Genomic DNA, 72089 nt, shown 5'->3' on the forward strand with positions numbered 1-72089 from the left:
AAAAAAAATATACATACAGACAGTTCACCACGAAGGATATACAGACAGCAAACAAATACATGGCAAAATATTCAACATCACCAGCCATTAAGAAAATGCAAATTAAAACCACAATGAGATATCACTACACACCTATCAGAATGGCTAAAATTTAAAAAGTTACAACATAAAATGCTGGCCGAGAAACTATCTCTTGTTCATTGCGGATGGGAATGTAAAATGATAGAGCCACTCTGGAAAGTAATTTGGTAGCTTCTTACAAAAGAAAACAGATACATGCCATGAAATCCAGCAATGGCATTCCTGTGCACTTATCCCAGAGCAATGAAAATTTGTGCCCACCTCCCCAAAACAAACCTGAATAAGATTGTTGATATCAGCTTTATTTGTAATGGCCTAAAACTGGAAATTACAAAAGTATCCTTCAATAAAGGAATGAGTAAACAGACTGTGATACATCCATCCTATGGAATACTATTCAGCAATGAAAAAGATTGAACAATTGATACATACAACAACTTGCTTTGCTCTCAGGGCATTATGCTGAGTGAAAAAATCCAATCAAGAAATGTCACATACTTTATGTTTCCATTAGTGGTTGCCAGGAGCTGAGAATATTAGGAGGGAGAGGGTGGGTGTGACTAGTATGAGAGAGATCTTGGTAGAGGTAAAATAATTCTGTACCTCAATTGAAGTAGTGGTTACACAAACCCGTACATGTGATAAAATGACATGGAACTATACAAATTTTTCCCATGCCAAATTCCTAGATTTTATAGTGTACTATAAGCATGTAAGATGTAACCATTGGGGAAAACTGGGTTCAGGATACATGGGGCCTCTCTGTACTATCTTTCCAATTTCCTATGAATATGTAATTATTCCAAAATAAAGAATTGCATAAAAAGCTCATAAAAAAAGCTCATCAGAAGGTCACTCTTTGCACAGGCTATTGTGTATATTAATTTCTATTTTTAGATTGAAAGTAATTCCATCAAAGTTATTACATAGACTTTTATGCTTTACTTGGCACACTTTATCCTAAAGATGAAATCTTTAAATGATATTATTTAAAACTGAATGTAATACTGGACCTTTCTTACATCTGCCTGAATCCATTCCCACTTCTTCTAACAATAGCAAGCTATATTAGGGGAAGGAAGTTAACACTCTGTGCCCTCCTCCCATTTAACATGGTCCAGATAGGGCCTTGCTCCCCATCTGCCAGGATCAGCACCTGACCTAAGCTGATCAATAAAAAAAAAATTTCATCTTCTTGACAAGAGTGATTGATTTAGGCATGAGAAATGTGACACATACAGGTCAATGTAAGTCGTTCTGAGATTAATTCATGGACAATACAAAAAGAGTGCTCTTATTTGTATTTATTTTTATAATCATTGACCATAGGTTTATATATTTGTAGCTTCTGGTCACATGGAGAAGATTGCCCTGAGAATTAAATCAACAGGTTAGCATCCCCCTTGAGTCAAAGAATCCCTTTGTTTCTTTGTTTGGCTTAAATTAGTCTGGGTAAGGTCTCTGTCACCTATATTTGAGGGTCCTGATAAATATAACAGAGTGTAAATATAGATATTGAAAATATTATACTTTCACACTTATAATATTTTCATTTGAAGAAATTAAAAAGTCATATGCCTATTATTTATAAGTGAATTGAGAAACTGGATAATATTAAATTATATATATGAAATTATTGATCTTTGACTTATAAAATTGTAATATTATATGGTTAAATCAAACTGGTTACTATGTATTTAGTTAACTAATTAGTTATTCAATTACTTATAGATTTATTTACTTATACTGTACTTGCTTCCTTCCACAAAGATTTGAGATCACCATTTTCTTAAATATTCTAATGACAAGTATATTTCTCCAGTAAAGTTTCTGAAATTCCTTCTACTGATTACCTGGTTTAAAACAGAGTATATTTCAGAAATCTTGCCATACTTCCTACATAAATGGAAGTGTAATAAAATCCAGAACTTGATTTAGAGTATCACTTGTCACATGATATCATGGTGATAAGAGTTATTTCTTTAAAAGAATTACAAAAGCAAAGCCATAAGTCCTCTATTATATGGGCATGTTTTGACTTCATTTACCCCCACTCCAATAATACAGTATTTTAACTCAAGAATATTTTTAGCATCTGTCAGCCTATGAAGAATCTAGGTATAGTATAATTTTAAGAGAATCTTTTGCATTTTGCACATGAAATGTTAGCTTCAAATGAAGATAAATGATAAAATTTTGATACTATATTCACTGGACTCTTTTTTCACTTGTATTGACAAAATAAACCCAAATGTAGCCATTTACTTCCAAAATGGAGCTTCTCCCTGTTTCCTCCAGTATTCTAGCCCCCTGTCCCTTTCTGTCTCATGACAAGTTGCATCTCATGATCAAGTTGCATTTTCACAACCTCCTCAAATTTCTTAAAGCCACCTCCCCCTGGGAAAAAAAGGAAGAAAGAATTCAAAGGAAAAGGCAAGTGTGCTCCGAGGAGCAGACTGTCTCTGTGGTTCAGAGCTGTGTCTCCATGACAGCTTAAAGACCCCAGAAAAACAGCAAGAACTATTATCACCATATCATAACATGCATAAAAGGGTCTTTTCATTTTTATCAAAGTTTGCGTGTGTATGTGTTTAACACAATTTATTATCCAGATTGAAATCCAAAACTAGAATTAGTATATACAGAAAGGAAATTGCCTAGGAAATGATGCATTTTATACTTTTCATTTTACCAGAGTAAAAAGGAAATCATAAGTAGAATGATTTTCTTTTTATTGAAGTGAAATCCACATAACATAAAATTAACCATTTTAAAGCTTAAAATTGAGTGGCATTCAGTAAATTCACAGTGTTGTTCAACTGTTATATTAAGTTCCAAGGCATTTCCATCTCCCCAAAAGGAAACCTCTTACCCATTAAGCAGTTATTTCCCATTCTCCTCTACCCCAGTCCCTGGCAAACATTAATCTGCTATCTGTCTCTATGGATTTAACTCTTTTGGATATCTCACATAAATATCTCACATAAATTGTACAATATGAGACCTCTTGTGTCTGGCTTCTTTTACTTAGCATGTTTTCAAGGTTCACCCGTGTTGTAGCATATATCAATACTTCACTCTTTTGTATAGCCAAATAATATTCCATTGTACGTACGTACCACATTTTGTTTATCTATTTATCTGTTGACAGACAATTGTGTTTTTTCTATCTTTTAGCTATTGTGACTAGTTCTGCTATGAACATGCATGTACAAGTAGTTGTTTGAACACTGGTTTTCAATTCTTTGGGGTCTATGCCTAAGAGTGAAATTGTTGGGTAGTAATTCTATCTTTTACTTTTGAGGAGCTGCGGAACTCCGTTCCACAATGGCTATACAATTTTACATGAAACTGCGTCCCCTGCATCTGCAGGTGGACTCTCAACCACTGTGCCACCAAGGAAGCCCTTTTCCACTTTCTTGATTGTCCCCTTTGATGCCCCAAATGTTTTAATTTTGGTGAAATCCAATTAACCTATTTTTTCTTTTGTGGCTTATACTTTTGCCATCATATCTAAGAAGCCACTGCCAGATCCAAGGTAATGAAAATGTACCCCTATTTTTTTTAAAGAGTTTTAGAGTTGTAGCTCTTTGATCATTTGGAGTTGAGTTTTGTATATGGTGTGAGGTGGGGGCTTTGTAGCCTTTTAAGGCACACCTCATGAATATTTGAGCCACTGGAGAAATAATTATGACAAACTAGAAGAATTGTTTCACTGAGATTTGTAGTCCTTAAATGAAAAAAAAATTACTAATGAGAATTTTGATGCATGAATGGCTCTTATGAAACCTGAGAATTAGTTGATACTACTCCAGAAATATACCATATTTATTCAGTAGCGTTATTGGAGCTACTGTGCCTTCCTTATCTGCTTCTGCCAACCACTTTATCACTAGTCCACCAAGTCTGGCAGTGACTGAAAAGTATCTAAGTCTATAATATCTCGACTATGTCTGTTGATCTTCCTACAGTATTCAAATCTGAAAGTAAGAGAGTGGGGTTCTAAAGCTCCTCTCTGATTACAGCCCCTCATATTTAATAAGGCTTTCCATTTTACAAAGCACTTTTATCACAATGCTGTATTTGATCCTACTACTTTTTGAGGTAGACAGGACATACACTTTTCATCATTTTACACATAAGAAAACTGAATCTTTGCAAAGCTAAATGATCTTTCAAGGTCACATGATAAGAAGTAGTAGATCAGTACTCAAAACCCAGTCCTTGGACTCTGAGACAATCACCCTCACCTCCATTATGATGAGACAATGTGATTCTGGAGCAAATTTATAAGAGGTTCTTTTTTAAATAATTATTTTAACTCATTACTGAGTTTCTCAAAAAATTGAGAAAAAGCCATAAAGTGCTATTTTCCCTCTAAATGAATGTGCAGTACATATTTATGAGCTTTTAGTACAATAATTTTATAACCAAACAGCTGCTGAAACAGTGAATTTTTATGACCAGCATCTCAGTTGGTGTTTTCCTCTTAAACATGATAAATAAAGCTTTTGTGCTACAATCCATCTATTTCAGATGCATTTAACAAAAGCGTCAGTGAAAGGATCACACTGGCAGTAGAGTAAAATAAAAACACATGTTGGTTATCTAATATTTTTCGTCATATGTGTGCCTAATGATAGTGAATGATAGTATTTGATATTCTTTAAAAGAGATCACAACTATGACTCTTTTTTAGAGCTACATAATACAGATATCTATCCTTATCATCAAATCATATATATTAATTAAGCACCTTTCATACGGATAGCCCTGTGCTAGATATAATAGGATAACAATATGAATAAGACTTAGAGTCTATCTTTAGTTTATAGTCAAAGAAAGGTGACATACATGTATGTAGCTAACTAGATTATAAAAGAATATACCACGGGCAAGGTAATGAGCCACCCGTGAAGATATGAATTTCCTTTCCCAGAAGGTGTTCAAGCACTAGCTGGCCTTCCGTTCAACAGCATTGTTATAACAGGGACTGATGCATGGGTAGAGGTGGCAGTGAATCATTTCTAAGAGCACTTCTAATTTTCATATAAGCTCTAAAATAATACAGTTTACATTTAAAGCTGTAAAATAAACCCTTTCTCAAAGCATCTGCTTGCTGTGTATTAATGTTTTTTCCCTGCTCATGATTTTCTTTATTCATTAGTCATATGTGCTTGTGAAACATTTTTATTACTTCTTGCATGAAACATTTTCTACAAGAGAAATAGCCTGGCATGTCTTTTGTAATAGTTCCATCCAAAATAAGTCCTATAGTTATTCCTAGCAACTTTCTTTTGGTTTTTCTTTAAACAGCCCTCTAACATCTGATAATGCTGATTCCACTACTAGAACACCCTGTAGTTAATGCTATCACATTACTATTATATACTGGATCAAAGGATTGTATACAAACTGAAATGTGGTGTAATTAGTAGCTGAAAGCCTAACTAACAAAAGTAAAATAAATTTTAGAAAAATGTAAAATGTTATTTGGCACTGATCAGTACCACATAAGAGCATGTCAAATTAAATAGCATCTCAATATGCTCACAATGTGTTTTCTAAAAGGTGAAGAGGTTAATTGTGTTGTAAAAGGAATTTCCAAAAGAATGCATCATCTATTTTACATTGAAACCTCAATTTACTGTGGCAGGAGGCCATATTACTGAACTTTGTAGATTAGCAAGTAATTGACCAAACATTCAGAAATAGTTTTCCCTAATTGTTGGTTGTTGGAGCAGTATATGTTATTATATTTAGCAATCCTAATTAAGTTTAATAAATTAAGGTGATCTTTGTTGTGAACTAAGATTTTTATTATATATTTTTAAGTTGATAAACATATAAATTTGCTAAAAGATTCTTGTGGTTAAATTTGTTATGGTTGATATAAAACGGTTCAGACATTTGGAGGAAATGAATTTTTTTTTTTAATGTTAGCAAAGGAGAATTACTGATTATTATTTGTCCTGACAATATTCACTTCTCAAATTATGAACTGAATACATCTTGATTGTGGATTATGGTAGTATGTAGAAAGTTTAATTAGCGTGTACAAGTGAGTTGGGCTTTTTTCCAATAAATCCTATAGGTTTTATTTCCATTGAAAGGTTTTATTTTTCAGCTTGTTCAGCTTTCAAAAGGACTAGAGAACCCAGTAAGGACTGATGGATTCCACAAAACTGACATTAATAAACACTCTCTCTCGTGTATCTCCCTCTCTTCAAAGAGCGCATCATCCCTTAGCTAAATACCAAAGTGACTCTTAAAACTTAAAAGCATTAGTAACAGTGATAACATTACCAAATGTTTGTTCAGAAAGGCAGGCCTGTAAAATTTCTATTTAGCCAACACAATTCGTATTGACTCAAACTAATTTTCCTAGTACACGTCCTCTATCTTGTACTGTTTCTATATATATCCCAGAAAAACTGGTGATAACAATATAAATCTGTTCAGGCACAGTCTGTCCTAGATACTGTGTAATAGAAATAATTGGTATTTATAAATGTCTGCAGATACGTGAAAGACATATAAGATTTGTGCAGAACTCGTAATGGTTCTTATATTTATAACCTGATACATATTACTATTTTAAAAGGCAAAGTATGATTAATTGGCTCACAAGCATTTTTTAAAAGTCGTATTAAATAAACAGTAGACCAAACGTGTCTTAGAGGAAAACACTAAAAGTTGTGATTTTGGTTCTACTTTTTTCTATCAGCATATAATCTTTTGGTGACTTTAAAAGAAAACTCAAGTCAAAATAGCTCAAACTAAAAAGAAAATGTATTGGCTCAAGTGATCAAAATGTTCTGAACTTCCTTTTCTACTTTCAGAAAACACTTGCTTTGGCAGTTCTAATGTTGGGACCAGAACCTTTTCCTTTCTCTTGTTCTCAGCTCTGCCTCCTTGGTGCCAACTCCATTCTTAGCCACTTTCTGTCCCTGTGGCTTCCACTGTCTCACCCCCACCCCCCAGGCCTCTCTTCTTTCTCTTTCATGTCACATAGGAAAGACTAAGAAAGCATCTTTTCCAGAAATCTTAGGAAAGATCACTCCTCCATTCCTTGGACACATTTGAAACATAAGTTCCTAAATCAATCACTTTGGCTAGAGGAATTATCTTAAGCCAACGAGGCTTTACTTCTATGGCTGAGGAAGGGTTCAACTTTCTCTGAAATAGATGGGCTGCATGAGGAAGAACAAAACTGCAACCAAAACTGGGATATACTTTTAGCAAGAGAAAAGGAGAATGGATACTGGCTGACCAAGAGAACATGGATGTGAAACTTATGTTGTACATCTTGACTTTTCCACTAATCCTCTCCTTACCTTTAAGTAATTAATAGAAAAAGCATTTTTGTAAAGATCAGAGATCACAAAGCTAGTGAGCTAGTTATTCTCATTCCTCCCATCTAGAGCCCCAGGACCAAATGCATGTGTTGCAAAAAGCTGCCTCCCAACCCACTGAGTGTTCCAATGTCCATTGGAAAATGACCAAAGAAGTTGCTGAATCATGATCCCTTGGATAATATCCTCACCTGACTAATTCTTACATAATAATCATGAATGTAAGCAGTCTTCTCTTCAAATATAGAATAAGGTAAAGATTCATAGAGCCCCTCTGCTAAATAAATCCTATTTCACAATTCCCTGACCTTTCCAAATAAACCTGCAAGCTTCAGTTCCTAGTTGTAGGTTCTTTGGTTTTTAAACAGGGCCTCTGAGCCAATTAGTATGAATCCGAATATGCATCAGTGGGCAAATAAAATATGTGAATAGATGAAAGATACAAGTTATTAACCTGGCTTCAGGATGTTTGTGAATTCAGGTTCTCTGTGCCAAATCATATGTGATGGGACTCTACTAAGTGGGAGAGAGGTCATTGAACAAGCTGTAACTGTGCTATTTATCTTCTACAGTAAGTCCCCTACATACGAATGAGTTCGGTTCCAAGAGCGTGTTTGTAAGTCCAATTTGTTCATAAGTCCAAAAATGTTAGCCTAGGTGCCCAACTAACACAATCGGCTATATATACTGTACTGTAAAAGGTTTATAATACTTTTCACACAAATAATACATAAAAAACAAACAAACACAAAAAATAAAGACAACATTTTTAATCTTCCAGTACAGTACCTTGAAAAGTACAGTAGTGCAGTACAACAGCTGGCATACAGGGATTGACATGGAGTGAACAGGCAAGAAGAGTTACTGACTGGAGGAGGGAGAGGGGGTGGGAGATGGTAGAGCTGAAGGATCGTCAGCAATAGGAGATGGAGGGCAAGCTGCAGTTTCACTCATGCCTGACAGTGATGGCACAGGTTCTGTTTCCTTGCTAGATTCAATTCTGTCTTGAAAGAAACGATTCAGTGATGTCTGGGTAGTAGCTCTTTTTTTCTCGTCATACCAGTACCAGCTACATCACCACTGCTTTTACTCTTGCTTCCAGACATCCTGGGATTGGAATAAAGATATTGTACTACTGTACTCTATACATTACTGTACAGTAAAGTACACAAAATCAGAACCACCTGTACAGGATTCACGCATGTGACAATGTACGCCAGACACGTGAACTAACTTACATGATTGGATATGCAAACGCATGTTTGCATCTTTGAAAGTTCACAACTTGAAGGTACATATGTAGGGGACTTACTGTATTTGTTCCTTCAGATCCATGCCCCTCTTTCTTCACCTTAGCCTGTGCTCTGATAGCTAAACTGTATAGGCTGCATCTATTCCCTTGTACCTCTCATTTATGGTTAGGCTTGGACATTAAAAGCCACCAGCAGGAAATACGTAGGAGGATGGGGAAGGATGTCACGGATATTTTTCCCCAGCTCTCTTCTCTAGTAATTCACCATGAGTTGGTCATGTCCCTCTCTGAAACCCCACAGCTCTCACTAAGTGGCCTTTGCCCAAAGAGCTATCCTTTCTTGTTCCCGTAACTGCTCCTTCCACTTACCCTTAAGACCTAGGAATGTTGAAAGTTCCCCACTGGGACTAGCCCGAGGGTTGATTGTTGGATTCTTTAGGCCATGCACACACTTTTGTGTATAGTCTACTAACTAAGCTCACTCCAGCCTACCTCGTAGAATGCCATCCATCTCCTGCCAGAACTACGACTGATACCAGGGTCAATTGGGTTATGGGAATAATATGGGAAAGAACAAGTTGTGCTCAGCAAAAAGTAGGAATGACCTGACTAGAGAGAAACGGTAAAGAAAGTGAGAATTAAAGTTGAATCACCAGGAGAGGGTCAGGTGACAGAGCCCCTAAATCCAGAGGACTTAAGAGTTTGTCTGACAAGAATTTAAAAACTAGCAAATGTTTTTGACGATGATCAGGGCATGCTGAAAACAATATTATTGATATTTCTTTTGTTGTTCAGGGTGGCCTGGTAATGGAAAACAGACTTCAAGATGCAAAGGGAGTTTAAAGGCTCCTAAAGACACATAGGCAAAGACTACAAAAACTGATACAAGCCTGAGCAGTGGGTTGATGAAGAGGAAAGGTGAAGAAGAATGTATACATAAGATCTTTCAATTATGGAAAACTGAATAAGGAAAAGGAAAGGAGGGGTACAGAGTATAATCATATAATTTATCATCCAAAGCAGGACACTTTTGGATGTTCCATTGATACTTAAGAGAAGAAAATAGACGTATACCGATCGCCTCCATCAAACAGGTATGTGTAGTGAACCTAGCAATAAACAAAGCATCTCAAGATAGCGACCATGCGTTCTTAAGGAATTGATTGCTTTCGATGGGGACAAGGAAGTTATGCAATAAAGTCAATTATGTGAAACTGGGGGAGACAGATAAAGTTATTTTTGGACAGGAAGTTGGAAATGGCCAGATAGCATAAAGGACCAAACTGATGGTCAGTTGAGAACACAGGGTGAGAAATAGATTTAAATCTTGTCAACGTAAAGAATGAATCTGTTCTACCAAAGAGATAATGCCCCTGACAGAAATCCCTTCTCTCTTAATTATTTTTGTCTGTGACCTATTTCCTCCACTGCAGTCTAAGATCCTTAAGGGCATGGCCAGATCCTGATTCACTTTTGTAAATCACCAGGTTTAGCACAGTGTAGTATATCTAAAGGTACTAATAAATGTTTGTTGAGTTAAAGGCGTGTTTTACTGAGGCCATTGTAACAGCATATCTATTACCATGTCTCTTATGCCACTATATTGCCATTCCTCATTCTTTACCCAAACACATCTTACTGCTACTTAATCCCACTTGCCATCTAGAAATGAGAAGAGTCTAAGAAACAGGGTCTACCAAGGACTCAGCTCTGGCAAGATTCCTGTGTTGCTTGAAAGTGAGCCAGAACATAAATTAACTGTGTTGTACATGAAAGTCTTATTTCTTGTTTGGGCAATTGAATGGGCAACAGTTTCATTGTGGTGCTGGCTAAATAGTGTTATATATTTAAATGTTATCATTTTCTTACTCTCTTCTTTATATTTATTTTTGAGAAGACATTTTTGAGGGGTTGGGAGATGTTGTTCTTTTGTTCCTTTTAATAATGTGAATGGAAAAAATTTCCTATGTGCTTATGATATTTTGATGTCCCAGGTCAATATTTGACTTCTAACAAGGAAAGTATACTCTAACTGTCTACTTATTCTCACTTTTTTAGCAATTAGTGTTATAGATATACGTAATGTCTTCCCTATTCATTTCACTCTTTTAGTGGCACCTGCCATTTATTTGTCATAAAACCTACTTCCCTACTCTGCATCCAATAATTATGTAGTCCATGCTGATAGAGCACTTCATTCATCAACTGGCAAAAATTTAACAAGTGTATGAAACAGTGCTAGGTGCAAAGCATGAGATATTAATTTTGAGGGCCAGGAAACACAAAAATAAATTAATAAAACATTGGCCCTGACCTTAAAGTGTTATAAATTTTCATGGTGACTTACTTATGTGATTTCTTGCCACAGTATTATTTGACAAACATAAAAATTTCTTAAGTGCTATAGAATCTGTCTCCCTCCCATCTTCCTTTCTTCCTCATATTTAAGACAACTATTTTCAGAGCATGTCAATATTGAATATTCATTAATTTTCAAAGTCCTGGGTTTTTGCCAGTTTAGATTTAGTTGATGTTCCATTACACTGTTGAGCAGATTTCATGGTTCTCTAATCAAATTAGCTCACTTCTAAACACAAACATTTTTATAAGACACTTGCCCAAAGCAATTGTGACTTAGCTCCCATGTTACTTTTTAAATAAAAACTTGACCAGCAGGTTATTAAGTTCAGTACATCACTTGCTGTGAAAGAGACCAACGCACCAGAGTTGCAGCCCATCTTCCTAACAGTGCACACTGTAGATCACACAGTATAACACACACTGTAGATCAGAGAGTTGTTACACCACTAATATTCAAAGCCCCCTGGATTTCAATTAAAATTTATTTATTATCTTAGCTGCTCCACCATTTGCAATGCATAGTAATCTTCTACACATTCACTGCTTCTACCTTAATGGTTGTGAAGTATCTTCTATGAAGCATTTTGTCATTTAATATTAGGTTTACTTTGCGAAACACAGTGAAATCTTGACAGGCGCCATAAAAACCCATCCTAAATGAACCATAATGTTATATGCTGTCAACGTAGACTAAGAAAATACAGTGCCATACCACAAAGCTTGCAGAATCAGCAGAAAATAGTGATTAATGTAATTTCCAAAAAAGAGCCTGCAACTACATATTTTGCACTTGACAAGATACATTCTCAATCAGGATATGGGGTGAGGATAACTGGGGAAATGACAGCAATTAATTAAAATTCAATTCAGTTCACAAAGTGGTTTTTGAGTTCTTAAGGGGGATGAACTTTTTAACAAGACCTGGATCCTGCTGTCTACAAGTCAGCCAACACAGAGGGAAAACAAGGAGTACACACATGACCGTAAACAAGACCAACTATAAAGCATGATGTCACAGAAGCATAACCAGCAGACTATGGCAGACTGAGTAGAGGTAGTTAATTGCAGCCTCAGGGGCTCTTAGCGAGTGATAAGTCCATGATTCCCAGGTCCTGTCAGTCTTCTCAAGGGTTCCAAAACACAGTGCTGTGAACCTACTGTGTTGGAATCATGGGGAGAAGCAAGCTCTGGGACATTTGGTCCCTGACAAGGTCCCACAGGCACAGAGGTGATTTCCTATCTACTATGAATGTCTAAATCACCATGAGAGTTAATAAAGAAAGATTCTTCTGCCCTGTCCAAGAGCTGCTCTACTGTCCCAAAGCAGAGTCTGTATATTTAACAAGCGTGCTGGGTGAATCAGATGTGTAACCAGGCATTGAAGACACAACTGTGCTGCTGTGACTTGCCATATGCTAGGGTTGCTGCCACCTGTGAGCAACATTATTTTATATTCTCTGTTCCTTTCAATCCCTGGTCCAATAAAAATCATCTGCTTCTCTTTCAGCCCTCAGCAACACCTTTTTGTGGTCAAGCTAACAAGTAGGTCTTTAAAGTACAAGAGATACATACTTTAGCTCTCTCCCAACAGGGCCCTATCATCTCCAGCATCTTCAACCAAAGAGAGGAAACACATTGCTGCTTTGGAAGTAATTGATTATTTGCATTAATAATAGTTAAAGCAAAGGTTTATGGATTTGAATAATTTTATTTTCCATCAAAACATACTGGTTCAAAGTCATCAGTACACAAATATATGCAAAAATATATGACATATATATGACACATAACATACCACATAGTGGACTTGAAGATAGTGAGCCTGTGCAATATATTTTCCCTGGAAAACAAAATTGAACTCCTAAAAGGTAACCTATAAAAATCTAACAACAGCTTCTTGTAGATAATGACAGAATTGTTATTATTACACCTAAGAAATGAATCTTATGGTAAGATTAAGTGGAAAGCTCTATTCAGGAATATGGTCCGATGGGGTAGTGACTCTTTAAAATCTATCTGGACTCCAGTGACTTTAGAATTACAACTTTTGTCATAGATTTAACCTGTATTCAGACTACAGGGTATATCCTGTGACCATCCTGCACTTGTGTACTAACACATGACTCCACTTTCAATGGGCAGACTTAAACTGAAATGACTTCTTTAATATCATCTTTTCTTCTGTTTATTGTTTTATTCGAAATTAGATATTAAAAACTTTCTTGCTACAGAATATCTGGAAATACTTGTTAAAATAAAAATAAACATACTTTTTAAATAAATAGAAGAAAGTAAATAATCTCAAATTTTTCATTGGTAAATTAAAAGGTTTTAGGATGTCAAACTGGGAAGCTGCACTAAAGCTGCCATAGATTACTGTTCAAAATAACCTAGAATCTTGATTGTTAAAAGCAAAGCCAGAAAGTAAAGACAAGACTTCAGGGTCCAAACAAGGAAAGATGAAACCAATCCCGTGAATAAAGTTGGGACATTCAAAGGGTTTCAACTTCAGTGCAAAGATGAACTAGGGAAACTTCACCTTCCAGAAAGGAGATATCACAAGAAATTTTTCTGACTTAGAGAAGACTCTCATGGGGAAAAATGAAGTGAAATAGAAAAAGGTCTCCTTTAAAAATTTATAACTTGAGCCAACCTTCCCACTGATGGAATTTGAATTTATATTTCTTGCAAGTTTAAGTTAAGAAATTAAGCTACAAAATTAACTCAAGTTTATCCTGTGTTGGTAGGTCCCAAGGCACTCTCTGTAAGGATTCATAACCACTCAGATTTCCTATGACACAAAGAGATAAAGCCCCGCTGGACATGAACTCACTATACAGAAAGATACATGTCAACATGAGGAAGAGTAAGCAGAAAGAACACTTGGGTGAATTAGACAACCATGGAGTTTAGACATTCCCACTACTGGACAGAGATACTGGAGTAAATAAATTTACATATTTTTCTTTTTTAAATGAGTGAATCTAGACCATGAGTGAGAAATAAGATATTAAGCCAAAGCAGAAAGATTCAAAAAGGAATGAAACTGAATCTGTGTGTAAGGGTATATAAAACACGTATGTTCATATCTATGTAACCATGAACCAGTCTTTAAGAAGGAGAACATTTCTAGAACCTTAGAAGATCTTTGTGTGATCTTTGCCCATCAAGAGCCTTGCCTCTACACCATAGTAATCACTACCTTGACTTATAAAATAATTATTTTCTTAATTTTACTTACCTTTCTTAAACAAGACAATAATTTTGCTTCTTTATGAACTGTACATACAGAAAATTGCACTGTATTCATTTGATTATGTTCTTATTTTGCTCAAAACTATTGTTTTGAAATCCATTTATGTTCACAGTTGTAACTATAATACACTCACTTGTATTACTGTGTACTAACTCATTGTATGTATCTGCCACAATCAACCTGTTAATAATTCTAGTGTTGATGAACCCAAACAGAATTTTAGTAGTGAAAATATAAACATCAAAAGTAATTAAAAATTAATGTTAAATAATTACAAATAATGTTATATAGTAAAAAGTAATATTAAACAGAACATTTCATTAATAAAAACAGAGACTTTACAAACTGGAAGATAAGTCAACAGAAATTATACAGAATGCATCAGAGAAAAACACAGCAAAGTTTAAAAGCCACAGAGGATAGAATGAAAAGGTATATTAACATATATCTAATCAGGTATCCAGGAAGAGAGAATAAAGACAATGGGAGAGAGGTAAAATGTTTTAAAGAGAGAGTTTCTCAGGAATTAAAAAAAGAAATGAATATTTACATATAGGATGCACAGCAAACAAGAATCTTACCAGTGATAAACCTTACTCAGAGAAATTCTAAAAGATATAATTTGGAAAAAAAAATTTATCCCAGAAGGAAAATCTGAGTAATGAGACGAATGATGAGAAAAGATACTGGTATATATTTGAGTAATCTAAATAAACATTTAGTATATGAAATAGTAACAATGCTTAATTTATAGGATAAAGAAAAAGATTGAAATCCTGCACAAGATTAACATTTATGTTGTGTGGAAGTGTGATTAGAATTCAAGTGTTCTTTAACTGTTGTATTATTCAGGAAGAGAATGAGCTTAACTTTAAATTAATTTTGTTTAAGTTATAATAGTACAACTATCAAACCAAAGTTGTTTTAAGAAAGAGTAATAACAATAACAACAACAAAAACAGCAGAACTGGCAATAATAAATAAAAATAATCCCAGGAAGGCAGGAAGTGAAACAAAATGATCAAAAAAGTATTTAAACAGAATATTGTAAAAATAATTCAAATTATATCAGAAATCACAATAAAAGTTAGTTGACTTGAATATTAATAACAAAAATAAGTTGGAATTAAAATTAGAAATCCTGCTCCCTGCTACTTATACCAGTTACTTCTAAAAATATTACAAGGTTTAAAGTAAAAGAATAAAAAATGTTATACCAGGAAACACTAAACAAATGACAGCTGCTATAGTTGTCAAATGTAGCATCAGTAGGGACGCACAGAATCGCAATGCATAATGTAAAGGATGCTGAAACTGAAAGCTAAAACAATTCTAAACTCATCTGAAGTGATAACATAAGCTCAAATAAGGCAAAACTGATGAAATGTAACAAAAACTTAATTTAAAGTTTTACTGAGAGAACTTAACACTCTTCTTCCAGTAATCGATGTTTGAAGCAAACAAAAAACTAGTAATAATATATGACTTGAAAAAATAATGAAGTACATTGGTATAATGGATATATATAGAACCTTATAAAATCAGCCTCCCTCTTCAGCACATGCAGAGCATTTATGAAAATTGACAACCTCCCAGGACATATGGTGAGTCCTGTATCATACAGGCCATGATCTTTGACAAGAGAAGAAATGACGGGAAAATCATCATCATTGATATAGTAAATAGCAACAACGATAACAACAACAAAACTTAAAGAGAGGGTACATTTTTGGATATTTTACAACATTTTCCAAATAGTGGTAGTCAACAACTTAATTATAATGAAAACTTGAAAAGATTTAGATGTCAAAAAAATGGAAATATTATAAACAGAAACCTGTGGGACAGGGCTAAAGTAGTTTTTGAAAATAAATATAAAGCTTAAATGCCTCTCTTTAAAAAGAAGAAAGGCCAAAAATGAATTAAGTAACTGTCTTAAGTACTCTTTTACGTGACACCCCCAAATTCATCCTTGTGTAAAAATGCAAATTTCCATTTTGTGATCCCAATCACCTCATTCTGGTTAGACTTAACTTATACTCAAACTATTTCCTCTGACCTGAGATAGTCATCAATGGACGTAGTCACACCTCTTTACTGGACTTCACAGCCCAACCTTCATCCAGTTGTACAATCTTAGCTTTTTACTTTAAAAAAAAAAACAAAACACCTTCTTGTGTACATGAAGAGATGAAGAAATGCACCACCTGAATTTATATATGTTCATTTATCTGAAGAGAACTGACTCCTAAGGGTTTGCGTTCAGATATTGTCTTTGTGGTGATGAAAGAGAACATCTTTCTTAGTCTTTAAGAAAAATTAGAAGACCCTGCCTGAGGAAATCACTGCACATATACCTTAGACTAAATTCAGTATTGGAAGGGTAACCTCCTCACATTCTCATCAACCATGTCATTTTTGTGCTAGAAGGGCACAAACACTTTTTCTCTATGCAGTAAGGATGGAGGATAAGCTAGTGAGAGGTTTTTTTCCCCTCTTTTTATTAAAAATTCCCAGAGGAAATAAAGATACCAATCAGTCAGTGCAAAAGCTCCAATAGGCACTCCACTTGGTCTTTTAATATGGGAACTCATCCTGCCTTCTTTAACTGAACTGGAATAAAACTGATACACTATGCAGTTCCAGAAAACTCTAAGTAACCCTCTCTAAGATGAGTTTGTCTAAGTAAATATAATCACATGCCCTGCTCAAGTTAAATGTTACATTCTTTCACCTAAAGAAATCTAGATAAATTTCTGCTGCAGACATTTTGTTGTGTTTTGCAGCCATGTATATTAATCATTTGTTCCCTTGAGAGAATATGTTAGAGATAAACAATAGAAGAGTTCCCTTCTGCCAGTTTCAAAAATATATATTCTTCTACACTTTATAGTGGTTTACATGTATAGACCATTTCAGGTTCAGGCATCACCCTCAGTATTCTGCATATATTAATTTTACATACTTCCCAAAGCAATCCTATGGCTTATGTTATATTATCCTCATTTTACAGATGAGAAAACTGAGGCATAGAATGGTTAGGTAATTTGACAAAGGTAAGTGGAAAATGGAAGAGTTAAGATTTGAATCCAGATAGCTGGGCTTCAGAACCCGTGTTTTGAACCTTATTACTTCTATCTCCATTTTGAGTTTCTGTGGGCATCCTAATAGTCAATAATAAAATATAGACACTAATGTGCTAAGATATACAAAGGTTTCTGAGATTCATCCAATATTACTATTATCCAATATTACTATTATCTTGCCCAACTACTTCCTCCATCACTGAATTTTCATCCTAAGCCACACAGTACTGTCTTTACTCGGTACCTCTTGGTATTCAAAATGCAATTGTTTGGAGTTAAGAGGCACCATTATGTAAACCGTAATATGTTTTGTTGATTCCTCTAACTATATTATGAGTAGCATATGAATAACGGCCCCGAGCTTTGGAATAAGACTGTAAATTCAAACCCAGCTCTTCATGTTCTTGCATATTTGGAGGTATAATAGCCTTACTAAGCATCAATTTCCTCTTTCACAAAATATTGATATTAATAGTACTGACTCCACAGAGTTGTGATGAATAAATTTGATAACATATAGAAAGAAGCTAAATAAATTTTATGTGACTCATTAAGTGCTCAATACTTTAACAAATTAATGGTTCAGGGATGCAACTGCTGAGAGATTTGTAAAAAATACATGATGATGAAGATTTCAGGAAATAATTCACATTAAAGTGATTTACTGTTTAAATTTCTTTTAGGCTATCCAACCTAAACTCTTATACTCATCTAGAGTGCATCTTTTGTAGGAAGCTAGTGTATCTTTCTCATTTGTTAGGTTTCAGACATCATAGTTTAGTGTTTTATAGTTCCTAATATATTCAAGGAAGCCCAAGAGAAATTGGTGAAAGTTCAGAGAAATCAAATGCAATAAAAGAAAGTAACTCTTAAAGTACTAAGGAAAGTGGGGTCATTGAATCAGCATCACCCTGACTGTGCCCTACGATTCTGACGAAGCTTCAATGAAAACATAAAACAACACACTCTAAGGATGTTACAAATGCTCTGAGAGACTACAACCAGGAAGTACCATCAGTCCTTGGAGGACACCTGCATTTACACAATAGGTAAACAAATAGATTATCTAATGAATTTCAGCCGAACTGATTCAATGTAATTTTCATTGTTCTGATAAATACATATTGGGTCAAGGCAAGTCTGTAATATGAGAAAATTATAAGCATCTGTCTGTGTTTTGAAAGAGATTTCTTTTCAAGCAAAGGTATGGCTTAGAGGTGTCCTGACTAATACATATTTTAGTTAAATATCAAATGGCCAAATGAAGAGTGAAGACAAAATCACCATTATAGAATGAATTTTAAATAGATCTGAATTTTTATTTAAAAATGCAATTTGTAAATAGAAATTAATTTTGAATTTTATAGTTCTGTTACCAAGTCCAAGCTCATACTGCTCACCGCAGAATAGGCCAATGAATCAAAAGAAGAGGGGTTGGGGCAAGGAATAGTGACTTTATTTGGCAAGCCAACAGACCAAGAAGATGGTGGACTAGTGTCCCAAAGAATCATCTTACCCAAGTTAGAAATCAGGCTTCTTTTATACTAAAAGGGGAGAGGATGTGGCTGGTTGCTGCAAACTTCTTGCTGCAGGAATCCTCTGTTCTTGCAGCTGTCCAGGTAGGTCTGGCCATAATGTTCCTATAAACCTCCAACAAGACAATTGTTATTTTCTGTTCTGCAACTTTTTAACTCCATAGGAATGGAAAAGTGTTATACCTTTAAAGGTCAGAGCCTTGATGGGCTATCATGTATATTTCAGGCTATATGTAACATTCTTTTACTAAAGGGGCAGAGCCAGCATGACTAAGCACAGACAACAGAGTATAAGGGTTAGAGCTAAAGAAATAGATCCAATATGGAGTCAGGTTTGTTCTTCTCTGTCACAGTTCAGGGACAAAAGTGTCTCAGCACTTTCAACTGTTAGATTGTTCCTGCAGTGTGTAATGAGGATTTGTGGTACTGATAAGTGCTTACTTTCACCTGAAGACCTTAGAAGAGTCAGATATTGGGAGATGCCTTGTTTTTCTCTAATATTTTTAACTTTTAAAACTCTAAACTATATTTATGTTTTATTGTCTTAATCAATATTGATTTATCCTGAGTATTATCATACTTGACTTTGCAGTTTTTCTTCCTTATAACATATTTTTGAGGGGTCAAGTTTACATTCTTCTTTTTAGTGCTATGCATCATGATATTAATATTAATTGTCAAAATATGTCATTTTTCTTTATTTGAGAATTACTGATCATATTTATAAATTGTCAACTTTCACAATCATCATTATTTGTGGAAATAATAAGTACACAATTATATGCAATCAAGTAATAAGAGTTTTAACATATAAAGTACATAAGGAAACTTTTATTTCAAGTTATAGCTAGAATTCTACCTACACTTGAATGTACTATAAAACATTAGCCTGTAAGATATTTACCAAAAAATCCAGGTGGCATATTCCTATGACTACTATTTTTATGCTGATTAAACATAAATAATGGTCCCTAATATAATTAAGTGATCATTATTCACAAAGAAGTTCAGAGATATCACAAATTAAATGAAGTATATGTTTGGTCTTCAGCTTTCCAAATGCTGAATCTGAGGCTGAAACTCCTGAACAAATATTTGAAGGACCAGGAGTCCAAAGCCAAACTTTTGTACATTTATAGCTCGCTGATAAGTTATTGGTATCAATTATCTGAACTAGTATTTCAAAAATTGTATGGCAGCATCCTTTTCCTCTTCCTCTTTTCCTTCTCCTTTACATTCATATCCTTCTGTATTCCCTTCCTTTCCTAAGCAATTCCATCCTAAAGCAAGAAATGTAGGTGTCTAGAGTGGGGCAGGTGGCGGAGGGGAAGGGTAGCTGCAATGGGCAGAGTAGGCTGCGTTCAAGCAGAGTAGGGAGGACATTCCCTTAGTTAAGATAAGGAGGGCATCCATGCAGGGGAAGGGTGTGACATAAGGAGTTACTCCCTTAGTGAGCGAGGAGGGTGTCCTGAGAAGGAGTGGCCTAGGGTGGGGTATCAAATGTAAGGTCAAATAGTTTCCCTCCAGTGGTCCCACTCCTGTTTCCTTTGGTCAATGCTTGCATAATAGACCTCTTCCCACATCCTTTTACAAATTGTGTCTTTTTTTCCTTATTCATACTATAAACTTCCACAGAGGTTTACTTACAAAAGACCAATTAAGGAATGGATAAGTGATTCAACATAGAACCATAAAGCCGAAGTCTTCCCTTCTAATTCTTTTCATTGTGTGATTCTGAAGAACTACCTTAGTCTCCCTTTGTTTATATTTTCTCATTTGTACAATTGAATGATATATTTTTTCTTTCCTAATCTGTGGAAATGCTTATGAGTCAATATTTCCTTGGAAAGATCTTGGCACTCAGTATATGCTACACAATAATATACAATCTTGGGAAGCATTTTAGCTATTGTGGAGATTAGTACCATTATTGATTCTGAATTGATGAGACGTTTAGGCTAAAATCCAGGAACCAGCCAATTCTCAGTGTCACTCATGCACACTGATAGCTTCCATAACTTTGTAGAATAAGCAAAAGCAGAAAACTGGAAGTGATAAATTATGATTTGCACTTTTTTCTCTGAATTATTTTTCTTAAATCACCTTTCTGATGTCAAATCCAATTTGTATGGATTATACAAACCTCATGGGATTTTTATCTAAAGCAATTATTTAACCATTGATTTGGGGAGGTTTTGCATTAATGACTTTTCTATATTAATGACACAGTCTCTTCCAATTTAACTTTAAAGTTAAGAATCTATAAATAACAGTTTAAAATCTTTAGGTCACCAGAATAGAAATGTCCTGGAGTTGTAGTTACAGCATACCAAGTGCTCACCACTGGAGATGCCAGATGACAATCTGTAGGCAAGCTCCAGTCCAAATAGACATGGGCTTGATTAGGTTGACAAAATTTTTAGATGAAAATTGAATTGGATACCAGAGGCATGATCTCCTGAGCTCAACTCCGACCGCAACTTTGCCTGTGTCCTTGTCCCAGATCTAATTCATACATTTATTTACTGGCCTGACTCTTGCACATATTAGAGTTTGCTTATGATTTAACACAACTGCCAAAGTGACAAAATTAATAAAGTGTAGGAGATTAGGCATGCTGCTAAAATGACTTGAGTAATTTGAAACTATATATTTTCAAGCATATCCATTAAGTAGGTGACAATTTTGTTCACCAGTTACTGAATCACAAAAGAATGTATGCATGAGAAAATAACATGATCCTGTGTTATTCTTGCCAAACATCTATACTCACTATAGTATATGAAAGTATCAATAATTTTTAGCCAATAATATGACTGTAAATGAGAAAGGTGAACCTAACTGCCCCCAAGTCACAGCCAGTGGCAGATGCAAGGCGCCTGATTTCCAGTGATATTTGGTAAAAGAAATAGGGCTGACACTATGTAATTTGATTCAGAGTTTTAATTACAGGATATAAAATCTGTAAATGAGCCATTATGCATTTTCCATTTTGTTATTTCAGTGAAAAGAAAGTTCAAAACTAGGCAAATTTTTAGCTAAGGCACAAGTTACATTTGCTGAGAAACAGTATTATCTAAAGATCATGCACTGGTTTGGGAGCCCCAAATCCTAAATCCTTTTAGTTCTATGGAATTCCTGTGTGATCTCAGGCAAGCCTTCTCTCAGCACATGAGTCTTTGCAGCTTATAATGAAGACTAATACCTGCTGTAGATTAATCCCACTGATTATGTAGATTTAGAACACTGATGTGTAAAGGCCTTTGGTTTTTTTGGAAGCAAATGAAAGGCAAAAACAAACACGTTTTTTATTGTTATTGCTATAAATTCTGTGATTACTTTGGTTGCTACTTTTCTCAAAGACAGATTTACTCAAAAGATTGCTATCTGGAAAAATCTTATCCATGCTAATATTTGATTTGTTTGTTAAATTAGCCATCCACATGACACTTCATTTTTTCTGTAATTTGTACATTCTTTCAGTTCCATTGAATTACTGAAGAGGAAAAATGGAAAAACTCCCTTTTTTTTCATGCTTGGGAATGTCTTATAAATCCTATTTGAGATACCTCCCTTCCAAAGGAAGGAAGGAAGGGAGGGATGGAGGGAGGGAGAGAGAGAAAAAGAAAAGGAAAGGAAAGAAAAGAAAAGAAAAGAAAAGAAAAGAAAAAAGCCTCCCAAAATGAAGGCATATTCTAAATGAGGTGACTTAGTCTATAAACACTCATCAAAATATTTTTTTTTCATTTTCATTTCCTACAAGAAATTGCACAGGATATGACCTAATACAATTTGCTTTTAAATGAATGGAAGTGAAAGACAGTGTTTTTCACAGAAGAAGTAAACAAAAGCCTTAAAACCTAAGTTACCCAGAAAATAACCTGGGTACAGAGGAAGGTGGCTAATTTCAGATTTTGGAATGTGGTATCCATAAAGCTCTCCTCTATACCAGACACCTTACATCAGCTCACCCTCAACACCAATCATAAATAGTTGCAACAGCTAAGACGTTGAAGCTTATTATATTTTTGAAGTAAATGACCTTGCTTTTTGCCTTTTTTCCCTTTTTATTGGTTTATCACAGTGAAAGATAATTAACACTGCAAGTCATAAAAACCCTGCACAAGCACAGTTACAGAATTAGCATTAAGAACTTCAAGGCATATATTACATTATAAAATAACTAAAATAGTGGTCTACCATAATCCACACCCATAAATGTCTATCATTAACAGGAAAAGAGTAAATTGATTTCCTTGTTGGAGACTCCTGGGTATTTTATTCCATCATTTTATGTGTTCATATGAATAAACTCAAGAGGAACTGAGGAAGGGCAAATAATTTAGTAGTGAGAGAAAATGATAATCAGTTCAGCAAGTGGATCAAGCTGAGTATAAATTTGTCACTCAACTCTTCCTTTTGTCTCCTCACTTTTTTCTTTTATTTCATATTCATGGATTAAGAAGAGCCCTCAAAAAATCATCTCATCAAAGCCACAATAAGATAATATAATCAAGACAATTCCAAGAGTTAGTATCCAGTAATGAAATCTGCCAGGAAATGTATTCATTGTTTCATCATCTTGACTCATGAAATAGCTTTCCACTCGTCACGTCTGAGAACTCTCATTGTGACATTGGAACTGAGGACACCACCTCACCTTTTCTAATTTCATGGTCATACTTTCTCTCATCTGTCTTAGGGGCTGAATTTTCTCGTCTCCCCAAAATTCATGTGAGATATCTTTTAAAGCAGAATCAAGGAGATTAAACATTTTCTTTGAAAGGAGCCCTTAGAAATTATATCATGTGATGTCTACAATTAAAGGACACAGGCCAACTTAGAACAGGCCACCTAAGAAAGATGCTTCTCAGGAAGATTGTAAGGAAAAATCCATTATTCTATGGGGAAATGCTACTTTTTTAAAACACTTTAGCAAAAGATACCTCTCCCCTTGGTATGTATTGTTAATCACTAGTGAGTAGGTGAACAGGTGTCTAGATCTTCTTGGTAGGAAGAGATCAAAATCCTAATTCTCACTCTCAGATACTTAAAATATCGATGGTAGCTCAATGTTCTTAAACTAGGAGAGCTCTAACCTTGGAACTTCAGGATAGGACACCACTGCTGCCAGTGTAGAGGTAGATGCCAATGAGGACATAGCTTTGGAAGAGGCAAGTCTCTGTGATATGGTGAGAAGAATTCAACAGGAACATATGGCAGCAAGAAGCAGTGAGAATGGAATAAAACAATTCCAGCTTCTCTTGGAAGCAGGACTATCCCAGAGTTCTTGTATAATTTACAACAGTGAGAGAAAAGCCCACAAATAGAAGACAAAGTATTTCCTATAAATAGGAAATATGGATTCTCAAGGGATTAACCAACAAAATAAAAGAAGAAACCCTATTTGAACCCCATCCTTCTAGGCTTTAACTGCTCCAGAGACTAGTGCCATCCACATCGCAGTCACCCAAACTAAAAATCTTAGAATCATTTGCCAAATGTTCTCCTCCATGACTCTTCTCTCACTGTATGTGTGCACATACCCATACACATAAGCACCAAATTTCCAATTCTTACTACACAGTTTCAAATCTGTTTCTTCTTTCCTACTCCTGTAGGCTAACAGAATTCAAACCCTATTACCTAGCTGGACTACCATAAATATTATCAAATTAGCAGTTTCTATCTTTTCAATAGGTCCTTCATATAACTTATTTTTCATTCCAATGTCTCATCTATGAAAAATTATTTTTTTGCACATTGTTAAGATTAATGTTAATATCTAATCCCAGAATACACAGAGTCTAAGTGGCAGCTCTGAATAAAATTCTAATTCTACCACTTATTAACTGAGTGATTTTGAATAAATTTTTAAACTTTTATGAGCCTTTGTTTTCTCAATAATTGTTTTAATATTTATTAAATCCCTACTAAGAGTCAGGCAATGCTCTAAATGTTGAAGATAAAGTAGTGAATGATATATACAAGCTTCTTTTCAGGGAGTCTATATTTTAGTATGAAAAAACTTCATCTGAAAATTCACATCTAAAAGTCACAATAACTGGATGGACCTCAGAAAGTAGTTGTAAATACTTAAGGATAAAACATGGACAAAGCATCTAGCATAGTGTCTAACACCAAGGAGCTGATTAATAAAAGCCAAATTTATCTTCTCAATGAAAAGAAAGAGGGCTTCCCTGGTGGCGCAGTGGTTGAGAGTCCGCCTGCCGATGCAGGGGACACGGGTTCGTGCCCCGGTCCGGGAAGATCCCACATGCCGTGGAGCGGCTGGGCCTGTGAGCCATGGCCGCTGAGCCTGCGCGTTCGGAGCCTGTGCTCCGCAACGGGAGAGGCCACAGCTGTGAGAGGCCCGCATACCACCAAAAAAAAAAAAAAAAAAAAAAGAAATGGTAAGACTTTACCTTATAGAGGAAATGCCTTCTTTTCCTCTGGGAAGGACTCTAAATCACCACTAACCATAAAAATGTTAAATTGAAAAGGGTAGCCCTGATGCAGAGCTTTCAGCCCAACCACACAAAAAACAATGCTCAAAATATTCACTGGCTAGAAATCAGATCTAATTCCTAAACTCAGAATTCTATCCATTTATTCACATATTGCTATCTTTCTTGCTCTCTACTCTTCTAGTTGTCTTCCCAAAATGTTATTATGAGAAATAACTTTAAAATATTAATATTCAAAGAAATATTATCCATTCTCATCTCACTTTTCAAGCACAGAGAAACAACTTATCCCAATTTCAATGAATTTTAGGAAAACAAAATGTTACATCTGCTTGGTACTCTAGGCCTTTGTATGCTAAACTTCACTTTCACATTATTCTTCTGACTTCACGATTTCTCTCATACATCATTTTCTTATCTGTCACCTCTGTGAGTATCTAATAAGTCATATCTAAGTATAAGCTCCTCAGTCGTGAGATCCCAACATTGAACACAGTGTCTTAATACCCTGCAGAGAGCAACAAGGTAATTACCTCTCAATTCCTATATTCAATTTCTAAAGTTAAAGTACCAAGTTATCTATGATTAACATAATCTATAATAGACACCTAGCAAATTGTGGTGCATTCTTAATTTTTATATTTTGATTACATAATATCATGCTTAAATTGAAAGACTTTCTTTACAGAACATGCTTTGTGATGATTAGGCTGTAATAACACTTGGCAGTATTTCATTATTCACTATCATCAATGTGAGAAAATCTCCTACCTCCCTATATCATGTTACCATATAAGTTTCCATATGCAGGCTTATTCTTTTTGTTATTTTTAGAATATTTTCAACTTTATGGCGTTAGATTGAATTTTTTCATAGTGACCATCATCCCTTCTGCTTTCTTTCAGAGTACATTAAGTATTTTCAGATAGGTTATTAATGCTAAAATCTATTAGTTCCAGAATAGAAACCAGATAAATGAGTTTCATGTCCATTCTAAATGGGATCATCCAATTTGATAAATATCCTTCTCACTGACATGGTGTAGTCAGTGAGTTTGCATTTAAAATTTTAGCAGCCAAACTCTTTATGTTATTAATTTAACCTGGAAACCCAATATATAAAGCATTAAACAAAGACGAAGAACTGTTCTGTTTAAAAGATGGTCCTGCTCACTTGACCCTTTGGACTCTAAAATGATGGTAAGAAGTCGTCAAAGGATCTTCAGAGTGTGATTTCAAAATTATTGCTCTTGATGTTGCTCTAAATTCTGACTTGGAATTACACTGCACTGAAGGGGTTCTCGAAGAATCAAGTGGTTCCAACACCCAAATTACCCAAAGCAAACAGAGGGATGAAATTTTCAGAGCTGAGATAAGAAGAGTCCTCACTTGTAAAATAATTTTTTTTAAATCATTGCCTACTACTCTATGTATGATACTATGCTAGTTAATTAAGTATAACTGTCAAAAACATATCAAAAGCTTTTAAAAAGTCATTATAGATTAAATCTATTTAGTAATTAATTATATTCACCAGACTTGATCTTTGTAAAATCATACTAATTATTATAGTTATAAAAACCAAAGTAAAAATGTTTCTTTAAAATCTTTCATAAGTTTAGGCAAAGTGCCTGTCTGAATACTGTCAATTTCTTAGTCAGAACTGAGATCTTACAATGAGTAAGGCATGAATCTATTTCTCCATCTTTTACTATCCTCAAGACCATAACAGGGGAATATGTTGCAATTTCAATATACAGAATGAGATTTTAGACTGGGTTTATCAAGTGAAATTAGCTTCGGTTACCTTCTTTAGAGCTTCTTGATCTTTGAACACTGCCTCTTCTTGCCACCTTCATTGTTTATTAACATGTGACTCTGCCAGTGGCTTTCTAATAAGAACATGAGTCCCAGCAATAACAAAGTACACATGTCTTATTCAGTTAGGCCCACCACTCAAAAATTAAAAATTTAGAGAAACCTCGAGAAGAATTTTTTTTTAAATTAGTTTTATGTCAATTCCCCAGTATTTAGTGCTCTTTCTTAGATAAATGTTTAGGAATTCTCACTGCAATTTCATTTAATAGATCTATCCACTTAGCACAGGGGCAAAGATTATTCTTTTTAGTTTCAAACCACTTTGTAACCACATTTTTTAAGTAATTGATATATCAGTTGGTTCCCTTAGATAATTAAATAATTCACAGATAATTAACTCTGGAATACATCTTTGTAATTTCTGGGTAAAAATAGTGAAGTCAAGCCTTGTAAAATGTTCTCCCAATAAGAGTACAAAATAACTCAAAAAGTGCTACCCCAAATGAGGAAATATCCATAATTTCCTGCCATAAACTCAAAAGAAGTAAGTCAGAAAAGATACTGAAGATTGTATGAATACATGGCATGACTCTGAACTCTCTCTTTCTCCAAAGTCATAATGCTGAGTCTCAGTGACCTCAAAATCTCAAGGATATCCGTAAATCACCCTTTTTGACTAACTGGAAGTAAACGGCTTTTAAGCATGGGGCTACTGGGGACAATTGTCTCTGACGGAAGCCCAAATTGCAGGTTACCAATATGAATAAAAGGCATGATTCCAAACCCACAGTATACCCCGCATCATAAGATACTACCTCAGTGCCCCTCCAAGCCCTGCCTCCAGTAGGTAAAGTGAACCATGGTACAGAGCATTTAACAACATATACAATGAGAAAGAATAAGGCTTTACATCATTCCAACTAAGAAACTCCTTCACCTGCTATAACCTCATGAAACAGAAGTTATATTTAAATCCTCACACTCTAACTCAGAGGAAAAAACAGACCTCAAGAAATAGGGGAGGGCTTCCCTGGTGGCGCAGTGGTTGAGAGTCCGCCTGCCAATGCAGGGGACACGGGTTCGTGCCCTGGTCCGGGAGGATCCCACATGCCGCAGAGCGGCTGGGCCCGTGAGCCATGGCCACTGAGCCTGCGCGTCCAGAGCCTGTGCTCCACAACGGGAGAGGCCACAACAGTGAGAGGCCCATGTACCGCAACAACAAAAAAAAAGGAAATAGGGGAAAGGAACAAAAGATAATTTACTCTATACAATATCAGGAAAACAAAGCTGCTGATATTAAACATAAAGAGGATGAAAAGAAATAGTATGTTTCTATGAAAGAGAGAAAAGCAAAAGCTAGACAGAGGAAAAGAATTGGGGGAAAAAACCCAGCATGTAAAGCAAAATAACAAACAAACAAGAAAATCCCAAAGAATAGAAAAAAATCACCCCAAAATGTTTTTCATAGGAAAAACTTAATGAGAGCATATATTTATTTTTTTAATCAAAGAGAATAAAACATACTTTAAGATAAAGAAATAAATTGAAGACAAATCAAAACTATGCCAGACAGAACTGATAAACAAATTATGAAAATTGCAAGGAGCAATGTGTTACTAAAAATAATAATGGACATAGATGAAATGAAATAAGCACATGTACAATGTACATGTACAATAAGTACATTTAGAGAAACAAGAACAACAAAAACACAGAGATCACTGACAACCATAAATTTGAGTAGACCCTCTTTTTATTTTCTCTTCATACTACCACATAATTTTTATTAGTTAACGTAACTAACTGCTCTTACATTAAGTTTTGTAAATATTTATGTAGGTATAATTGATTTAAAATAAACATATTTTAATTGTATAATTTAATGTTTTGGCATATATATATATATATATATCTGTTAAACTCCAGCACAGCTAAAATAGTGAATATATACATCACACTCAAAGTTTCTTTATGTCTCTTTGTAATCTTGCCTTTCTACCCCTCCCCAGCTCCTTCCCATCCCTAAATAACCACTGACTGGCTTTCACTCACTAAAAATTAGTTTGTATTTTCTAGAGTTTGATATAAATGGAAAATATACAGTATACACTCATTTTGCCTGTTTTCTGTCACTTAATTTAAATATCAATATTTTGAGATTCATCCATATTGTTGCATTTATTAATAGTCCATACATAATTCTTGCATAGCAGTCTTCCATTGTATTGTATACAGCACTCTTTGTTTATATTTTTACCTGTTGATGGACATCTGAGTTTTTTCCAGGTTTTACCTATTACATTTAGGTTTCCATCAACATTCATGTATAAGACTTTGAATGGACATATGCTTCCATTTCTCTTAGTTAAGAGTAGAATAGCTGGATCATGTGATTCGTGTATGCTTACCTTTTTAAGAAACTGTCAGGCTGTTTTCCAAAGTAGTTGTACCATTTCACATTCTTACAAGCACTATAAGAGAGTTCCAGTCTATCAACATTCTAGCCAACATCTGGTATGATCAGTCTTTTAAATTTTAGCCATACGAATAGTAGTGTAATGATATTTCATTGTGAGTTTAATTTACATTTCTCAAATGACTAAAGATGCTGAGTATCTTTTCATGTGCATATTTCCCATCCACATGTCTTCCCACCCATATATTTGTAAATACTTTTTCCCAATCTTTGCCTTGTCTTTTCAGTCTTTTAACAGAATTTTTCAAAGAGCATAAGTTTTTACATGGATGAGGTCCAATTTATCAATTTTTATTCTTTCATAGAGCATGCTTTTGAGGCTGTACCTAAGAATTTTGCCTAACCCAAGTTCATAAAGATTTTCTCCTATGATTTCTTCCATAAGTTTATAGTTTAATTTTTATATTTAATTCTATGATCCAATTTGATGTTAATTTTAGTATATGGTATTGGGTAGGTTAATGATTCTGATTGATTTTTAAATTCACTAACATTGAATTCCCAGGACAAATCCTTTGTTATTATGCTGTCTTATATTTTTACATCCTACTGGATTCAATTGCTAAATTTTTTGTTAAGAATTGTTGCATCTATGTTCATAAAGGATATTAGTCTGTAGTTTCCTTTTCCTATGATGTCTTTTTCTCTAGTTTTGGAATTGAGATAGTACTTGATTCATAAAATGTGTTGTTTAAGCATTCACTTGTCTTCAATCTTCTAGAAACATTTGTTTAGGATTGCTATTATTTCTTCCGTACATATTTAGAAGAATTCACCAAGTGATGTGAGCCTGGAGTTTTCTTTGTGGGAAAGTTGTAACTTCAAATTAAATTTAATAGAATAGTGCCATTCAGATTATCTATTAATTTAAAGAAGATTTTATCTATTGAGTGAGATTTGGGAGTTTGTTCACTTCATCTAAGTTTTTAAATTTATTGCCATAAAGTTGTTCAGACTATTTCCTTACTAGTCTTTCAATATTTTGTAGAATTTGTATTGATGCCACATCTCTCATTCTTGATATTGGCAATTTATGTCCTTTTTTCCCCGGTTTTGCCTGGCTAGAAGTTTTTCAGTTTTATTAATTGTTTCATAAATCTATTTTTGGTTACATTGATTTTCTCTATTGTTTTCACCATTTTCTGTTTCATTGATTTCTCTCATTATTTTCCATATGTGATTAATTTGAGTTCAATTTGCTCTTTGAGTCTTAAAGAAAACGTTGTGGATACTGATTTGAGACTTTTTTCTCATTTCTAGTATTGGATTTTAATACTTATAAATTTCCCCTAATTACTGTATTAACAGCATCTTGCAAATTTTGGTGTGTCTGTTTGCATTTTCATCCAGTTAAAAATACTTTACTTTTCTTCTTTGAACTACCAGTTAGTTGAAGTTATCATTTCTGGACTTCCACCTATTTTTCGTCTATTGATTTATAATTTAATGCTCTTACGGTCAGGGCACATACTTTATATGATTGAAATTCTTTTAAATTTATTAACACTCATTTTTGGCCCAGAATATATCTATCTTGATAAATACTCTATTTGTTTGAAAAGAATGTATAATTTTCCATAGATAAAACCACATAGACCAAACATAATATAAAAGGAAAAGGAAAACTCAAAGAGTAATAAAAATAGTAATATGAAAATAACTTACAAAATAAAGTAGAAAACTATTGCTCTGGTTAGGGCTGCAACAAATTATTTTAGGAAGCTTTATTATTTAGAATCATTTTCAGCTATGGAAAGATTCAAATCTCAAAGTCTCAACTAATGAGAGGATTTTTGTTTGTTAATTTTCTGCCTGCTTATCAAACAGTGATCAAAATATTATTCAACAAAGAGGCTGATAGCTCCCTGGAGATTGTATATTGGGGAATAAAAGTTACTGTTAAGTAACATTTTCTTGAGTGTTTAAGGATTTCTGAGAACAGACTAAGAGTTACCATGGGTACAATATTCGCAAAAAGAGTTTGACAGCTCTCTGGAGATTGCATACAGGGAAATAAACATTTTTATTAAGTAACATTTTCTTGAAAGTTTAAGGATTTTTGAGGATAGAATAAGAATTACCAGGGGTACAATATTTTATATATATTCCAATGGATTTTAAAATGGAAACTAAAATGTCTTTAAGGATTATGTAGGACTTCTGCTTTCAATTCTGACAGGTATTGAGCTTGGAAGATGTCACTGCTGTTCTTAGAAGAATCAAGCTGAACAAAGAGAAACTGATTACTTCACTTGAACCCATCAGAAAAAGCGAGGTGGCAGGGCGAACGGACACCCCAAAATCTGGAGAGTCAAGTGAATAGAGAGAATCACATCAGAGATCAGCTTACCTGGAGCAAAAGTGAATGAAGCCATAAATTGGTAGGAGGGCTGAATGGTAATTTTGACAAAATTACTGGAGTGTGCCTGTGAACTAGTATGAGAATGAGAAATTGCTCAGGGCTGTGGATTTAGGAGGACACCAACACTTCCATAGGTTTAAATTCCAGGAACCCCAACAGGTACTAATGACAAAGAAAAAAGGAAAAATTCCCCTTGTTTTTCTGACAAGGAGAGAAAAGCAACCATTTTGAAAAGACCCAGAGTATTCTACATAACATGCATAAGCCTACTCTCCAGGGTAACAGACTACCAGAGACTCATTCTATCTAAGAGATGGGCACTTGCCTGACTTCAACACCTTCTAGACTTCCTGTCTTACCTAGAGGGAAATGGTGGGGGGGCAGAGAAGGAATTAAAAAACAGTTGTGAAGTTCACACACCAGGATCATAGGCCCACTAAATGAATGAGATTTAAACACAAAACTGTAGAATGCTTCCTCTGCCCCTCTCTCCCATACTATACGATTACATCAATAAGGCTTCAATAAATAATAGTGTATTATAGCTCAAAGAGCTGCAAGAAACACATACTCTCTGAAGAGCAGTAAAAAAGTAAAGGCCCAAATTCAGAAAAAGAGACAAAAATAAGGCTACTAGAGAAATTTGAAGCCTCTGACACCTATAGCTACAGCAAACATTGAACACAGTCAAACTCCTAACCATATTAACATAAAACCTTACACTGAAGGCCTATTGACCTTAGTTTTTATTATTCCATGGGTCACAGTTGAGAATTTTCCAAAATTAATGACAGACACCAAACCACAGACCCAGAAACTCAGAGAACACCAAGCAGAATAAATACCAAAAAATTTAAACTGGCATATCATATTCAAAAGGCCAAAAACAAAGGTAAAAATCTTAAAAGAAGACCAAAGGAATAAAAATACCCTGCAAACAGTAGAACATCAAGGATAAGAATTACATTCTTATGAGTTTCTTCTCAGAAAACAAATAAACAAGAAGAGAATGGAGGGAAATATGTAAAGCATTAAAAAAAAAAAAGAGGACCAACCCATCCAGAATTCTATATCCAATGAAATCAAAGTCAAAAAAGAAGAAGACGGCTTCCCTGGTGGCGCAGTGGTTGAGAGTCCGCCTGCCGATGCAGAGGACACGGGTTCGTGCCCCAGTCCGGGAAGATCTCACATGCTGCGGAGCAGCTAGGCCTGTAAGCCATGGCTGCTGAGCCTGCGCATCGGGAGACTGTGCTCTGCAATGGGAGAGGCCGCAACAGTGAGAGGCCCGCATACCTCAAAAAAAAAAAAAAAAAAAAAAGAAGAAGAAAGACTGTTTCAAGTGAACAAAACCAGAATTTCATTGCAGCAGACTTGTTCTGAAAGAAATGTTAAAAGAAGTTCTTCATAGAGAAGAAAATGATATGAGTCAGATATATGTAAACAAAGGAAGAATGCCAGAGAAGAAATAAATGAAGATAAAATTTTTTAATTTTCTTAATCTTGGTTGATCTAAGAGACAACTATCTGTTCAAAGTAATAATAGTAACAATGTATGGGGTAATTATAGCATGTGGATAAGTAAAATTAATGACAGAAATGTTCTAAGACACAGAAAGTAGGAACTGGAAATACTTTGTTATTATGTGTACTATACATGAAGTAGTTAGTGTTAATTGAAAGTAGACTTAGAATACTTGAAGTGTGTATTTCAAATTCTAGAGAAACAACTAAAGTTTTAAGAAGAAGGATAATTGATATGCTAAGAGCAGAGAGAAAATGAAATAATATAAAATGTCCAATTAAACCAGAGGGGGCATAAAAAGGGTAGAAGAAAAAAAAATCAGAGAATAACTGCTACAAATAGAAAATAATTACAAACATATTAGACATTACCTCAACTATATCAATAATCATTTTAAATGGAATAGTCTAAATACACCAATTAAAAAGACAGAGATCAAGGAGACTGGTTTAAGACGGAAGAGTAGAAGGACATGCTCTCACTCCCTCTTGCAAGAGCACCAGAATCACAACTAACTGCTGAACAATCATCGACAGGAAGACACTGGAACTCACCAAAAAAAAAGATACCCCACATCCAAAGACAAAGAAGAAGCCACAGTGAGATGGTAGGAGTGGCACAATCACAATAAAATCAAATCCCATAACTGCTGGGTGGGTGACTCACAAACTGGAGAACACATATACCACAGAAGTCCACCCACTGGAGTGAAGGTTCTGAGCCCCACGTCAGGCTTCCCAACCTGGGGGCCCAGCAAAGGGAGGAGGAATTCCTAGAAAATCAGACTTTGAAAACTAGCAGGATTTGATTGCAGGACTTCGACAGGACTGGGGGAAACAGAGACTCCACTTGTGAAGGGCACACACAAAGTAGTGTGTGCATCGGGACCCAGTGGAAGGAGTAGTGACCCCATAGGAGACTGAACCAGACCTACCTGCTAGTGTTGCAGGGTCTCCTGCAGAGGCGGGGGGTGGCTGTGTCTCACTGTGAGGACAAGGACACTGGCAGCAAAGGTTCTGGGAAATACTGCGTGGTGTGAGCCCTCAGAGAGTCTGCCATTAGACCCACCAAAGATCCCAGGTAGGTTCCAGTGTTGGGTTGCCTCAGGTCAAAAAAAAAACAGGGAGGGAACCCAGCCTGACCCACCAGCAGAGAAGCGGATTAAAGTTTTACTGAGCTCTGGCCACCAGAGCAACAGCCAGCTCTACCTACCACCAGTCCCTCCCATCAGAAAACTTGCACAAGCCTCTTAGGTAGCCTCATCCACCAGAGGGCAGGCAGCAGAAGCAAGAAGAACTACAGTCCTGCAGCCTGTGGGAAAAAAACCTATATTCACAGAAAGATAGACAAAATGAAAAGGCAGAGGGCTATGTACCAGATGAAGGAAAAAGATAAAACCCCAGAAAAACAACTAAATGAAGTGTAGACAGGCAAGCTTCCAGGAGAAGAATTCAGAATAATGATAGTGAAGATGACCCAGGACCTTGGAAAAAGAAAGAGGCAAAGATCGAGAAGATTCAAGAAATGTTTAACAAAGACCTAAAAGAATTAAAGAACAAACAAACAGAGATGAACAATACAATAACTGAAATGAAAACTACACTAGAAGGAATCAATAGCAGAATAACTGAGGCAGAAGAACGGATAGTGAGCTGGAAGACAGAATGGTGGAATTCACTGCTGCGGAACAGAAAAAAGAAAAAAAATGAAAAGAAATGAAGACAGCTTAAGAGACTTCTGGGACAACATGAAACACAACAACATTCGCATTATAGGGGTCCCAGAAGGAGGAGAGAGAGAGAAAGGGCCCGAGAAAATATTTGAAGAGATCATAGTTGAAAACCTCCCTAACATGGGAAAGGAAATAGCCACCCAAATCCAGGAAGCACAGAGAGCCCCATACAGGTAAACCCAAGGAGAAACACACTGATAAACATAGTAATCAATTTGGCAAAAATTAAAGACAAAGAAAAATTATTGAAAGCATCAAGGGAAAAACGACAAATAACATACAAGGGAACTCCCATAAGGTTAACAGCTGATTTCTCAGCAGAAACTCTGCAAGCCAGAGGGAGTGGCATGATATACTTAAAGTGATGAAAGGGAAGAACCTACAATCAAGATTACTCTACCTGGCAGGGATCTCATCCAGATTCAATGGAGAAATCCAAAGGTTTACAGACAAGCAAAAGCTAAGAGAATTCAGCACCACCAAACCAGCTCCACAACAAATGCTAAAGGAACTTCTCTAAGTGGGAAACACAAAAGAAGAAAAGGACCTACAAAAACAAACCCAAAACAATTAAGAAAATAGTAATAGGAACATACATATAGATAATTACCTTAAACGTGAATGGATTAAATGCTCCAACCAAAAGACACAGGCTCACTGAATGGATACAAAAACAAGACCCATACACATGCTGTCTACGAGAGACCCACTTCAGTCTTAGGGACACATACAGACTGAAAATGAGGGGATGGAAAAAGATATTCCATGCAAATGGATATCAAAAGAAAGCTGGAGTAGCAATTCTTATATCAGACAATATAGACTTTAAAAAAAAGACTATTACAAGAGACAAAGAAGGACACTACATAATGATCGAGGGATCAATCCAAGAAGATATAACAATTGTAAATATTTATGCACCCAATACAGGAGCACCTCAGTACATAAGGCAAATGCTAACAGCCAAAAAAGGGGAAATTGACAGTAACACAATAATACTAGGGGACTTTAACATCCCACTTTCACCAATGGACAGATCATCCAAAATGAAAATAAATAAGAAAACACAAGCTTTAAATGAACATTAAACAAGATGGAATTAACTGATACTTATAAGACATTCCATCCAAAAACAACAGAATACACTTTCTTCTCAAGTGTGCACAGAACATTCTCCAGGATAGATCACATCCTGGTCACAAATCAAGCCTCAGTACATTTAAGAAAACTGAAGTCATATCAAGCATCTTTTCTGACCACAACGCTATGAGATTAGAAATCAATTACAGGGAACAAAACGTAAAAAATACAAACACATGGAGGCTAAACAATACGTTACTAAATAACCAAGAGATCACTGAAGAAACCAGAGAGGAAATAAAAAAATACCTACAGGCAAATGACAATGAAAATACGACAATCCAAAACCTATGGGATGCAGCAAAAGCTGTTCTCAGAGGGAAGTTTATAGCAATACAAGCCTACATCAAGAAACAAGAAAAACCTAAATAAACAATCTAACCTTACAGCTAAAGGAACTAGAGAAAGAAGAAAAAGCAAAATGCAAAGTTAGCAGAAGGAAAGAAATCATAAAGATCACAACAGAAATAAATGAAATAGAAACAAAGGAAACAATATCAAACGTCAATAAAACTAAACACCTGGTTCTTTGAGAAGATAAACAAAATTGATAAACCATTAGCCAGACTCATCAGAAAAAAAGAGAGAGGACTCAAATCAATAAAATTAGAAATGAAAAAGGGGAAGTAACAAGTGACACTGCAGAAATACAAAGGATCCTGAGAGATTACTACAAGCAACTATATGCCAATAAAATGGACAACCTGGAAGAAATGGACAAATTCTTAGAGAAGCACAACCTTCCGTGAATGAACAAGGAAGAAACAGAAAATATAAACAGATCAATCACAAGCACTGAAATTTAAACTGTGATTGAAAATCTTCCAACAAACAGAAGCCCAGGACCAGATGGTTTCACAGGTGAAGTCTATCAATCATTTAGAGAAGAGCTAATGCCCATCCTTCTCAAACTCTTCCAAAAAACTGCAGAGTAAGAAACAGTCCCAAACTCATTCCATGAAGCCACCATCACCCTGATACCATAATCAGACAAAGATACTACCAAAAAAGAAAATTACAGACCAATATCACTGATGAATATAGATGCAAAAATCCTCAACAAAATACTAGCAAACAGAATCCACCAACACAGTAAAAGGATCATATACCATGATCAAGTGGGATTTATCCCAGGGATGCAAGGATTCTTCAATATATGCAAATCAATCAATGTGATACACCATATTAACAAACTGAAGGAGAAAAAACATATGACCATCTCAGTAGATGCAGAAAAGCTTTGACAAAATTCAACACCTATTTATGATAAAAACTCTCCAGAAAGTGGGCATAGAGGGAACCTACCTCAACATAATAAAGGCCATATATGATAAACCCACAGCAAACATCATTCTCAATGGTGAAAAACTGAAAGCATTTCCTCTAAGATCAGGAACAAGACAAGGATGTCCACTCTCATCACTATTATTCAATATAGTTTTGGAAGTCCTAGCCACAGCAATCACAGAAGAAAACGAAATAAAAGGAATACAAATTGGAAAAGAAGTAAAACTGTCACTGTTTGCAGATGACATGATACTATGCATAGAGAATCCTAAAGATGCCACCAGAAAACTACTAGAGCTAATCAATGAATTTGGTAAAGTAGCAGGATACAAAATTAATGTACAGAAATCTCTTGCATTCTTGTACACTAATGATTAAAAATCTGAAAGAGAAATTAAGGAAATACTTCCATTTACCATTGCAACAAAAAGAATAAAATACCAAGGAATAAACCTACCTAGGGAGACAAAAGACCTGTATGCAGAAAACTATAAGACACTGATGAAAGAAATTAAAGATGATACAAACAGATGGAGAGATATACCATGTTCTTGGATTGGAAGAATCAATATTGTGAAAATAACTATACTACCCAAAGCAATCTACAGATTCAATGCAATCCTTATCAAATTACCAATGGCATTTTTTTACAGAACTAGAGCAAAAAATCTTAAAATTTGTATGGAGACACAAAGGACCCCGAATAGCCAAAGCAGTCTTGAGGGAAAAAAATGGAGCTGGAGAAATCAGACTCCCTGACTTCAGACTATACTACAAAGCTACAGTAATCAAGAAAAGATGATACTGGCACAAAAACAGAAATGTAGATCAATGGAACAGGATAGAAATACCAGAGGTAAATCCACACACCTATGATCAACTAACCTATGACAAAGGAGGCAAGGATACACAATGGAGAAAAGACAGTCTCTTCAATAGGTGGTGCCAGGAAAATTGAACAGCTATATGTAAAAGAATGAAATTAGAACACTCCCTAACACCATACACAAAAATAAACTCAAAATGGATTAGAGACCTAAATGTAAGACCAGACACTCTAAAACTCTTAGAGGAAAACATAGGCAGAACACTCTTTGACATAAATCACAGCAAGATCTTTTTTGATTCACCTCCTAGAGTAATGGAAATAAAAACAAAAATAAACAAATGGGACCTAATGAAACTTAAAAGCTTTTGCAAAGCTAAGGAAACTACAAACAAGACGAAAAGACAACCCTCAGAATGGGAGAAAATATTTGCAAACGAATCAATGGACAAAGGATTAATCCTCAAAATATATAAACAGCTCATGCAACTCAATATTAAGAAAACAAACAACCCAATGCAAAAATGGGCAGAAGACCTAAATAGACATTTTTCCAAAGAAGACTTACAGATGGCCAAGAAGCACATGAAGAGCTGCTCAACATCACTAATTATTAGAGAAATGCAAATCAAAACTACAGTGAGGCATCACCTCACACCAGTTAGAATGGGCATCATCAGAAAATCTACAAACAACAAATGCTGGAGAGGGTGTGGAGAAAAGGGAACCCTCTTGCACTGTTGGCGGGAATGTAAATTGATACAGCCACTATAGAGAACAGTCTGGAGGTTCCTTAAAAAAGTAAACATAGAGTTACCATATGACCCAGCTATCCCACTACTGGGCATATACCCAGAGAAAACCATAATTCAAAAAGACACATGCACCCTAATGTTCATTGCAGCACTATTTACAATAGCCAGGTCATGGAAGCAACCTAAATGCCCATCAACAGACAAATGGATAAAGAAGATATGGTACATATATACAATGGAATATTACTCAGCCATAAAAAGGAACAAAATTGGGTCATGTAGAGACATGGATGAATCTAGAGCCTGTCATACAGAGTGAAGTAAGTCAGAAAGAAAAACAAATATCATATATTAATGCATATATGTGGAACCTAGAAAAATGGTACAGATGAACCGGTTTGCAGGGCAGAAATTGAGACACAGACGTAGAGAACAAATGTATGGACACCAATGGGGGAAAAGTGGCAGGGGGGTGGTGGGGGTGGGATGAATTGGGAGATTGGGATTGGCATATATACACTAATATGTATAAAATGGATAACTAATAACCTGCTGTATTAAAAAATAAATAAAATAAAATGCAAAAATTCAAAAAAGAAATATATGAATAAATATGCTAAAGTTGTAAACAGAATAAAATACTTAAGTGCATCTTAAAAAAAATAAAATAAAAACACAGATCATCAGAGTGGATAAAACATATAAGACCTAAAAATATGTTATCTACTCATTTAATAAACCCATTTTAAATATAAAGACACAGCTAGATTAAATGGAGAAAGGCATACCATGTTAACTATAATCAAGTGAAAAACGGAGTAACAATATTAATTTCAGTCAAAGCAGACTTCAGAAAAAAGAAAGTGATCAGAGATACAGAGGAATATTACATAATGATAAAGCAATGAAATCTTGAGGGAGACATAATAATCCCTAACATACATGTACCTAACCAAAATCATCAAAAGAATTAAGGCAAAAACTAACAGAACTGCAAAAAGAAACAGAGGAATCCACTATTAAGTTGAAAACTTCAATACCCCTCTTTCAGCACTTGGCAGATCCAGCAGGCAGAAATCAGTACAGATATAGTTGATATGAACAGTACTCTACAAATAAATAAGAGTCCAAGAGAGTGGTCCACTTAACATGTTAAGAATTGTGGAGAGGGGGAGGACTTCCAGAAAGTTGGTATGAGTGGTTCATAGTGAAACTGCACACTTCAGATGGGACTCTAACCCAGATGCACCTCAGTTGGGACTTGAACCCACAATCTTCTAACTGAAACCCCACAGCTAGTCTCAGGACCCAGTGAAGCTCAAGTTCTTTATGTGTTGGCACAGAAGGAATTCAACAAAAGGCAAAGTGATAGGCAAGTAGCAGATTTATTAATATAGGATGCTTGTGAAGTATACAAGCGAGCAGGCAAAAGGGCTCTGCCCCTAGAACTAAGTGGGTTACATTTTTAAAATCAAAGGAAAAGTGTGGAGGGAGAGAAGACTACCTTCTTCCTCTTCCTTTGTAAAGATGTTGTAGGAAAATGGGGCATGAGAGGATGCTCATGTCCCAGGTCTCAGGCAAGTTCCTGGGACAAGCCACCAAGTTGAGGGTCTTTGGCTTCATGCAGCAAAGAATTCAAGAATGAGCCATAGTAAAGTGAAAGCAGAGATACATATTCCATAGGCAGAATGTGGTTCATGTCAAACCCAGGACATTTAGCTGTTCTGTTATCCACTGATGTGAAGTGACCTGAAGTACCTCGGGGAATGGGAAGGGCAAGGTCAGAGCACAATGGGCATGACCAGTCGGGATTTCCTTGAGAACGTGGCTTTCTCTCTTATTGTCGCTTCCTTATTCACTTCAGTGATCATCAGCAGGCACTCTAATTCCTGCTCTAAAGAGAACTGTTTGACCTCTGTTCTTTTTTCTTTTTTTTTTCTTTTTTAGTTTGCGGTATGCAGGCCTCTCATTGTTGTGGCCTCTCCCGTTGCGGAGCACAGGCTCCGGATGCGCAGGCTCAGTGGCCATGGCTCACGGGCCCAGCCGCTCCGCGGCATGTGGGATCTTCCCGGACCAGGGCACGAACCTGCGTCCCCTGCATCGGCAGGCGGACTCTCAACCACTGTGCCACCAGGGAAGCCCTTTACCTCTGTTCTTAATAAAAGTTTAATAGCTGATAGAGCAGTTTGGTGAGAGCTCATGGTTTTTATTTCACCCAATATACTGGCATATTATGCACTTGAGTCATCTGTTTTGCAGTATGAGTTTTAAGACCTGCACAATAGTCCATTATATTGACTGATAACCCAGGGTTTGATAAGTCATTTCCTCTTTTAGAATATTTTGGTTGCTTTCCTTCTATTCCAGGGCTTCTCACCTTCAGCACTATTGACTTTTTGTGCTAGATAATCCTTCGTTGCTGGCATCTATCCACTAAGTGTCAACATCCCCTCCCCCCAGTGGTGAGCAATATATCTCCAAAAATTGCCAAATGTCCCCTCAGGGATAGAATCACCTCGAATTGAGAACCACTGCCCTATTAAAAACACATTTTAATTGTTGCTCTCATTATAAAAGCGACACAAATTTATTGAAAACAAGTGTTTAAAATACAGAAAAATAAAATAAAGTGAAAATCAGCATTTTATTTTACTGCAACATAGTTACTTAAAACATTTGGTTTCATTTCAGTATATTTTATTTTTGTCTGATATTAAATTTAAATTTATTATGTCATTTGGCATCCTATAATTTTATATTTTTTATTCAATATTCTTATGAACATTTCTTCATGTCCTTAAATAGTCTTTAAAAAGGTGGTTTTGAATGGGTATGTAGTGTCCAATTGCATGGTAGTGTTCCTTTTTTTGTTTGTTTTCTTTCAATTTAGAGGAATTCTTCTGAGCCCAAGTCAAACTTTAGGTTCTTTGGTATAATGAGCTCTTTGTCGAACACGAAAATGATTCTGAACAAAGGCCTTTTTATCATTTTGTTTAGTAAAGAAGATATGGAGGCAACCAATTGGACCTGTAGTGATTCAATATACACTTAGTGTTTTAATTTTCTAATTTTGGGTACTATCCACTTAGATAAACTTCACGTTAAAATGTTTCAAATCCAAAGACACCTAAAGTTTGATTTAACTAATGGAAGAATTGATACTAGTTTAAAAATAATTGTGAGATAGCTTTTGACAATGTGCTAAGCACTGGATTTACAGATTTATCAGACGATTTAATCCCACTCTTTAGGTGGCTAAAAATAAATAAGACATGCACAAAAGTAACTACAATGTACAATGTAATGAGAATGAGAACTAAGACACATATGCAAAATATAATGGAAATTCAGAAGAAGGAAAGAGTTCAGTGGGTGAGATCAGGATAGGCATGGATGAGGAAGCAGTACTTAAAGAAAGAACAGAATTCTGACATTGCAAGCAAGGTAAGGAAAAGGAGAGCCTTCCTGAAAGAAGGAATGACTTGAGCATTGAAGAAGGACACTAAGTGATAAGATAGGAGGGCAGTGGAAAAGCCTGGAATTCTAGATGAAGGCATTTGGCATGAAGAGGGAAGGAGTGGAAATGCAAAGAAGAAAAGGGAAAGGGAAGGAGCAGAAGTTAATGAGAATCTATTCTTGCCAGCTGCTGTGCTATAAGTTTTACCTACATCATTTCAGCACTCACATCTCCATGTTTAAAATGAGAAGACCAAGACACATAGTCACCCAGCTTTTAAATGGCAGACATGGCTACGTAGTTAACAAATGGTCGAGATGAGATTAAAGCAGAGGATTTCCCCTGATTGTCTTTAAATTAGCCTATGTTACCTTTAAAATGTCATATACTCTATTACTTACATTCAGTACAAATAAATCTCAAAATCCTCTTTCTCAAGCCTTTCCTCTTAAGCTAAATCCATCAATGCTCTCAGGGTCCTCTGGACACCTACTTGGTTGCCCCTTCCATGATGCGATACTTTATGTATACACATCTGCCTACTTTCCTCAACGCACTCCCTGCAATATGGTAAATTTCTCGAGAGTCAAGAAAATATCTTCATCATCTCTATGGCTTCAATGACGGGATCAGAGTAAGTGTCCCCAGATATTCACTGATTAGAAAAACAGAATCCAAGCAGGGGTACTGAAACTAGCATTTCCACATTTCCCAAAATTGTCGTCAGTGTGCCTCTCTTCCAAAGTAATAATAAAAATAGAGCAAATGCTTTTATCTAGTTCTTGACTCCACATATGTTTTTGGTGGATCCTGGCTTGATAGAGGTCCTCAAATACTACAAAGAAAACCTGCTGATAGCATGTTGCATGCAGGAGTGAGGGTGTTAAGTTTGCTTTAAATTTAGGCTTAGAACTGGATTGATTTTTGTACTAAGAGTGTAATTTCCAGGTATTTGTTTTAATAACGAAAAGAACTTGAAATGACTGCTATTTAGCAGTAAGTTTATAGCTAATTAGGGGAGCATCTCACTGATGCTCACTAATGAGAGGAAGAGCTATTACTGATCAGGGTGTGAAAGTTTCGAGGATAGCATCATAAAATGCAGTTTGCTCAATTCTGTAAATATATGCTGTTTACTTTATTCACAATAACCCATAGATGACTCAAGTGCATAATATGCCGGTATATTAGGTGAAATAAAAATCATGAGCTCTCACCAAAGTGCTCTATCATCGGCTATTAAACTTTTATTAAGAACAGAAGTAAAACAATTCTCTTCGGAGTAGGAATTAGAGTGCCTGCTGATGATCACTGAAGTGAATAAGGAAGCGACAATAAGAGAGAAAGCCACGTTCTCAAGGAAATCCCGAATGGTCATGCCCATTGTGCTCTGACCTTGCCCTTCCCATTCCCCGAGGTACTTCAGGTCACTTCACATCAATGGATAACAGAACAGCTAAATGTCCTGGAGTGAGGGCTGCAGTGTGTGAAGATACAAAGGCCACTCTTGGGATGGGTGTCTGAATGTAGGTTTTGTTGCCAGGACAAAAAGCAGCCTCAGAGCCAGCAAGCCAAGTGCAGGATGCCACGGTGAGATGTGAGCTTTAGAGAAAGTCACCACCTCAGCCCCAGCTTCTGTGGGGCTGGGAATAGTGTAGACAAAGGCCAGAATATTGGAGAAGAGCCTAAACTGGACAAGCTACTTAGGGAGGAGCTGGAACTTGGGAAGGTGAAAGAAAAGGGCTATTTTTATAAACAAAATACATAGCCTCAGCAAAACAAAGAGAGGGCAGTTCAGTGAGGTAATTGTTTTCACTCCAGTGCTTCATTTTCTGTTTTACTGGGAGTGAGCTGACAGAATCAGTCAGTTGTTCCAGCTTTGAAAAGACTTGAGGTTGTGTTCAAGTGTCTCACCAAGATAAAGACGTTCAGATGAAAACTTAAAGTGGGTGTACAACTAGAATATTCGGTTTTATATAGAATATTTTTATTTAAGTATTTCTTACCTATCTTATGGGTCAAAAAAAGCACAATTGCTAAAAATTGAGACTACCTAAGAATGTGCCATCGGCTCAGTCCAAAAGCAACGGCCTGGAAGGTCAGACGATACCGAGAAAAGAGCACAAACCTTGAAACTGAACAGTCCTGAGCCTAAGATTTGATATTGTCACAAGCTGGCTGTGTGATTTTCAGCAAGTTACCAAGGCTCTCTGATCTTGCAGATTTCTCATCTACATCTGGGATGATACTATGGGCTGCTAGGAATTGTTTGTCTTCATCCATTTGGACTGGTATAACAAAATACCACAGACTGGCTGGCTTATACACAACAAAAATTTCTTTCAATTCTGGAGGCTGGAAGTCCAAGATCAGGGTGCTGTTAGATGCAATGTCTGGTGAGGGCTCACTTCCTCATGGGCAGTTGTCTTCTCATTGTAACCTAACATGGCAGAAGGGGTGAGGAAGACTTCTGGGGCCTCTTTTACAAGGGCACTAATCCCATTCATGAGGGTCTGATCATGACCTAATCACTTCTGTCATAAGGGACTAAGGGACGAGAGTAGAAATGGGTCATATTCTGTTATAGGCTACTACACTGTTCCTTGTGATGTTGCAGTCATTTATTTCTTATTCATATGCTATAATCATCCAATACGTTGTTACTATTACTATATTTAACAGTTATTAGATCCATTAAGAGTAAGAAAAATAAAATATTTACCTTTCCTTCATTGATTTCTTCTCCAGTGCTTTTCCTTTCTTTATGTAACTAAAGTTTCTGATCACATCATTTTCCTTCTCCCTGAAAAATTTCTTTTGCCATTTCTCACAGGACAGAACTGCTACAATGAAATTCCTTGAATTTTGTGTGTCTGAGAGAATCTTTATTTTTCCTTCATTCTGAAGGCCAATTTCTCTGGATGTAGAATTCTAGATTGGTAGGATTTTCTTTTCCTTTCCACTATTTAAATACTTCACGCCACTCTTTTCTTGCTTGCGTGATTTCTTATGAGAAGAATACGGTTATTCTTAACCTTAATCCACTATTTGCAAGATATTTCTCCCCCACCCCCGCTGCATTCTTTCGAAATTTTCTTTGTGTTTGGTTTCTGCACTTTGAATGTGATGTCCCTAGGTGTCAAATTTTTGGTATTTATTCTGTGTGGTGTTTTCTGAGCTTCCTGGGTCTATGGTTTGATGTCTGTCATTAATTTTGGAAAATTCTTATACATTACTGTATCAAATATTTCTTCTGTTCCTTTCTTTCTTCTCCATCTGGTATTTCAAGTATGCATATGATACAACTTTTTATTCTCTTCTGTTTTTCCATTCCTTTTTTCTGTTTGAATTTCATCTTGTCCAATGTACTGATGAGCCATTAAAGGCATTCTTCATTTCTGTTTATAGTGTTTTTGATTTCTAACACTTCTTTTTGACTCCTCCTTAAAGTTTCCATCTCTTTGCTTATATTACTCATCTGTTCTTGCATGTTGTCTACTTTTTCTATTAGAGTCTTTAACAGTATTCATATTATTTTAAATCTCAACCTGCTAATTCTAAAATCTGGGTCTTAATCTGGTGCTGATGCTTGCTTCGTCTTTTCAAACTGTGAGTTTTGGTATTTCTTCATTTGTTTTTGTTTACTGCCTTTTAGGTCACCTTGTGATTTTTGTTGAAATCTGGACATGAACATGATACATTGGGTAATAGGAACTCAAGTAAATAGGTCTTTAGTGTAAGGTTTTATGCTAATATAGCTAGGAGTTGTATTTAATATTTGCCATACGTGTAGAGGAAAGAGGCTTCAATGTCCTCTAGTATCCTTATTTTTGTCTGTCCTTTGACTTTGGAGTTTCTCCTTGTGCTGCTTCTCAGACAGGGTCTATTTCTTGCAGCTCCTGCTGCCAGAATCCACTGTTATTTATTGGAGCCTGTTGTGAGGAGGGAAACTTTCTACAATCTTATGACAAATCATTCCTTTAATTGCCCTGTGTCCCTATGCTGTTTCTTTAACACATGTTTCTTAGTAATTTTCCCCTATGTGAGACCCCAAAAAGGGCTAGAGAGGGCTGAAATCTAGGAAATGACCCACACTTGGGTGGGATAAGGCTCTGGTAAAGTATTTGCTTTCTAAATTGGAGTAGGCCTTTGCAATGAAGAATGCTCTGTTATTTCACAATGGTTACTTCCCCCAACCCACTGCCAGAGCCGTGAAGGGGTCTTTCTTGGCTCTTTACCTTGAGAACACAGTGATGTTCCTAGAGGTATAACCCAGGAAAGTGTGGGTCTCGGGAACTTCTTCTCTCACACTAGTTCACATTCAGCCTCCACAATTTGTCAAAATTCTGATTTATCTTTCTACCAGTTTATGGCTCCGGTGGATCTTGTTCCAGGTAACAGATGTCAGCCTTCACTTTTTGTATTCACCTAACCCTCCAGATTTGGGTGTGGAAATTTTCCCTGTAACCTCAGTCTCTAATAGGTCCAAAAAAAGTGGTTGAATTTTAGCTTGCTCAGCTTTTATCTTGTTGTAAGTGTAGAGGTGATGACTACCAAGACCTTTACATAGTGGAGCTGAAGCCAGAAGTGTCTTTCATTCGTTATTTTATTCAACAACTGTGAAGCCTATGGCAAAATGACTGCATTTCCCTTTTAAGATTCTCTTCTCTCCTGTCTTTGCCAGCATTCACTAGTTTTCCTCTTCTCTCTCACCAGTTCATTCTTAATTGTTTTTCCCTCTAATCCTAGATTCTCAATTACTGCCACCCTATACGTTCTCACTGAGCTTGCCTTTAGCACCATGAATATGATGCAGAATTCCCAATCTGTATCATCATCCCAGATATGATTTCCCATAACCTTATTTTCAATGGCCAATTGGGTTTCTTCAAATGGAGGTACCAAACAACCTTCAGAAAAGAGATGTCAAAAGTTGAACTCAAACCACTGCAGTTGCCTACTGACAGTGTGCCCTGACAGGAATTCAGGATAGAGAAAAACAGGAAGCATTCTGTGCTTTGGATACTGGTCCTAAATAGTAAAGATGCATATCTAAGGAATAATTTCAATGAACCCAGATTCTTGCATATTCCCATACATAGAAAAGCACTAAAATCATTAACTTGAGATACATTTTTTTTTTCTGATTAACAGTAATCTTTTGATGTTCAACTACATGTTTTGTCCAGCAAAAACACCTCATATATATCCTGGCTCCTCCCTTACCTCTTTGGAGCAGTTCCTCAGAGCTCTCTGAGACATGTCTCCCAGACTAGAATCCTCAGTAAGATCCTGGAATAAAATTTAATTCCAGGACTTGTAGATTGGGCATTTTTCTTCAGTCAACAGAGGGATGGGTTGAGGGGATGGTAAAACATCATGAGGCTTACTGTTCGTACCAATATTCAGCTGTTTTTCTTAAATAAACCCTCCTTGGAATGTTGCAGGCAAAAAAAAAAAAAACCTCAAACTCATAATCTTAATCCCATTCCTATTTGCCTTCTTCATTTCCCATCCTGATGGACAGCACAACCATTGATCAAACAACCAAATGAGTAAACCTGAACCCTTAATCTCTCAAGTGATGTTTGCAAATTTATTCCCATCTTTTAATTATGAATCCTCTTCTCCATATCTACTGGCATGGACTTTGTTCAATTCTCCACCATTTTCATTATTTCTCACCCAGACTATGGCAATAAATCCTAAATAATCTCTCTTGGCCAATCCAATGTTTATACCTCCATAATACTACAAAATGGAGCTTTCAAACATGATAACCTGACTATTATTCCTCTGCTTAAGTTTTTCCATGGCTTTGAAAACCTGTAATATAAAGTGAAAATTCTTGAACCTGGTAATTAAAGCCTTTAACTTTACACCCTGGCTTAACTCCCTAGTCTCATCTTCCTGTTATTTTTCTAAATACATGATTTGCTTCCATCATTTTGAACTACTCACAGCTCACCCTATTATAACATAATTTTTACCCTTTTTTCTTTTTGTCTTCAATGCTCTTCCCATAGCTTTTTGCTTGAATAATTCTTTCTGAACTTTCAAGGCCAAGTTCAAGCAACACCTCTTCTTTGGAAGTCTTCCTCTGTCTCTTCCTCACATCATCCTTCCTGCCACTCCCATACTAACTCAGTGACCCTCTTTGTGTACTACCTTTAGACTTCAAACATAGCCTGAAGTAACATGATCTCCTAGACTGGATCTTGAAACAGAAAAAAAGGAGAAAACTAGTAACATTGGAATAAACCTACAGTTCAGTTAATAGCAATGTACCAATGTGCATTTCTTAGTTTAGACAATGTACCACAGAAATATAAGATAATAACATTAGGGGACTCTCACACCTAAAACTGAATGAAGAATATATAACCCTGGACTATCTTTGTATGTCTAAACATATTCAAAAATGAAATATTTATTTAAAAATTCACACGCAAAAAAGCCTTGCATTTACTTCTTTCATAGCAGTTCCTGTTACTACTTGAGTGACCTCAGATACAATACTGATCTCACTGCCCTCGCCTTAGTTTACGTTTCTATAAAATTAGGTTAACAATAGCACTCATCTCTGATACTCTTTGTGAGGACTGACTCAGAGAAGCCACGTGAAGGACTAAGCACAGGATCTCCAACCTAGCAAGCACTCACTTAGCATTAGTTATTATTATTATTATTATCATTGATGAAATAATTAATCTTTTCATATCCCCCACTGGACTCTGAACTCCTTAAGTGCCTAGCATGGTATCTGTCAAACAAAAAATACTCGGTAAATATTTGTGGAACAAATATTGAATGAAAGTATAGATTCTAATATTTTCCTCTTCTCTCCCTAGATATGCTTCTCATAACATGACAGAAATAAATCCCCTGCTGGTTGGATTAGTTCGGTGATCAGAATTCACATCAGTATCACCATCGCTTGCTCTCCTACCAAACTCTTCTCCACTTCAGACCTTGAAAGAAACTGCATTTCATCCCCATCCTAGAACTCATGCCCTCTATTTATTCTACTGTACCAAAGAAATCTAAACTGCAGAAGTATATTTTTCCAGACAACACATTTTTGGAAGTCAAAACTCTCCTTTTATCGAATTTCTAGCTTTATGGTCAATGAGAATTTTCAACTTGCCCCTAGATAGAAATTCTTTCTTACTATTGTACAGTCTTCAGAATTAAAATGGATAAGTTGTAACTGTGAAGTGTTGAGTCAATCAGGAATCATAAAATTTGCAGAGCAGAAAAAAATTTTTTAACCACTCAGGATTAATTCAATAAAGTCACTGAATTTCAAGCTAACAAGATACTTAAATTATGCATAATCTGAATGTTAAATTATCTACCTGAGGACACATAAGCAATGATCACTTTCAATGCCATTGCTCCTTTTATTGTCCCATGTCCCCTGCACACCATAGGTGATCAAGCCTATATTCTACCTTTTACTATTTCTTATTCATTTTTAATATATCAGCATGAGCATCATTCCTCCTGGGAAAAGTCCTGATGTGCATCTGCATGCACACCACAAACATGCACACACATACACACACCACAAACTTTCACACACACACAAACCAGATTTGGTGCTATGTGCTCCCATAGCAGCTGGTTCTCCTTCGTCAAAACACTTATTACACTTATTTCAATTTTATTTTTGTTCGTCTTACCTGCTCGACTTTAAACTCCATGGTCAAATGACCATGTCTACCTGGTTCTTTATTTATTTCTATTTTTAAGTACAGTAAGAAATGTTTAATTCAACACTGTTGAATGACAAATGAATGAATGAATAAAAAATAATTTTTTAAATCTTAGTAACCCTGAATACCAGGTCCCAAATACTCTGGAGTTAAAATTGACATTAGAGAAGTGGGTATTTGTATTTTTCTCTATATGTTGCATATTCTAAAAGACAAGCATGCAACAAATACAGCCAAGAGTTTGCTCTCCCACCCCTTCTTAATCCAATTCATCTTAGACACTTGGTCCAGACTGCGAGAAAATGTTTGGCATAGACATTTTCTTTCACTGAAGTAATTCTACAAACTGATATGATCGAAAGATACTATCATTTGAAAAATTACTGTGACAAACACTGGCTATTTCCTTTTGTTATTCCCACCCAGTGAACCCAAATTTAGAAATAATTTATATCCAGAATATATTTTATCCCTAAGAATCACAGGAAAGTGAAGAAGCAATTTCTTTAAATATATTTAAATAAAACAAAATACAACATTCTCAATAAGCAACAACTATGTCAACATATAGCATTTTGCAGTAGAAATACTGCGATAGAAACAGGTTTTTTATATGTGTGTGGGTAGGAAAAATGCCGCTCTAAGGCTTTCATGCTGAATGTGCTTTGTGTGATTGAGGAATTTTCCAAAGCCTGCTATAATTTGTGGTTCTTCCTCTTCTTGACTGTCTCATTATCCTCATATATTGGCCAAAATTTTTAACCACATTCCTAAATGTCACCCTCCAGTACTGCCAAATATATGTATATAAACAATAGACATTAAACCGCTGGTGGTTTCATAGAAGAAAACTTTCCTGCTCCTCGCTAGCAGTGATGACAAGATAAAGCCATGGGGCACCTGTATATCTTTCCTTCAAGCTAAATAACCTCAATAGTATGTTGAGAGAATAAATTAGTCCTGAGTTTCTTCAGCATCCTGATACATTTCTACAAGCATTTATTATACTGCAAAGTAATTATTCATATATGGACTGATTTCCCGGGTGGATTACAACTCCTTGCATGTAGAGTCTGTATCATATCTGCCTACGTATCTCCAGGTTCTAGAACAATGCTCAGAACAAAACAAATTTTCAATAAATGCTTCTTGAATGCATGTGTATTAAAATCCTAATAATGCCTCTTAACTACTATACTAATTTTGAAACAATAGCATGTCATAATTAATTTATGTGGTTAACTATAGTGCACAATGTAATATTTCTGAATGATCAATTACCTTTCATCTTCCACCTTTACAGGGCCTTTCTTCATGAACAGCCTACTGTTCGTGTGTTGCCATTTGCCTCCTGTAAAATAATTAGATATGTGAAACCAAAAACAGATTATTAGATCAGATAAATCCAGTGCTTCTTTTTTAGGGTATAAATTGAAAATAATTTCATAATAAAATGAGGATCCTTTCCCAAATGACTAATACACATTTTTTTGGAAAATCTCATTAAACCATTGAAGAAACTAAGATAGCAAAGATTCCTTCAGCAGAAAAGAAGTAAAAACATTAAGACAATCAAGATTAAAGATTTTTGTTTCTAATCTTGAACTGATCTCTCTCTACCCCAAGAAAATTAACATCTTACATTTTTTACCTCTTTCTCCACAGCCATGGGCTGCAGTTGCCCCTCTTGTTAATCAGAAAGAAGCAAATGCTATTCTTTCTAATTCTCTTTCCTTTTTTCTTCTCCACGAATTCCTCTATAAATTTACCACCTTCAGCCTTCCTTTATTATGCTTCTACAGTATCTCCCTTAACAATTGCATGAATTAAGCTCTCACGCTTATGCAAACAATTAATCAAATCTCTAGCCCCAGTCCTGCTTAATTAAACTCCAGTACATTTCTCTGGACCTGTTGGACACTACCTTCTGTAGTCCTTCTGAAAGTTCAAGTCTGTTATTTACAAAATGGAGCTCATCAATTTCAACTGAAGTACTCTCTTTCTTTTATGCTCTTCATTTCCATTTATGTTAGCATCATTCCACCCATCAGTAAACTTTACAGTTATAAATGAATCTTCTCTCTCTTATTTGGTCCTTGGGTCCAATAAGTTTCCAACTCCTCTCTGAACCTGTGTAATAACTTACCCCATCCTTCTACCACTTTTATTTATATCATCACTTGGCCAGTTCAGGCTTTTTTATTTCACATATCTACTACTATAATATTATCCAGTCTACCTATCATATATCTAATATTCCTCCAATTATTTTCTATTCCATTATTAAAAACAATCTGTATGGAAAAAAAAAGAAGGACATGGTTCTGAAAAGGTGGTATGCTGATTGTGACTTGTTACCTTTCCCAGACAAAATGCTATGCGTTCACTAAATCTAATTAATTTTATTACTGGGTTGACAGGAAGGCTACATTCCCCAGCTCATGTGGATTTAATTATAGATACATGAGTAAGTTCTGGTCAATGGAATATAGGTCAATATCATGCATATGACTTCCAAATTGGCCTAGTACTCCCTTACACAATCCTCCACTCCTTTTATCTTCTACCTTTTGTGGTTGTCACAGAAGACTCACAGTTCTTTAAATGATTGTGTAGCACAAAGCTCCCCACAGACTCTGTTGACTACAGTGAACTTTCACATGAGAGAGAAATACACTTATTGTGCTACAATTCTAAGATTTGGCATTTGAGATTTCTTTCCAGCATTTGCCTACCCTAATACCCTACTCCTCCACCCCCATCTCCAATATATATGCTACTCTTCAGCTAAATGACTGTTGGGCAGAAGGATGGTTGATGTCAGTGAGAATTTGGTCACTACAGAAGCCTCAGCAGGAAGAACGTGTACAGGGCTTTCTCTCTCGTAGTTTGGGAAACACCCAGGAGACTAGCAGGAGAAAGCTCCAAGGTGAGGATCAGAAGACAGTAAATCATTAAAACAGCTTGACCCTGAGAGATGCATGGGTATCTAGTAGAGAAAGTCAACACAACCCTGGACCCAGTGACAGAGGCTGAACACATGCAGTGTCTGAAGCTGAAAGAGCATAAGAAAGCCTGGGAGCAGTGAGAATACTTCCTAGAGGCTCTCAGGAAAGCTGGGTTTCTGCCTGCAGTTGCACCTCCAGCCCACTAAGGTACAGACTGCTGTGCTTTTTGTACCACTCATTGTCAAAAATAGGATACACTTTTGACATTCTAAGGCTACAAGTTTTATTTGGGGGGTGAACTTTTGGCTTTCTGTTACATTTGAATTTTTGTATAATCAATACTTTTGAAAAATGTATGTATACAAATTTAATCTGAAGTTAAGGCATAGTCAACATTTTAAAATTACCACTCTGCTCTGATTTACAGAAATTTCTTTTTTTATATGATCAAGTTACTCTTTCAATACATTGACTCATTAATAGGTTTAGGTGAGATTTTGATCACTGGAAATAGTTCATCTTCAGGCCAGTTGACTGTGTTGGTGGCAATCTTGCATTTAATTTTATCCAGATACACCAGACTTCAAGGTCATATATGCTGAAATATATATCTAATACACTGGGCTACATTAAACACCCATCTTCTCACAAAAACACACTACCCTTTGTAGTCTCATTAAGACACGCACTGAAACACATAATTCATAAATTCTATTTTGTGTGATTCACAACAGAAAAATATATGGTGTATTTATAATAATTGCTCTATCAAGTATACTTCTATACTTTTAATAGAACAGTTCTTTATTTTTTACAGGGTTCCAGAGAAACAGTTACACTTATAATTTTACGCATCTGATGCTGGGTAGAACTTCCAACAGACCAGCTTCTTGCTCTGCGATTATAAATATTGCTTCTCTCTCACTGCCAACATGGCCCCAGTGCCAGTTGCTAAAGGACATATTTACATTATAGTATGAGCTGTGAACCTGCAACTTTGGATCACGTTACGTAAGTTGACACAATAGCAGTATACCTGGAAGCTACTTTTACACCAGGGTGGCTAGCAACAATATAATAGAAATGAAACTGACTGTAAACCACAAAGGTGTATCCCACTAATCTCAAACTAAATGTATCGAATCAACTTCCTCTTGGGCTGAATCCCCAAAATCCCATAGCCATTCTAGCACAACCTAATGGGATAAATTTGATGGAAAGGAAATATTTGAGATGTGTCTTTAATGCCTCTGTGTCCATAAACAAGTAAAAAAACCATTGAGACCTTAAGACAGAATAAGTTGAAAAGGAGATAACAATAGACTATCAAGGGAGATGATATGTGTAGTAAGGTGTAGTAATAAAGACTTATGTAATAGTCTTATTTAAATTATTTCTAGATAGTCTTATTTTAAAATGTTAGTAATTTCCAGAACCACACTACCTATTCTAGTTGGGTAAGTAACAGGAGTTAAATAGCAGGGTTAAGGGTACTAGGGGAGGGGGAAATACTGTAGACATTCTACTAAAATTTCAGAGAACATGTAATTCTATCCTTACACAAATTCTTACAGTAAAAAGAAAAATAGGAAATACTTCCCAAATCAATTTATGAAGCTACAATTATCATGATATAAAAATCATGATGAGGGCTTCCCTGGTGGCGTAGTGGTTGAGAGTCTGCCTGCTGGTGCAGGGGACACAAGTTTGAGCCCTGGTCTGGGAAGATCCCACATTCCGCGGAGCAAGTGGGCCCGTGAGCCACAACTGCTGAGCCTGCGCGTCTGGAGCCTGTGCTCCACAACAAGAGAGGCCTTGACAGCGAGAGGCCCGTGCACCACGATGAAGAGTGGCCCCCACTTGCCGCAACTAGAGAAAGCCCTCTCACAGAAATGAAGACCCAACACAGCCAATCAATCAATCAATCAATATAAATGCTGTAGAATTATTTAAAAAAAATCATGATGAGTAATAGGGAAGAAAATTGGACTTTATTCCCTTACACACGAAAACAGAATCAAAATATTTTAAACCAATCTTAGCAAAAAAGAAAAAAAAAAAGTATTATTTTATTTTTTAAATGAATCGTGACTAAGATGGGTTTATCCAGTGGATACAAGGCGCTTTTTAATAATTGAATGTCAACATAATTCACCACCCTAGCAGATTAGAGGAGAAAAATTGTCTCACCAGTTATATTAAAATAATTTGTTTAAAAACTCAGCACCTATTCATGATTAACCATCTTAGGGAACTATGAATATAAACAAAACTGAATGTAGTAAAGGCTATCTATCAAAACTCAATTGCTAAAAATATACATAGAGTTTTCAGGAATATTGTTTTGAAAATTAGGATCAAAATAGACATAATCACTATTATTCAAAATTGTTTATGAGAATTTTGCTGATGGAGTCAGATTACATAAAGGCACACATAGCTAAATAGAAACTAGAAAAGAAATAACAAAACCACCATGATTTGAGGATGGCTACATTAAAAAATAACAAGAATTAATAAGAGTTGAAGAACATTGATGAACAGAAGACAAATTTATAAATTTCTACTCCAAAGCAATACATGTTAGAAAATGTAATATTTAAAAGATCTCATTTACAATAGCATAAAAATATAGATCCCACTGAAGAACTCTAACTGAAATATAACAGAAAAGTATAAAACTTTATTGGAAGATGTAAAACTCTATAAGTAGGAAAATTATATTCTTAGATAAGAAGACCCAATTAAAAATATGTCACTTTTGCCCCAAATTAATCTGTACATTGAATGCAATTCCAATCAAACTCCACATAAGATTTTGACTAGGGTTTGACAAACCAGTTCCAAAATGTATGTGAAAAAGGGCCAAGAACAACTTTAACTTTTTTGAAAATCACTGAGGTGATTTCAAGGCTTATTTTAAGCTGTAGTAGTTAAGACTGTGAAGTTGTTACAAGGATAAAAAAAAGAGATCTATATTACAAAATACAGTATACTGAACCATGCATGAAAGGAAACAGTTTATAACAGAGATGGCATTGCAGATTAGAATGAATTATTCAATAAATGGTATTGGGACAAATGGTTTCATAGTAGGAAAAAAAACTCTGTTCCTACCTCATATCGTACAAAAATCAATTCTAAGCAAAATAAACTTTAAAAAGTAAAACCTTCAACTTTTAGAAGATATAAAGAAATTGTATTTATGACATTGTAATTTGGAAGGGATTTTTTAAATCAACTTCCCCCCAAAAAAAATAATAAAAGCAAAGATGGACAAATTTGTCAACAAAAAAATCAAAATTGCTGCATATCAAAAGACACTTAAAATACGAAATTACAGGGTACAGACCAAAATGTATTGGTCCAACATAGAAATTAATACAAACAAACATGAAAGCAATTCATTCAAAATAGGGCAAATGATACACAGAGCAATTTACAGAAGAGGAATCCTACAAAACCAATAAATGCTGAACAAATGCTCACTGACCTCAGTAATCAGGAAAATAAAATTAAAATGATAAGGTATTTCATTATGTAATCCTATGGCTACATTTTAAATATCAGACAATACCAAGAGATGGTGAGTACATGGAACAAAAAGAATTCACACAGTTGGTGGTGGTAGTGTACATAACCATTTGGGGAGTAATTGACACTATCTGGCAAATTTGAAAACACACATCCATCAACCTAGCAGTCCCTAGGAAAAAACTCACATCTATGCACAAAGAAACATAAAAACCTTCTTTGAAATAAGGAAAAATAATGGAAATAATTTAAATCTCCATTAAGAGTAAAAAAGGAAAAATAAACCATGGGAGATTCGTGCAATGGACTATTCTATATCAGTGATACATGAGGGTAGACACAGGGTTGTTGCCGTAAGCCACTGATTTTTAAATTGTTCAATTTCTAAATAGATGCAATATTGAGATCAACTCTGTATAATTTATTTTATATTTATTAGATTTTAATTAACAAAATCTAACATAGACAACTGACTACATTGTCTGTAAAACATATAATCAGCACAGCTATTTTTGTTTTCATTGAAGTACTGAGCTTCTGCAAATCCTTTCACAGAGATGCCCCTATTCAAGTGCTGAATGGGTAACGCTGTGTGAACTTGCCCTTTGAATCAGATCCTGTAAGCTCTTAAGGAACTTTGATGAGTCTTTGAGAAACACCAAACATGATTCTTAGTGATCCAATCACATGCAAGCTAAGAGCTTGTGTGACTTTCTCTGGCTAGAGAGAAGCGCAGTTATGCTTGACAGCCTTGGTGATGGCCTGAATGCTCTTCCTCTAACTCCCCTGCAACAGACAAACACACACGTACACACACACACACACACACACATCCATGCACACACATACACACACTTCATTGCTAATGAACCAAGAAGAAATATTAACAGCAAATCCACTAATAAGTATGCAACACCAAGAATATCAAAGGGATCAGTTCAAACAAGAATCTGAGTGGAAAAGAACTGTACTGCCTGAATCCAGTTTTCCTGCATCTCCACCTGGTGCGCCAACCTTAGCATATCAAGTAGACAGCATGCATTTTGAAGAGGGTAGAGTCTTATTTTACACGCAAGAGTAAGGTAATTTTATATCTGCTCTGAGTGGATTAAGTAATTACAGACAATAGTTACGCTACTAAAATAATCATGAAGAAGAATGGATAGAAGAACAGGTCCTTGCAACAAACCCATGTTAATTACCCTTGCAGCTGGGAGATGAATTTGCATAGCGTCTTTGAAGCTTGTCAGGTATGAATTGAACCACTGAGCTGCTACATTTGATAATCCAGCCATTGGACTTATTATTTTCCCCATGAAGATGTTGTTTTAGCCTACCAGGCAGCTTTCCTCATGTAAAAGTACTCATTTCTAATTAACTTGCTCCTGTATTTCACACACACACACACACATTTGTGACTTTTAGAGATTATTAACAAAATATTATCAAACACATGGATATTGTTAATTACATATATGAAAGAAAAACTATTTGTTTATTGTAAATTTTAGGTTTAGTTTTCAAAATCTGAGAACTCAACAAGTGTCCTGGGACATTTTTAGATTTGCAGTTGGCTAAGTGATAATGAGGCTGTATTGTAAAAGGCTGGACCTGTATTAACTCATTTAATACTCAGAACAGCCATAGGAAGTAGGTAACACAGCTTTCTTCTTTTTACTCAAAGGAAAAGTGAGGCACAGAGAACCACCATAAATGGACCAAAGTCACTCAGTTTAGGAGATGGCAGAGTCAAGACTGGAATAGCCAGATAGCCTGATTCCCAGCACATTCTCTGATCCACTCTACCTTGACTCTTCTAAAAAGTCTACACTACACTGCCTCTCATAAGGAATAAGAGTCTTTCTATTTAATCACATTAACTTAAACAGAAATAGAAACATAGTGACACATGGTACTTAGTAATATTTATCCAATGAAATAATTTGTCAATTTCTGGAATTGAAAATTAAAGGGCTAAAAGAGATACTATAGAAAATAAAAAATACAGAGTATGTGTGAGAAAGGAAACTAAGAAATTTAATGGAGCTCTACTAAGTCTAATGATGTTTTTAGAAAATGTAGCAAAACTCAGGGGATAAGAATTATTCAATTAATTTAAAAAATTAGTTAGAATTGAGAATTATAAAAAATAGAGAGACATACCTTAACTTAAAACATGTAATCTATATTCTTTCACCAATATTTTGACAGTAGAACAAGTCCTCTTAGAGTATAGATCTGTTGATTTGGGTTTTAATCATCTTTAATCTAGTTAAGATCTAAAAATCTAGTTTTAAAAAAATCCCAGTTTTATGTGAATGCAAAATTTTCCAGAATTTAGCAAAAATTTTTCCATCATTTACAGTGGTTTCAATCCCACTGAATTCAACTTGCTTCTACCAAACCTTTACAACATAGTCAATTTTGTCTTCATCAAAACAACAAATATTTTCACATTTATATTTCTATAATTTGCATAATAGTCCATTCCATTTCATAAATAGCAATATAAAAATATTGGCATTTTGTGAGAAACAATAAAACAGGTTATTGGCAATCATAGAAGTTACTTAATAGATGTATACACATGGAGGGTAGGTGTTTAGAGAGAAGCTTACCAGCCGTGAGCACCCAGAATATTACAGGCATCAGTCAGCTGCAGGTGTTACAGAGGGACTAGAGATCCCTGGATAATCAGAAAGCCTATTAAATGCCGGTCAGTTAAGGGTTTCTTCTGTATATACAAAATCCTTGGAAGAAAAATAACCATTTTGTCATTGACAATTTTATGTTGAGAATGATGTAACTGTATATTAATGTTCACTCATGATATCACGCTCTGAGTGTCTTGAGGTTACCTGTGTGTATTTATCATGTATTTCTATGTTCATGTTACAGAAACCTAATTTGAATAAATTTAAACATTAAGAAAATGTTTTTAAAGCAAAGGACCCAAAGGGTAAGACTGGAGTTTGCCAAATAGTATAATGCAAGAGAGGATAGGTTAAGATAACTCCAGCCCAGAGAGGCAGGGTATAGCTTTGAATGTGACTAAATTTGGATAACTAAGAAGAATTGTTACTTAGAACAAATAAAACTATTACTAAGTTCATTCTCTTATGTGACCTTGTGACACATTAATTTCTATAATTTGCATAATATTCCATTAAATTTGATAATTACACATGCAAAAATATTGGGGCATTTGTGGGGAAAAAATGCAATTGACTCCTGGTAATAATAGAAGTCACCTGGTTGAAGTATACACATATAAGGAGGGATGAGTAGGTATTAGAGTAGCCTGCTGGCTGTGAGCTCTCAGTGCCCACTTGCCATCATTCTGCAGAGAGCTTTCTCCACATGCACAGAAGCTGGGCTTCATGAGTTTTCCCTCACAATCTTGCAGTTCTGGCATTCTGAAATCCAAGAATCCTAGAAAAAAGACTTAATCATCCAATATGAGTTGAATATCTATCAGTAGATCTGACACTGAAGTCTCCTGAATGGGATTCTACTTTGTTAACTATTGCAGAATATTTATAAATATTTGCAACAGATACACAGTTAGATCCCCTGCTAAAGGAGTAGGTTCCCCATGGGAAAAATTAAAACTCTGCCCAATACTGAAGTTCAAATATATATGAACATATGTGGTAGATTTACAGAGTCTAACAATGTCACATTAGTGGAACCCTCAAGCCAAGTCATCCTAAGAAAAGGATCATGCAGGATAGGATATTCTCCACAGGAAGGATCTGCTGTTAAAGGACTCAGTGTGAAATTGTACCGAAAGCCGCATAATTCTAGCCTCAGGTACCAATACAAACTAGGCTAGCAAGGTGTCTGTAGTAAAATAGGAAGAATTCTATAACTACAAAAAAAAAAAAAAAAAAAAAAATCACAGCAAAGACTGACCTGCCAGATACGCCCATTGCCCTAACTCTTCATGTCTTTCAGGTAACGGAAATTTTTTTTTAAACATCTTTATTGGAGTATAATTACTTTACAATGATGTGTTAGTTTCTGCTTTATAACAAAGTGAATCAGCTATACATATGCATATATTCCCATATCTCCTCCCTCTTGGGTCTCCCTCCCATCCTCCCTATCCCACCCCTCTAGGTGATCACCAAGCACCAAGCTGACCTGCCTGTGCTATGTGACTGCTTCGCACTAGCTATCTATTCTACATTTGGTAGTATATATTAGTCTATGCCTCTCTTTCACTTCATCCCAGCTTACCCTTCCCCCTTCCCATGTCCTTAAGTCCATTCTCTACAATTGGTCTTACAAATCAATCTTCTGACATGGAAACTAAGAAGGTGATTCAAACGCAACTTGGGTGAACAGTGTGAGAATTCAAGGAGAATCTGAACAACCCATTGTAGGGCAACTTCAGCGACAGAGAGAAAGTATTAGCATTTATATGAGAAGACAGAAAAATACCTATGTGAGCCAGAAAAGGAGAAGATGTAGTGCTTAACAGGCAGACATAAGGGTATAACAATGCTAAATAATTTTCTATAAAATAAATTTTTAGCCTGCTGAAATTCAGTAAAATATAAACTCCATGAAACAAGATATGAATGATGAAATTATAAGAATATGGATTGAATCATCTCAATAGATGCAGAGAAAGCTTTTGACAAAATTCAACACCCATTTATGATAAAAACCCTGCAGAAAGTAGGCATAGAAGGAACTTTCCTCAACATAATAAAGGCCATATATGACAAGCCCACAGCAAACATCATCCTCAATGGTGAAAAACTGAAAGCATTTCCACTAAGATCAGGAACAAGACAAGGTTGCCCACTCTCACCACTCTTATTCAACATAGTTTTGGAAGTTTTAGCCACAGCAATCAGAGAAGAAAAGGAAATAAAAGGAATCCAAATCGGAAAAGAAGAAGTAAAGCTGTCACTGTTTGCAGATGACATGATACTATACATAGAGAACCCTAAAGATGCTACCAGAAAACTACTAGAGCTAATCAATGAATTTGGTAAAGTGGCAGGATACAAAATTAATGCACAGAAATCTCTGGCATTCCTATATACTAATGATGAAAAATCTGAAAGTGAAATCAAGAAAACACTCCCATTTACCACTGCAACAAAAAGAATAAAATATCTAGGAATAAACCTACCTAAGGAGACAAAAGATCTGTATGCAGAAAATTATAAGACACTGATGAAAGAAATTAAAGATGATACAAATAGATGGAGAGATATACCATGTTCTTGGATTGGAAGAATCAACATTGTGAAAATGACTCTACTACCCAAAGCAATCTATAGATTCAATGCAATCCCTATCAAACTACCACTGGCATTTTTCACAGAACTAGAACAAAAAATTTCACAATTTGTATGGAAACACAAAAGACCCCGAATAGCCAAAGCAATCTTGAGAACGAAAGAAGGAACTGGAGGAATCAGGCTCCCTGACTTCAGACAATACTACAAAGCTACAGTTATCAAGACGGTATGGTACTGGCACAAAAACAGAAAGATAGATCAATGGCACAGGATAGAAAGCCCAGAGATAAACCCACGCACATACGGTCACCTTATCTTTGACAAAGGAGGCAGAAATGTACAGTGGAGAAAGGACAGCCTATTCAATAAGTGGTGCTGGGAAAACTGGACAGCTACATGTAAAAGTATGAGATTAGATCACTCCCTAACACCATACACAAAAATAAGCTCAAAATGGATTAAAGACCTAAATGTAAGGCCAGAAACTATCAAACTCTTAGAGGAAAACATAGGCAGAACACTCTATGACATAAATCACAGCAAGGTCCTTTTTGACCCACCTCCTAGAGAAATGGAAATAAAAACAAAAGTAAACAAATGGGACCTAATGAAACTTAAAAGCTTTTGCACAGCAAAGGAAACCATAAAGAAGATCAAAAGACAACCCTCAGAATGGGAGAAAATATTTGCAAATGAAGCAACTGACAAAGGATTAATCTCCAAAATTTATAAGCAGCTCATGCAGCTTAATAACAGAAAAACAAACAACCCAATCCAATAATGGGCAGAAGACCTAAATAGACATTTCTCCAAAGAAGATATACAGAGTGCCAACAAACACATGAAAGAATGCTCAACATCACTAATCATTAGAGAAATGCAAATCAAAACTACAATGAGATATCATCTCACACCAGTCAGAATGGCCATCATCAAAAAATCTAGAAACAATAAATGCTGGAGAGGGTGTGGAGAAAAGGGAACCCTCTTACACTGTTGGTGGGAATGTAAATTGATACAGCCACTGTGGAGAACAGTATGGAGGTTCCTTAAAAAGCTACAAATAGAACTACCATATGACCCAGCAATCCCACTACTGGGCATATACCCTGAGAAAACCATAATTCAAAAAGAGTCATGTACCAAAATGTTCATTGCAGCTCTATTTACAATAGCCCAGAGATGGAAACAACCTAAGTGTCCATCATCAGATGAATGGATAAAGAAGATGCGGCACATATATACAATGGAATATTACTCAGCCATAAAAAGAGACGAAATTGAGCTATTTGTAATGAGGTGGATAGACCTAGAGTCTGTCATACAGAGTGAAGTAAGTCAGAAAGAGAGAGACAAATACCGTATGCTAACACATATATATGGAATTTAAAAAAAAAAAAAAAGTCATGAAAAACCTAGGGGTGAAACAGGAATAAAGACACAGACTTACTAGAGAATGGACTTGAGACTATGGGGAGGGGGAAGGGTAAACGGTGACAAAGCGATAAAGAGGCATGGACATATATACACTACCAAACGTAAGGTAGATAGCTAGTGGGAAGCAGCCGCATAGCACAGGGAGATCAGCTCGGTGCTTTGTGACCGCCTGGAGGGGTGGGATAGGGAGGGTGGGAGGGAGGGAGACGCAAGAGGGAAGAGATATGGGAATATATGTATATATATAACTGATTCATTTTGTTGTGAAGCTGAAACTAACATACCATTGTAAAGCAATTATACTCCAATAAAGATGTTAAAAAAAAAAAAAAAAGAATATGGATTGAGATAAAATATGGGATATCTGAATGTGACGTAGAAATTCATAAGGGAAATAGATATAAGAAAGGTTAAAAAAAGAAAATAAGGATAAAGTTATTTGAATAATTAATGTTTGATTCAATAGATTTCTTTTTATTAAACCTTATGTTCTTAAGAGATCACTTCTAAAGCAGCATTTGGAATATTTATAAAAATTAATCTTATAATAAGACACGAAGAAACCTACAAAACAAATAAATACACGGAAAACAGATATAATACTGACAATAATTTTTGTCCAAAATTCAATAAAATAACAAATTAACAACCAAAAAAAAACAAAGAAACTAACATGGCAGATTTTTCTTTTTTAAAATTTTTACATAAAACTCTAGGGTCGGGGCTTCCCTGGTGGCGCAGTGGTTGAGAGTCTGCCTGCCGATGCAGGGGACACAGGTTCGTGCCCCAGTCCGGGAAGACCCCACATGCCACGGAGCAGCTAGGCCCGTAAGGCATGGCCGCTGAGCCTGTGCGTCCGGAGCCTGTGCTCCGCAACGGGAGAGGCCACAACAGTGAGAGGCCCGCGTACCAACTCTAGGGTCAAAGGGAAAACTCAAAGCTAAGTATTCATAATTACAAGGAATACTATATATCGTATTTTCCATAATTCAAAAATACTCTCATTATTAAATAAGAAAAACTAATATAAAATTAATTATTTCAGTACATAAAATCAAATTCAATTCAATAAATTTGAAAAGGACAAAATAAACATGAGAAGATTAGGACTAAGAAATTAATAACATGAGAAATTATAATCTTAAATAATAAATAAGGCTAGGAACAAATATTTTGAAAAAACGATAAAATAGACAAACTTAGAAGGCTGAATTTAGTAAGACAAAAAGAGAAAAATCTATATACACACCATTAGAGGTAAGAAAGAGGCTACAACCACAGGATAGAAGAATTCAAACAATTAAAACATATTTCACGTAAAACTGTGATAAATTAGGGGAAAATTGGTGGCTGGATTAATTGAAAGAAAAAACCTAAAAGAAAAAATTGAGTAGGGTTCTTGTTTTTTCATAAGGTCCTTGCTCATTCCTGAATATAGCAAACATAGAACATTCTTGAATACTTAATCTTATGAAGCTAGCACTACCCAGATTACAACCATGACAAAGACAGACAAGGCAAACCAAACAAACACACTTTTAAAAGACCACACAACAATCTCAATTATGAAGTTAGATATAAAAATCCTAAACAAAATATTAGCAAATTGAATCCAGTAATATATCAAAAGAATATTTCATCATCTAGAAGTTTGAATATAGAAATATGTTTGTTTTAATCGTAAAGATTCTATTAATTTAATTAAAAGTGTCAGTTAGTGAAAGGAGAATAAAAGCAAGAGATCACCTTTATAGAAGTTGGACATTCAGCCATCCAATAGATTTCTTAATTTTTCCCAATAAGAAAACTTTTAAAAGCAAAGAAAGGATGTAGTCACAAAACAAAAAGAATGTTTATCTCACATCCTTTGCCATTTGAAAAAACTGGAAGCATTTCTTTTTTAAAAAATAAATTTATTTATTTTGGCTGTGTTGGGTCTTCATTTCTGTGTGAGGGTTTTCTCTAGTTGAGGCGAGTGGGGGCCACTCTTCATTGCGGTGCGCGGGCCTCTCACTGTCACGGCCTCTCTTGTTGCAGAGCGCAGGCTCCAGACGCGCAGGCTCAGTAGCTGTGGCTCACGGGCCCAGTTGCTCCGCGGCATGTGGGATCCTCCCAGACCAGGGCTCGAACCCGCGTCTCCTGCATTGGCAGGCAGATTCTCAACCACTGCGCCACCAGGGAAGCCCCCTGGAAGCATTTCTTAATGAAAGTCAGAAACAGCAACAATAGTCATAAGCACTAATATTTAGTAGTTCTCTAGAAGTTTTCACCAAAGTAAAAAAAAGAAAATTACAAATATAAGGTATAAACCACTTTAAAGGAGAGAAAATATGTTCAGATGCTTTATTATTATAAATCCAAGACAATCAAATAAAACACACTTATTAATAAAATTTCCCAATTTTATATGTTCTGATGATTACCCATGTATGAGAAACTATTTTATACATACATTTGCATACAGATAGACAGTAATAAACTTAGGAAACATGCAATAACCTATTGGAGAAATTTTTTGAACCAAACTGTACAAAAGAAAATATGACTAAACAGAGAAAGCAACCATGAGAAAATTTATTAGTCTGTGATCAGTCCCCAAATCAATGTATACATTTAATGTATAAGGGCATAAATGTAAAGTCTATCTTGAAACAATATGGTAGCTGGATCATTGAAAATAAAGGATTTAATAGAAAAAAGTTAATGAATAGGGTCCTTGCTCTTTCATATTTTGAAATGTACTGTAAAGCTTTATTAATTTTTAAATGAGTAAGTGCAAAAATAGAAAGATAAATGGAAAATAACAAAATTCCCCCAAAGTGACCCAAGTATAATGAAAATTTTAGAATATAATCAGTGTAGAATTTAGAGGCAATAGCTAGATGATAGAACATTTAATTCACTACAGAATATTTTCATCACTTAATTGTACATGTGCATCTTCCTACACACAAATATGGATTTAATATCAATGTAAAAAACTTACACATTAAAGGAACTAAAAGAAAATTCATTTGCTCTTGGCATGAGGAAAAACTTCTCTAAGAATAAATGTAAAGGAGCAGTCTTTTAAGGAAACCTTAGTGATATTTATTTGGATGACAATTTACCACGTCCTTAGGTCAAAATAACATTATAAACAAAATTTTAATTTAAAATCAAAAGAAAACATGAAAAATACATATATGAGTATTAACAAGGCTTAATTATATTACTTTATATAAAGCTCTAAGAAATTGATGTGACTCATAAAAATTTGAAGTGAGGATGAGAGCAGAAATTTCACATAAGGAGAAAAACAAACCAAACAAAAGTAAACATGAAATGCTGTACAATTTCACTACTTAAAAAAGCAATACAAGGGGCTTCCCTGGTGGCGCAGTGGTTGAGAGTCCGCCTGCCGATGCAGGGGACACGGGTTCGTGTCCCAGTCCGGGAAGATCCCACATGCCGCAGAGCGGCTGGGCCCATGAGCCATGGCCGCTGAGCCTGCGCGTCTGGAGCCTGTGCTCCGAAACAGGAGAGGCCACAACAGTGAGAGGCCCACATACAGCAAAAAAAAAAAAAAAAAAGCAATACAAATTTAACCAATGAAAGAACATTGCAAACTATAGAATTAGCTTAAAATATATAATATGCACAGTAAGCAATGTTTCAGTGAAACGAAAATACATACACTGCTGGTAGCATGCGCTGATGCAAAAATTAGGAAAGACACTTGACAAGTAATGAAAAGTTGTATCATTTAGCTGAAAGATTATGCTTCTAGAAATGTATTCTATCAAAACCATGTGAAATACATGAAGAGATTTGTGAACTAATATTTTTTATATTGTTATTTATAACATCAAGAAGAAACAAGAAAAATTAATCCTCTTTAAACATAGATTGGTTAAATAAGGGATGGGGTGTCAAAACAATGAAATATCATATAGTCTTTTTTTTTTTTTTAATTCAACAAGTATTTATTAAACACCATCTTTATGAGAAGTTCTGAGCCAGACATGGGCATTTCACAGTGAGAATGCAGGTCATTCCTGTCTTCATGGAGCTTAGAGTTGAGAAGGGAAGGAAGTTATGAACGATAGAATCATTGCACAAATTAGAAAATTACAAATTGTGATAAATGCGATGTGGACAAAATTAATCAACAAATAAATACCAGCCATGGCAACCTCAAGGGGCTCAGCTACAGGATAATGGGGTGCAGTGGCTACTTTAGACTGGGTGGCCAGGAGAGTTTTCTCAAGGAAGTGACCCTAAACTGAGAGCTGAAGGATCAGAAGCAGCCAGCCATGTGGATGTTAAGAAAAAGGGTCCTGACAAAGGCACAAAGCAAATGGACAGCAAGTCCAAGGACTCAAAGGCAGGACTGGGCTGTCACAGGCCAGGGTGGCTGCAGAGTGGGAAGCCAGGAAAGTGGAGCTCAGCCTCACCTCTGGGTCCTCCCATTGTGCGCCCCCAGTGCTTGTCACCCATGGAAGCCTCAGTTTCCTCAACTATAAAATAGAAAGCATAACACAGGGCTGTCAGGAGGATCCAAAGAGAGAATGTCCTGTGCCTGCCTCAGCAAAGACTGGGTGCCCAAGACCCAGAAGCTCAGCACTAGAAGGACCTTGAACATCAAACCAGCTCCAGGCAACAGAGAAGGGAAATCTTTATCCCTTTTCACTTTTTCTCTGTCTCTGACCTCAAGCTCCACTTTTCTTGTTTTTTTTTGTTGGAGTTAGAAAATAAAATAGTTATATATTTAGTGCATTAGATGATAACTGGAAAGGCAAACAAAAGTTCTAAACAAAACTGCCTAGGCTGACAAGATTTTGAAGCTACTCATTGTGATTTGCCTATAGGTTTTTGAGTTTTTTTGTTTGTTTGCTTTTTTCCTTTTTTTTTATTGAAGTATCATTGCTTTACAATTTTGTGTTAGTTTCTGCTATACAATGAAGTGAATCAGCATTATGTATACATATATACCCTACCTCTTGGACCTCTGACCTCCCCGTCCCACCCATCTAGGTCATCACAGAGCACCGAGCTTAGCTTCCTGTGCTTTATAGCAGGTTCCCACTAATTATATATTTTACACATGGTAGTTTAGTCTTTAAAAATAATATTTTAGAATATTGTTCTAAAAAATATGTCCAAAGGTATTTATTAGAGCAACTATCTCTTCAAATGACACCTCAATGACACTAGAATGGCAAAATAGAATAATGATATGAGTGTATCCCCATTAGCACAGCCCCCTATGGCCCTCAGTCTCCACTTGCCCTCATGGTAGCCTGTAAGGCACCCATAATTGAAAATAGCTGCTTTGGAATAATATTTAATGGGAAATAAAAGTTTATAGATTGATTGTTAAGTGAAAAATAAACTGGCTATAAAAACAATGTCTACAGTTTAAATATACACATATATATATAAATGGTTTTGAATATTTCTTTAGTACAGGATGGAATGAATTTTTTTTTAACATTTCTATTGGAGTATAATTGCTTTACAATGGTGTGTTAGTTTCTGCTTTATAACAAAGTGAATCCGTTATACATATATCCACATATCTCTTCCCTCCTGCGTCTCCGTCCCTCTCATGCTCCCTATCCCACCCTTCTAGCTGTGCACAAAGCACCGAGCTGATCTCCCTGTGCTATGCGACTGCTTCCCACTAGCTATCTGTTTTACATTTGGTAGTGTATATACGTCCATATATAAACTACCACTCTCTCACTTTGTCACAGCTTACCCTTCCCCCTCCCTGTGTCCTCAAGTCCATTCTCTAGTAGGTCTGCGTCTTTATTCCCGTCTTGCCCTTAGGTTCTTCATGACCTTTTTTTTTTTTTTTTTAGATTCCATATATATGTATTAGCATATGGTATTTGTTTTTCTCTTGCTGACTTATTTCACTCTGTATGACAGACTCTAGGTCCATCCACATCACTACAAATAACTCAATTTTGTTTCTCTTTATGGCTGAGTAATATTCCATTGTATATATGTGCCACATTTTCTTTATCCATTCATCTGTCGAGGGACACTTAGGTTCCTTCCATTACCTGGCTATTGTAAATAGAGCTGCAAGGAACACTGTGGTACATGACTCTTTTTGAATTATGGTTTTCTCAGGGTAAATGCCCAGTAGTAGGATTGCTGGGTCATATGGTAGTTCTATTTTTAGTTTTCTAAGGAAACTCCATGCTATCCCCATAGTGGCTGTATCAATTTACATTCCCACCAACAGTGTTTGATAGTTCCCTTATCTCCACACCCTCTCCAGCTTTTATTGCTTGTAGATTTTTTGATGATGGTCATTCTGACCAGTGTGAGATGATATTGCATTGTACTTTTGATTTGCATTTCTCTAATGATTAATGATATTGAGCATTCTTTCATGTGTTTGTTGGCAATCTGTATATCTTCTTTGGAGAAATGTCTATTGAGGTCTTCTGCCCATTTTTGGATTGGGTTGTTTGTATTTTTGATATTGAACTGCATGAGCTGCTTGTAAATTTTGGAGATTAATCCTTTGTCAGTTGCTTCATTTGCAAATATTTTCTCCCATTCTGAGGGTTGTCTTTTTGTCTTATTTATGGTTTCCTTTGCTGTGCAAAAGCTTTGAAGTTTCATTAGGTCCCATTTGTTTATTTTTGCTTTTATTTCTATTTCTCTAGGAGGTGGGTCAAAAAGGATCTTACTGTGATTTATGTCATAGAGTGTTCTGCCAGTGTTTTCCTCTAAGAGTTTGATAGTGTCTGGCCTTACATTTAGGTCTTTAATCCATTTTGAGTTTATTTTTGTGTATGGTGTTAGGGAGTGTTCTAAATCCATTCCTTTACATGTAGCTGTCCAGTTTTCCCAGCACCACTTATTGAAGAGGGTCTCTTTTCACCATTGTATGTTCTTGCCTCCTTTATCAAAGATAAGGTGACCATATGTACGTGGGTTTACCTCTGGGCTTACTACCCTGTTCCATTGATCTATATTTCTTTTTTTGTGCCAGTAACATACTGTCTTGATTACTGTAGCTTTGTAGTATAGTCTGAAGTCTGGGAGCCTGATTCCTCCAGCTCTGTTTTTCTTTCTCAAGATTGCTTTGGCTATTCGGGGTCTTTTGTGTTTCCATACAAATTGTGAAATTTTTTGTTTAGTTCTGTGACAAATGCCAGTGGTAGTTTGATAAGGATTGCATTGAATCTGTAGATTGCTTTGGGCAGTATAGTCATTTTCACAATGTTGATTCTTCCAATCCAAGAACATGGTATATCTCTTCATCTATTTGTTTCATCTTTAATTTCTTTCATCAGTGTCTTATAATTTTCTGCATACAGATCTTTTGTCTCCTTAGGTAGGTTTATTCCTAGGTATTTCATTCTTTTTGTTGCAGTGGTAAATCGGAGTGTTTTCTTAATTTCACTTTCAGATTTTTCATCATTAGTGTATAGGAATGCCAGAGATTTCTGTGCATTAATTTTGTATCCTGCTACTTTACCAAGTTCATTGATTAGCTCTAGTAGTTTTCTCGTATCATCTTTAGGATTCTCTATGTATAGTATCATGTCATCTGCAAACAGTGACAGCTTTACTTCTTCTTTTCCGATTTGGATTCCTTTAATTTCTTTTTCTTCTCTGATTGCTGTGGCTAGGACTTCCAAAACTATGTTGAATAACAGTGGTGAGAGTGGGCAACCTTGTCTTGTTCCTGATCTCAGTGGAAATGGTTTCAGTTTTTCTCCACTGAGAACGATGTTGGTTGTGTGTTTGTCATATATGGCCTTTATTATGTTGAGGTAAGTTCCCTCTATGCCTACTTTCTGGAGGGTTTTTATCATAAATGTGTGTTGAATTTTACTGAAAGCTTTTTCTGCATCTATTGAGATGATTATATGGTTTTTATCCTTCAATTTGTTAATATGGGTTATCACATTGATTAATTTGTGTATGTTGAAGAATCCTTGCATTCCTGGGATAAATCCCACTTGATCTTGTTGTATGATCCTTTTAATGTGCTGTTGGATTCTATTTGCTAGGATTTTGCTGAGGATTTCTGCATCAATGTTCATCAGTGATATTGGTCTGTAGTTTTCCTTTTTTGTGATATCTTTGTCTGGTTTTGGTATCAGGGTGATGGTGGCCTCATAGAACGAGTTTGGGAGTGTTCCTCCATCTGCTATATTGTGGAAGAGTTTGAGAAGGATAGGTGTTAGCTCTTCTCTAAACTTTGAAAGAATTCGCCTGTGAAGCCATCTGGTCCTGGGCTTTTGTTTGTTTAGGTTTAGGAAGGTTTTTTTAAACACAGTTTCATTTTCGGTGCTTGTGATTGGTCTGTTCATATTTTCTATTTCGTCCTGGTTCAGTCTCAGAAGGTTGTGCATTTCTAAGAATTTGCCCATTTCTTCCAGGTTGTCCATTTTATTGGCATAGAGTTGC

Source organism: Orcinus orca, chromosome 12, assembly GCF_937001465.1.
Source record: "Orcinus orca chromosome 12, mOrcOrc1.1, whole genome shotgun sequence".
Classification (NCBI taxonomy): Eukaryota; Metazoa; Chordata; class Mammalia; order Artiodactyla; family Delphinidae; genus Orcinus; species Orcinus orca.